The 71,363-nt window shown below is 36.4% G+C and overlaps 5 protein-coding genes and 1 long non-coding RNA gene across 7 annotated transcripts; 4 read left to right on the forward strand and 2 right to left on the reverse strand.

Moving 5' to 3' along the window:
* The first annotated feature begins 2,091 nt into the window (after positions 1 to 2,091).
* Positions 2,092 to 2,956, forward strand: LOC117280035 (uncharacterized). The gene is made up of 2 exons (XR_004510496.2): positions 2,092 to 2,261; positions 2,381 to 2,956. It is a non-coding gene; the product is annotated as an uncharacterized lncRNA (long non-coding RNA).
* A 13,123-nt stretch (positions 2,957 to 16,079) lies between these two features.
* LOC104111763 (uncharacterized) lies at positions 16,080 to 17,180 on the reverse strand. Its single transcript, XM_009621533.4, has one exon. The coding sequence runs from the start codon at positions 16,969 to 16,971 to the stop codon at positions 16,231 to 16,233; it is 741 nt and encodes a 246-aa protein (XP_009619828.1). The 5' UTR covers positions 16,972 to 17,180; the 3' UTR covers positions 16,080 to 16,230.
* A 9,553-nt stretch (positions 17,181 to 26,733) lies between these two features.
* On the reverse strand, positions 26,734 to 33,231 carry LOC138910819 (uncharacterized). Its single transcript, XM_070202082.1, has 2 exons — positions 32,034 to 33,231; positions 26,734 to 27,128 (listed from the first exon to the last, which is right to left on the reverse strand). Exons 1-2 carry the CDS (start codon positions 32,418 to 32,420, stop codon positions 27,108 to 27,110), a joined length of 408 nt encoding a protein of 135 aa, XP_070058183.1. The 5' UTR covers positions 32,421 to 33,231; the 3' UTR covers positions 26,734 to 27,107.
* Positions 33,232 to 36,214: 2,983 nt separating this feature from the next.
* On the forward strand, positions 36,215 to 39,705 carry LOC104111762 (copper transport protein ATX1-like). 2 transcript variants are annotated; one of them, XM_009621531.4, is made up of 3 exons: positions 36,215 to 36,352; positions 38,432 to 38,507; positions 39,407 to 39,705. In XM_009621531.4, exons 2-3 carry the CDS (start codon positions 38,453 to 38,455, stop codon positions 39,580 to 39,582), a joined length of 231 nt encoding a protein of 76 aa, XP_009619826.1. In that variant the 5' UTR covers positions 36,215 to 36,352; positions 38,432 to 38,452; the 3' UTR covers positions 39,583 to 39,705. The 2 variants fall into 2 exon arrangements, with proteins under 2 accessions (XP_009619826.1, XP_009619825.1); XM_009621530.4 differs by lacking the exon at positions 36,215 to 36,352 and adding an exon at positions 36,876 to 37,035.
* Positions 39,706 to 41,627: 1,922 nt separating this feature from the next.
* On the forward strand, positions 41,628 to 43,456 carry LOC104111761 (peroxidase 5-like). Its single transcript, XM_009621529.4, has 2 exons — positions 41,628 to 41,943; positions 42,337 to 43,456. The coding sequence occupies exons 1-2, from the start codon at positions 41,704 to 41,706 to the stop codon at positions 43,099 to 43,101; spliced, it is 1,005 nt and encodes a 334-aa protein (XP_009619824.1). The 5' UTR covers positions 41,628 to 41,703; the 3' UTR covers positions 43,102 to 43,456.
* A 7,338-nt stretch (positions 43,457 to 50,794) lies between these two features.
* On the forward strand, positions 50,795 to 51,307 carry LOC138892032 (uncharacterized). Its single transcript, XM_070175723.1, has 2 exons — positions 50,795 to 51,069; positions 51,160 to 51,307. Exons 1-2 carry the CDS (start codon positions 50,795 to 50,797, stop codon positions 51,305 to 51,307), a joined length of 423 nt encoding a protein of 140 aa, XP_070031824.1.
* Positions 51,308 to 71,363: the final 20,056 nt, after the last annotated feature.

Below are 71,363 nucleotides of genomic sequence, written 5' to 3' on the forward strand. Positions count from 1 at the left end.
TGCAAAATTGATCGCAAAATCGACGGCCAAAACTGAGCTCTTTTGGTCTATTCTGTGACTAGTTTTACGGTTGCAGAAGCGGTTTTGCGATCGCATAACTGTTTTGCGATCGCATAAATGGTCGCATAATTTCATTTTTCTAGCCTTTGGTAATTTGGTCATAACTTCTTGTAGGAATGTCCAAATGACAAACGGTTTGAAGTGTTAGAAACTATACTCAAAGATCTTTCATTTGATAGGTAATACACCATATACACTTCGTATCATGAGAGTTATACTCATTTGAAGTTAGGTCTTGTGCGAACTCACTTGACACTTTAGTCTTATGAAATTTCCAACTTCTACATTCGATGCCGAAACCTATCGAATCAAGTCCGATTGACCTCAAATTTTGCACACAAGTCATAAATGATATAATGAAGCTATTCCAATTTCCATAATCGGATTCCGACCTCGATATCAAAAAATCAACCCCCTAGTCAAACTTCCTGAAAATTCAACTTTCGGCATTTCAAGCCTAATTCCACTACGGACCTCCAAACAATTTTTCGGACACACTCCTAAGTTCAAAATTACCATACGGAGCTATTGGAATTATCAGAATTAAATTCTGAGGTCGTTTACACATAAGTGAATATTCGATCAACTTTTCCAACTTAAGTTTTCAATTATGAGACTAAGTGTCTTATTTCACTCCGAAATCCTTCCGGACCCAAACCAACTAACCCGATAAGTCATAAATTAACTGTGAGGCATAAATTAAGTAGTAAATGAGGGAACAAGGTTGTGATACTCAAAACGACATGTCGAGTCGTTACAATTACTAAGTCGGTAGTAAATTGATCACATCAATATACTAATCAAGGGTGGCGTCTAGCAACACTCCTTAATGACCGGATAGAATGAAGTATACAATTTACTCTCAAGAACCCGTAGAAGAATAATATATTAATTTCTTCTGTCCTTATAGCTCTGGGTCTCTCTAGGATATAGTTCAACTGTCAAATCCTAATAGGCGACCAACTATGCGTTCATGTCAAATTTAATCGACCATTGAATGACATAAGAAACTCTTTTCTTCTTTCATTCAATTGCCCTGGCCAAGGTCTTAATTTGGTCGTTTATAATTCATGACAACATGGATCTTAAACTCATTACCAAGAGTTGACAGATTCTATCTTAATCCATCACTAATTTTACAAACATTTAATCGTACCCAATATCCTTTCAACTATCACCCTAGGGCCATAGGTGTCTAGTATCAAAGCACAATAAATAACTTGCCAATTACTACGATGATCTCGGGTCATAGGAAATTCTTACATCACATTCTTCAAGAGAATATCCTATTGATAGTTTATGGTAATTCTAACCATTAGAAATTATCCAATGAGTCGGTTCAACGATCATATCTCTATAAGCATCATCTATTTATGTGATTCAGTTAATGAGATCAACTAATCTTCATCCCATAAAGACGATCACATAAATATTGATCTAGCCGGATTACTAATGTCCAAATTAATAATCCTACGATCAAGAACAAATTTAGATTAAGTTGTAAGAGACTATACTCTTATTATCAAGATCTCCATCACAATGACAAGTCTCAACATTTAATCAAGGACCTTATTAAATTAATAAAGCAATTAATAATAACTATGATAAAAGAATATCAAATGCCATATATTTTATATCAAATAACGTTCACAAAAATATGTTCAAATCATCAAATATGAGAATGGATCTCGGGCATATCAACTATATCCCTAACAGTTTGAATAGTACATAAGATGTATCATTTGTAACTACTTGAAGTTTTTCCGGGAGGATTTGAAGTGTTAAAAACCTAGTTGCTACATTCTCCCTCACACTTGTGCTTTTCCTTCTCGATATCCTTGGAACGTACGGCTAAAGGTGGAGAGGAAGCTAATCTCTTAGTGGAACTTCTCTTCCACATTTTGGATAACTTGTGCCATCGAGAGGGTATCCGCGGATTTGACAAGCTTAGCTTTAGGAGAATCGGAGCCGTTCTGGTTTCTGATGCATGCTTTAGTAAGTCCTCTAGGAGAAGAATCATCTTGTTTCTCATTTTCCATCTCAAACAGTCTGAGGTCTACAACAAATATTTTCGAGAAGATAATCCATCAGAAGAAAAAACAAGCCATACACTATTTGTTCGGGATACAGCTAATGTCACCTTGAGCAGAAGCTGAGGAAGAGAGATTCTTCTGTCCACAAACCACGGCTTTATTTTTGAGGTATGTATTGCATCCATAATGATTCTCTTAGCAGTTTTACTGTAAAATAATATTAACCAATAATTCTAAACTATCTACATCATATCAAATTAATCTCCTCTTATGATTTCCTTAACAAGCTGATGGACAGGAAATTAACCAGGCAATTCAGAAAGAAGTTACATGAGTTAAACCTAAAAGGAAGAAATGATTCTACTGCCACTGCTAAAGACTTCTTAGAACTTCCCAATGATACTGCCTCTGCTTACAACAGGTTTTGTTTAAGTTGATATGAATGACTCTTTCAACCACAAAAGTGATTTGCATCCTTCAGATATTGATGAGGTTGAAGACAATTTTGATAACTTGTTTGAATCTGAAGATTTTGATTTAGAGGATAGTTCAGATGAATTTGATGATGAAGATTTTTGTGATAGAGATGAGAGCACTAAATTATGGGCTATCAACGATGAGACGCTGTTCTGGACAATTGAGACGGTTCAGGATTTGGTAGACATGTCTCCAGTTAAGTGCTTCTGATTTTGGTAATCTGCGTTGTACTCTGCTTATGTGGTGAATGTCTGTCTTACATTGTTTATGTAGTTGGCTATTTGTTTTTTTTACAGAAATTGAACAAGTAAAACCTTCTTGTATATGAATGTAGTAAATCAACAAACTTGTCCATTCTATACGTTTAATGAGATAAATTTTGAGCATATACATAGCCAAAAATGTCAAAGTGAATAAAGGATTAATTACAAAGAGGTCAATCAATATAATGACCAATAAAAACAAATCTCTAGGAACTTAAGGACAGGCTATAAGATTCTCCAGGACCTCAGATCTACAAATTGGACAAGTTTTCTTCTTTCCCCTTAACAGCCATTGCTTTATGCAACTTCTGTGATATTCATGTCCACATTCAAGTGTACCAATTATCTCATCATTTACATATTCTCCTTGACAAATAACACATATTTCTCCTTCTGAATTAACTTCAACCTTAGAATTCGAAGTCGAAATCGAACCACAGTAGGTTCGTGTTCTCATGCATTTTGCTATAATCTCCTCATCTTCTTGCTGTCCACTGAAAGGACTAATGATATCATGGTCTTGCATTCTGTTTAAAATACTATGATTTAGAGCAGTTATATAAGCACGAAAGAATTCACTTTCATCATTGGATTCATTTTGAGTAGCGACATAAACACCATCAATGAATTCAGTTGTTGGCACAAAATAGCTACCCCACAAGTATGGATCCTCAATGTGATTAAACGAACTCTGAGCAGAGTTGTGATACAAGTTATGTGGAGCAAAAACGTTTCTTGATTGCGAGGAATTCCTATAATTTGCCAGATCAGTAGCGACATAGACATCATCAATGTATTCACTTGTTGGCTGATAATTATATGGATCCTCACTGTGATTAAACGTTGTCTGTCCATTATTATATGTATGAGCAGAGCTGTGAAACAAGATATGTGGAGCAAATTGATCCCCAGTGTTTCTTGGAAATACGAAACCATCTGGAATTTGCCACTGATTTCTTGAAACATTATGATTTGCCAGAGCTTGAGAAAGATGACGAGTTTGCCAATTTGTAGTCATGATAACACGAACTAATGGAACAAACACTTATGAATATATATATATATATATATATATATATATATATATATATATATATATTGAGTTATTGTTGAGGTTTTTGTTATTTAAGATGAAAAAGTCTTAAAATGAGGGTGAATGAGAAATGGAGGGAAAATGAAATTTTTGAGTAAAATTTTAAGTTTTCCCTTCTTGACAATGAGACATTGTCCCATATTGGAAGAGGAAAAGATTTTTGGTGGGTATATATATAATTGCTCTTCTTGTAGCTCTTAAAGAGTTAAGAAGAAAGCAAGCCTCGCGCCGTCGTCGTCGTCGCTCGCTCTGCTCGGCTTCGGATTACGTAAGATTATCCGCATTTGTAACGGATATGTTCCAATCCGTGTATCGACCACCAGCTGCAATAGCAGCCGCCTAATACTCTTCCCACCATGGCCAAGAGCTTGCTCCACAAATAAGCTAGTGCATGCTCCACCATGGAGGGTGGAGGGTCGTTCATCTTCAAAGCTGACTACTATAAATATGTGCAGCAACTGTTGAAGAAACACACCCAAAAAACTGAAAATGTTCAACTTTGGCTACACATTGCACTCCTTCCTCTCAGCATTTCCATACGATTTTCTAAGTTTCTACTCCTTTGTTCTGCATTGTTTTAACTTCAAACAAAGCAACTGTAAGTGTGATTTGCTACCGAACTTTGTCTTCGCTGAAACACTGGGGTTTGAAGTACCGCTATACCAGTGTGTGATTCGTTCTATCCTGGGAGGAAATAATTTATAACCTTGGGTACTAGGAGGGGATTAAATTCCTTAAGAAAACACTGTGAATTCAGTGGGTTCGAACTAATTACTGTTTCATTACGATAACTTATATTTTCCAGAATTATTATTTACAAATACAGCAATATTGGCGGGACTAACAATCTTAAGGAATTTAATATTTATTTCTGTATTTGTGTTATTCTTATTATTCTGCAAACTAAAACTTTTGTGGTTTTGTGTACTCCCGTTTTGGAGAGTAAAGCCTTCGTGGCGTTTTGTTGGAGATTAAAATCTACGTGATTTTTACTCCAATTTAAAAACGTTTATTAAACATTTGTTTGTGTCATTCTTTTACAGAAAAAATGACGACTGAAAGCGAAAACCAAGCTATTCCGACGGTGACTGCCAACGCATCGACAAGCCGAACACCGGCGTTGGCACCGGCAGAAAAACCCGAAAAATTTTCCGGGATTGATTTCAAGCGCTGGCAGCAGAAGATGTTCTTCTACTTAACTACGTTATGTCTACAGAAATTCATCAAGGAAGATATTCCTGATCTGCCAGATAAAACTCCAGAGAATGAACGCTTTGTCGTGATTGAAGTGTGGAAGCATTCTGATTTTTTATGCAAGAATTATATTCTTAGCGGACTGGATGATAATCTGTATAATGTATACATTGGCGTGGAGACGTCAAAAGAATTGTGAAATGCGCTTGAAAAGAAATATAAAACTGAAGATGCCGGGATGAAGAAATCCGTTGTCGCAAAGTTTTTGGACTACAAAATGGTAGGTAGCAAGTCTGTTATTACCCAAGTCTAGGAATTGCAAGTGATTATTCATGATCTACTTGCTGAAGGTCTTGTCATCAATGAAGCATTCCAAGTAGCAGCAATGATTGAGAAGTTGCCTCCGTTGTGGAAGGACTTCAAAAATTATTTGAAATACAAACGAAAGGAAATGTCCCTTGAAGATCTCATTATTCGGTTGAGAATCGAAGAGGACAATAAAGCTGCTGAAAGGAGAGGTCGTGGAAATTCAACAATAATGGGAGCAAATATTGTTGAAGCTAACAAAAAGAGGAAGAAGGCTTCTGTTCCGAAATACAACTCAAGCAAGAAGTGATTCAGTGGAAACTGCTACAAATGTGGGAAAATCGGACACAAATCTACGGAGTGTCGTGCTCCGAAGAAAGATAAGAAAAGGGGTCAAGCAAACATGGTAGTAAAGCATGATGATGTTGATAACTTGTGTGCCATGCTTTCTGAATGTAACTTGGTGGGAAATCCTAAACAGTGGTGGTTTGATTCTGGAGCCACTCGCCATGTTTGTACAGTTAGAGAAGCTTTTGCTACTTATGCTCCTGCTGGACCCGAAGAGACAGTTTATATGGGAAATGCTTCAACAGCAAAAGTTGAAGGATATGGAAAGATATTTCTGAAAATGACTTCTGGCAAGGTCATGACTTTGAACAATGTCCTTCATGTTCCCGAAATGAGAAAGAATTTAGTCTCTACTGACTTCTTGTTAAGCACGGTTTTAAGTGCATTTGTGTGTCCGACAAGGTTGTCATAAGTAAGAATGAAATATTTGTAGGAAAAGGTTACCTCATGCGAGGGCCTTTTCAATCTGAATATAATGGTTGTGAAAAACAATAATAATATTTCAGCTTCTTCTTACTTACTTGAGTCAAATGATTTATGGCATGTACGTTTGGGTCATGTCAATTATAAAACCTTGCGAAAAATGATTAACTTGGAAGTACTGCCTAAGTTTGAATGCGAAAATTCAAAATGTCAAACATGTGTGGAATCTAAGTATGTTAAACATCCTTATAAGTCAGTTGAAAGGAATTCAAATCCTTTAGACTTAATTCACACAGATATTTGTGACATGAAGTCAATACCATCTCGCGGTGGAAAGAAGTATTTCATAACTTTTATTGACGATGGTACTCGATATTGCTATGTTTACTTACTGAATAGTAAAGATGAAGCAATAGACGCATTCAGGCAATACAAAAATGAAGTTGAAACGCAACTTAACAAGAAAGTAAAAATGATAAGAAGTGATAGGGGTGGTGAATATGAATCTCCTTTTGAAGAAATATGTTTAGAATATGGAATTATTCATCAAACAACAGCCCCTTACACGCCCCAATCTAATGGGATTGCGGAAAGAAAGAATCGCACATTAAAAGAGATGATAAATGCGTTGTTGATAAGTTCTGGTTTGCCACAGAACTTGTGGGGGGAAGCCATTCTTACGGCTAATCGAATATTAAATTGAGTGCCCCATAGCAAAACACAATCCATTCCATATGAAAAATGGAAAGGAAGGAAGCCCAACTTGAATTATTTTAAAGTGTGGGGGTGTTTGGCAAAAGTGCAAGTTCCTAAACCCAAAAGGGTAAAGATAGGACCGAAAACCGTTGATTGTGTTTTCATAGGATATGCGACAAATAGTAAAGCATATCGATTTCTGGTTCATAAATCAGAAAATCCCGACATTCATAATAATACGGTTATAGAATCAGATAATGCTGAGTTCTTTGAAAATATATATCCGTATAAAAAAGAATGTGAGTCGTTTGGTGAAGGATCTAAACGACCTCGGAAAGAAACAAAAGAAAGTACATGTAATCAGGAGGATCCAAGACATAGTAAACGTTAAAGAACGTCTACTTTATTTGGACCAGATTTTGTGAGGAGAATGAGCCTCAAACATTTAAAGAAGCTATGACTTCTTCGGAATCATTGTTTTGGAAAGAGGCAGTCAATAGTGAAATAGAATCCATATTGAACAACCATACATTGGAATTGGTTGATCTTCCTCCTGGAAATAAACCTTTGGGTTCTAAATGGATTTTTAAGAGAAAAATCAAAAATGATGGCACTATTGATAAATTCAAAGCAAGACTCGTAGTCAAAGGGTATAGACAACGAGAAGGTCTAGACTACTTTGATACATACTCTCCAGTTACAAGAATTACGTTCATACGGATGTTAGTAGCATTAGCTGCAGTGTATGGTCTTGAAATTCATCAAATGGATGTTAAGACGGCCTTCTTAAATGGAGAGTTGGAGGAAGAAATTTACATGGAACAACCTGAAGGGTTTGTGGTTCCAGGTAAAGAAAAGAAGGTATGTAGACTTGTTAAGTCTCTTTACGGACTAAAACAAGCACCCAAACAATGGCATGCGAAATTTGACCAAACAATATTGTCAAATGGTTTTAAGATAAATGAATGTGATAAATGTGTGTACATTAAAAATGTTCCAAATCACATAGTCATTGTTTGCCTATATGTGGATGATATGCTGATAATGAGTAATGATATTGCCAACATAAATGCTACTAAGCGTATGCTCAATAGCAAGTTTGATATGAAAGACTTGGGAGTTGCTGATTTAATTCTGGGAATTAAGATCCATAAGACTTCTCAAGGTCTGGCATTGTCACAATCTCATTATATTAAGACAGTACTTGAAAAATTCAAGCACTTGAGCTTTAAAGTTGCAAAGACTCCAATTGACGTGAATCTTGCATTAGCAAAGAATAAAGGCCAAAGCATATCACAATTGGATTATGCTCATGTGTTGGGATGCTTAATGTATATCATGAATTGTACACGACCAGATATAGCTTGTGCTATAAGTAAACTGAGTCGATATACGAGCAATCCAGGCCAATCTCATTGGATGGCAATGAAACGAGTTTTGGGATATTTAGAACATACCCAGAACTTTGACTTGCACTACAGTAAATTCCCTACGGTGATTGAGAGATACTGTGATGCAAATTGGATCACCGGTTCAACTGATTCTAAGTCCACGAGTGGATATGTATTCACTATTGGTGGAGGAGCGGTATCTTGGAAGTCGTCCAAATAAACATGTATTGTCCGCTCTACAATGGAGGCTGAATTTATAGCCTTAGATAAAGCCGGTGAAGAAGTTGAATGGCTCCGGAATTTCTTGGAAGACATTCCATTTTGGCCCAAACCGTTGGCACCAATATGCATGCATTGTGATAGTCAAGCGGTAATTGGAAGGGCTGGGAGTGTTATGTATAACGGTAAATCTCGTCATATACGACGAAAACATAAAACCGTTAGGCAATTACTCTCTAGAGGAATTATCACGATTGACTATGTAAAGTCAAGTGATAATGTGTCGGATCCATTTACAAAAGGCCTAACTAGAGAGGTAGTTGAAAAATTATCAAGGGGAATGGGGCTATGGCCGAGAACAAGTCATTGTGGCGGTAACTCTACCTAGAAGACTGGAGATCCCAAGATCTAGGTTCAAGGAGATCAAACAAAGTCATTAATGACGGTTCAACATTGTCAAATAAAATTTTAGTCCGTTCTCGTGATGAGACAATGTTCAGTACCAAGGATAAAGCATTAAGGCTTTTTAATGATTTCTAAATTTGATACGGGGTATATCAAATAGTGTATCTACAGGATGACACGTTTAGGAATCACCTATGTAAGTGTGAAGTGTTAGCCGCTTCAAGGAGAACTTTGTAAGGCCAGTTCTCTACGCACTTATGAAACCAGGCGGTGTTCATGGCTGAAACGAACACAACAATGAGAACCAAAGACGGTTAAGGGTTGATTGTGTGACTTATGGTTGTCTAGGTATACACCAAAGATCGACGGTTCAAAGATATCAAATCTACCGATTGACCGAGTATATCCGACATAAGTTTACTACGGAAAGTTCAAAGGGAAACCTACTTATCCAGATGCAATTAATCCTTGCTTGTAAATCACACAGTTTTTCATGCATACTTCCGTGATATAGCCATTCCCCATTCATGTGGGGGATTGTTGAGGTTTTATTTTTAAGATGTAATATTCTTAAAATGAGGGTGAATGGGAAATGGAGGGAAAATGAAATTTTGAGTAAAATTTTAAGTTTCCCCCTCTTAACAATGAGACATTGTCCCATATTGGAAGAGAAAAAGATTTTTGGTGGGTATATATATAATTGCTCTTCTTGTAGCTCTTAAAGAGTTAAGAAGAAAGCAAGCCTCGCGCCGTCGTCGTCATCGCTCGCTCTCCTCGGCTCGGCTTCGGATTTGGATTTGGATTTGGATTTGGTCAAATGATCGATTGATTGATTTTTTGGACCAAATTTATTTGTTAATAGTAAATATTAACGTAAGATTATCCGCATTTGTAACGGATATATTTCAATCCGTGTATTGACCACCAGCTGCAATAGCAGCCGTCTAATGCTCTTCCCACCATGGCCAAGTGCTTGCTCCACAAACAATCTAGTGCATGCTCCACCATGGAGGGCGGAGGGTCGTTCATCTTCAAAGCTGACTGCTATAAATATGTGCAGCAGCTGTTGAAGAAACACACCCAAAAAACTGAAAACGCTCAACTTTGGCTACACATTGCACTCCTTTCTCTCAGCATTTCTATACGATTTTCTAAGTTTCTACTCCTTTGTTCTGCATTGTTTTAACTTCAAACAAAGCAACTGTAAGTATGATTTGCTACCGAACTTTGTGTTCGCTGAAACACTGGGGTTTGAAGTACCGCTATACCAGTGTATGATTCGTTCTATCTTGGGAGGAAATAATCCATAACCTTGGGTACTAGGAGGGGATTAAATTCCTTAAGGAAATACTGTATATTCAGTGGACTCGAACTAATTACTGTTTCATTACGATAACTTATATTTTCCATAATTATTATTTACAAATACAGCAATATTGGCGGGACTAACAGTTAGCAGGATAAAATTTTTCTCTCACTCAATTAAATAATATATATACCTTCTAATCAATTCTATTTTTCTTTCTTTCTTTTTTTATATTTTTCACTATTTTACTTTCTAATTTCAACTCAAATTGTTTAAATTAGCTATTCCTCTTTGTTACATTTGATTGATCTACACATTAGAAAGTTCTTTTGTGTCTCATATTTTTTAACTAAAAAATCTCCAAGACAAGTGTTGTAAGGTTTTAAATACGATGGATAATAGGCTCACCCTTTTACCATTACTTAATGCTATATTTTTGTATTGGGAAGAGTTCAATACCATATGACGTGCACCTAACCCACACATTATACGTTGCGTTCTCACTATTAGATCAAAGCCATGTAGACTTTTTTTTGTCTCAATTTTATATGAATTTTGTGAAAGAAATTTTACGGTCTTTTAATATATTTTAGTTTTAAGCTATCAGTTCCGTTGAGCCATCTTGATTAATGTTGGCTTAATGGTCTCTGGGCCACTTAAACTTGCACCGAATTTTTACTTGCAATCATTAAGAATATTGACATAAGGAGAAGGATTTTTGAATGCCCTTAAGTTAATTACCTCCATATAATCCATTGTGATTTCATCCCACCTTTTTCATGAGCTAATCTCAGTCGAGTCACTGGCTCTGCTAAAAAGCAAAAAGAAAACAGCTTATTCCACGTTATAAAATTATTTAAGGCAATATTTTTTTAGATCGAAGAAGCGTTTCCTAAGTTGCTCGGACTCGGGTGCGGATGTCCGATATGGGTGCGGATCTAGAGGTCAGATCCTTCATGATCTAAATTTAAAGATTCAGGGGTACGGATTCAGGTACGGATACGGGTGCAGGGATTCGGCTAAAAATAATTCAATTATTTAAAAATAGAGTTATAAAAATATGTCTAAATTATGAGACATTATGTGAAAAACTTACAAGGTATTCTGAGAAGGAGAAAATATTGAACAAGAGTAGAATTTTAGAAGGAGATAAAAGGAAAAAGACTGACATAGAAATTTATATATACAAGGTATTCCATTTTCTTGCATATCACCCTAACTTTTGATTTGTTTTCAAAAATCATTGTATCTGTCCTAAATTTCTTCGTTGATTTTGGTCAAAGAACCTAAAATCGGTTGACCAGATCCGACACGGATCGTCGGATCCCACACCCACGTCGTGTCGACACGGGTGCGACACTGAAAGTGAAGAGTCCGAGCAACTTAAAGTGTTTCAAGCCAATCATGAGTATTAGTGATCTGACTGCGGAGATTGGAACAACAGAGGTATTTTTTGCTGTTAAAAACTACCATGTTTTTGCAAAACGGGAAATATTATACACTTTTGGCCATGGAAAGAGATATGGAAAATTAAAGCTCCAACCAAGTAAACTTTGGTTATTAATGCAAGTCAACTTGATGAAGAGTGGATTTAACCTTTGTAATAGATGCTTTCTATTTTGGACAACTGGTGCCTGTGGAAAGTGGGGAAAGAAAGGAAAAACATACGTCAGACAATCAGAGACGGATACATAAATTAAATTTTATACGTTCAGATTCGCAATTCTATCACATCTCATCTAATTTAATGGGTTCAAATTTATATTTATGCATATTTAAGGACAAAATACAGACTATGTGATGATCCTAAATTCAAAGTCTAGATACACAGAGAATATTTTCAGGTTTTAGGAGGTAAATGGGGCATATATCATTATGCAAAAATATTTCAACGTTTTAGGAGTAGTTTGTTCAGTAATCTACCATGACAAGTATAGTAGCTAAGCCTTAGTCCAAACAAGTTTCGTGTCGACCATATGAATCCTTCAATCCATTTAAGCTCAATTTAGGCCGATGGCGGATTCAATGGAACCCAATATTATTGAAAAGAAACATAAATATATAGGTGAAAAATTATAAATATTATATTTTGGAACCCTATGATCACGCCCAACTATGTCTTATAAAAAGGACTAAGCGATCGTTGCAAATATAATCCGGTTACAAGTCCGGAGTCGAATCCCACAGAGAACTAAGGCTTAGCTACAGTTGTTCAATATTGCTAAAAAACACAAGTCCAAACAATTTTTTAATTATAAAGATTATAATGTTTATTTCTAACTAATTAACTAACAACTATTATAAAGCAGTAAAATTATCACTAACAAGGATGAAATTTGAGACAAAACTAAGCAGGTCTAGAGTTATGATTTTTTCAATTGTCAGAATCCTTCCCGCTACGTTTTCTATAATTTCGCCTAAGTATTCACTACCGATCGTGAGTACTTCGGGTGTTGTAATTCTCTTCCGAGCAACTACTATAATTTACTAGACATATTCTTTCGAACTACGCTAGCTTGGCACTAATTCACCGCTCACTAAGATCGCACCAAGGTTTCGTTATTCTCAATCCCACTTTTAAACCTTCCGTATTGATTCCTCACATATGTTAGGAGTGATGTTGTTCAACAACTACCTAAATATGTATCCTTTTCCCAGCAATACATACTAAATAGGCACAGTCAATTGATGGTCATTCAATCAACAGCAATAAACACGTAGTTAAACAAGTAGAGAAATCCAACGGCTCAATTATATAAAACGCAACAGAAAAATCATCCTTCAAAAGGTTCCATCAAACCCTAGATGAGAAAGTTTAGCTACTCATAACCATATTAACAATCATGATAATAATTGAAAGCATTAAATACAGATAAAGAAGAACAGAAGAGAAAACTCTTGTGATTCGTTGATTCCCAGTGTTCTCGTAGCCTTCTTGCCTCTCCAATAATGTCTCCCCTCTAAGAAATAGGTTTAGAACCTCTTTTATACATGTTGGGGGCGTGTAGGGTCGAAACTATTAAGTCCTAGCCAAAATAGGACGAAATCCGCCTTAGCCGTCTCGCTTGGCGCCCGCGCCAATCAGGACGCCGAAGTTTTTCACTATTCTGCCTTTGGTGTTTTGGTTGGTGTCTGGCACCAACCCAGGCACCAAACTCATATTCCCTCCAAATTCTTCCGTTTTTACTTCACTTTGCTTGCAAGCTTGCCAAATTACTTCAAATTGACTCCTACACATATAAACATCATTATTAAACTCGAGTCACAAATATTTATACCAAAATTAACAAGCTTGAGGTATAATGCAAGACAAATTACATGTAAAAATATGAATTTTTAGCCTAACATCACCCTATAATTTCAAATGTACAATAAGCTCGATTTAAAGGTTGAACCATCCCAAGTCCGCATAGATTTAATTTGCCTCTACTTGAGGCCAATATTATACAAAATAAAAATGAAAATGAAAAGTACTAGAAAACATAGAACTTAAAGCAAACATAATAACTACTCTTCATCAGATATTGGATTATATAACAGGGAGAAAAAGACTCTTACCCTCAAACTACTACAAGTGCCCTTGACTCGGCAGCTCAGGGTCGTTTGTCTGGAAGACTCGAAGGTATGGACAGTGAATATGAGATACCTCGGATGACGGGAAACCGGACACTAGTTACAAAGCTATCGAGAGGACTATTACAATCAGGTGCGAATTGATTACCCCTATTTGTAAACTATCATATTTCTATTTAGGGAGTTGAGGCGAAAAATGGCTTGATGAACCACTACTCACCGGCCACATTCACTTGCTTATAGTAGATAATAAGAAAATCACCCAACACCAACTTAGTTAGGCTTTTAGAAATTAAGTAAAATCTCTATATTTTCATATCATGAATCTCGAATAACTTGAGATTCTCGTGACGAATGCTCATACTCCTCGACAAGCCTAACAAGCACGGAGGCTTAGAATCTCCATTTGTTGGATTAAGCCGTACCTTGAGATTCTTGTAGAACATTTGTTGGATTAAGCAAAACGGATATAGTATTAATTTTTAAAAATTTGTGTTGAATCTGACCATCTAAAATTGTTGGATTGAGTTTGACAAAGTGAGTATATCAAATTTGGAGTAATTTGATTGATTCGGATCTAGAGTATAGCAACCAGCACTCAAAAGGATATCAAATGAGCTTGCCACATAATATAACAGAGTAAAAGAGCAATGACGATATTGAATGTCAAAACATCCATCACATTATAACTTGAAACAACTGCAGCTAAAAAATTGCAGAATCTGCATGGACCAAACAAAATGAAGGACGTAATTAGAGTTTCCTCCAGACTACCAACGAAGCTTAACAAAATTCCAAAGATTTTAACTCATCTTAGAGCTACTTGTCAAAGAAAGAGGGAAAATATATGAGCAAAAGATCAGAGCTAAACTTTTTGACAGCAAACAGACTGAAACCATGAGAACTTTTTTCACCAAATTAAGTTCAAAATTAATAATGAGCAAAGAAGTCTTAAATGTCAACAGCCAAAAAAGAGAGAACCCAAGAAACAACTCATGATAGTAGTTCGTCCAACCTAATTTTCTCAATAATATTACACACTTGTGTATCCAGAATTGCTCAACCAACTAGCTTGAAAAATAGCTAGTTCATAAAGCTGACTAACCACTACTAATGACCCTTTTTAACCCTACAAACATTGTTAGATCACATTTGACACCTTGATAGAGTAGTAAATGCAGGTATACCTGAAATGGGTATCTTATTATAAGAACATCAGAATTTCAATGTAGCCCTGAAATTGTTTATGATAACAACAACAGATTTGCAATGTAGCCCCCTTGACCTATCTAGAAAAGCAGAGAAATTCTTTTAAATATTAAATGAAAACTTACTTTGTTTTATCAATATCTTCATCTCATCACTGGTTAAAACAATTAATTTTATTCAGACATAGACTACACGCAAAATGATTAGCACTATCGACAAGAAGTTGCTCTGGACCAGTTCAATCTACAAAATACTAACCTATCCAAATATTTGGACCAGATCCAGACTAAGAACTTACTTGTAGTTGATAAACGAATATCATGCAATTGTGGGAGCAGATCTAACATATAGCTCCAATGTCCCATTTAAAAGGAATATACTATTCGCTTTCTTTCAAGAAATTATTCTTTTGATAGAACAGTCTCATACGTTTTATTTGTCTAGATAGTCGCTGCAACTTTACCATGACTATGATCTGAATGTGAGACAGTCTACCAACACTAGTTGCCCTTAAATTATCTAAGAAGCATATGCAAGATAAAGAGGAGGAGGAGCAACACAGATATCCATCACCCTACTTTCTCTATGCTGATAAGAAGGTACGCAATTAGATGGTACTTAAGAGCTCAATCAACATTCACCATAATAGATATCTTCCATCTGGTTTCGTGCTATCTTTTACTTATTTTTGCTCACACATACCTCACAAAATAATTACCATTTTGCTTTTGCGATCTTCACACCAACTAAGGAAAGTGGATACATAACATCAAGACATATCAACAACACCACTGAAATTATTCTACTTCTTCGTTTTTACACAGAAAAATGAAAAGAGGAAGATGAAACAGTTCAAAAAGACTTGCCTATCAATTTGAGAACTAAGCATATTTGCGGACCACCATGACCAATTAACCATCTTCATCTGCATATCCCAGAGAAAGAAAAAAGCTACACAAACATCTTTAGGAAGCACGAAATTTCAAACAGCATACATGGCGAAAAGTTCAGAGCCTCTTAAATTATAAACTTCAAAAAAAATACAACAAGCAAACTGGGAGATATTAATGAGACCTCGTCAAATTAACACTGCATAATTCAGTTTTTCTATTCTCTTTTCAATAACTAACAACAATTGAATCCGAACAGTTAAAGCCTCCAAAATACCTAAAATCCGTATTAAACATAAGTTGCAAAATACCAGCATTTCTAATCTATTTCCTTTCTGTAAACATCAAAATATCACTAGCAAAGAGAAAAGCATGTAAATCAAGAAACAAGCATACGCAATCAGCCCACGATGCTCGTCTCCACAAGAAGCCAGCTCAACCAAAAGCCTCGTACAAACCCGTGTGGCCCATACAACAAAAACTCCCGTTAACACCTTGATTACCAATCCACCAGGCAAAAACAGTGAAATCGCGGATAATATCACAATTGGCAACATACAATAGCCAATCAGGCTAACACATCTGTATAAATCCAGGTTCCCATTTCGACCCTCAAGCATATTGAACACTACGTAGAGAAACAACGAAGCCACTACAACCCAGCCCAATATGATCCCAAAATGAATCTTTCCAGCTAGTAATTGGAAAAGCCCAAATGACATTAAAAATATAAATGGCCCGGATAAGTCACCGTCTTCATGAAGATCTGATTTGATTTTAAATGGATTGAGAATGGACAGGGTCTTTTGGTAAATTTGCTTTGTGTTGATCCCGAGTTCCTCTAGTAACGGCGGCTCATCTTCAAAGCCAGTTGAGCCGCCGCTGCCGATGGTGGTAGAGGCGAAATGAGGAGTTGAAAATGAAGTGGACGCAGCCACCGAGGTAACGTCGAAGGACATGAAAGGGATGCTACGGTTTGAAGATTTCGGCGGCTGAAACGGCGCTGTCGGAGGACGGCGGTGTTGTGCGCCCACGTTTCCGTCGGAGGGGAAAATAACCGGCGGAACGTTAAATTGTTTCGCCATCGATACGAACCAGTTGGGATCAACTATATGAGATTGTTAATTAGAATAAATTTGGATTAAATTGATATCTAGTGGCTTGGGAAGGATAAAAGAGAAACTCAATTGAGCAATTAATTGATTGTAGGGGAAATTAGGGCTTTTGAGAGAGATTGAAATGGAATTGGGAATTGGAAGCTTCGGGTCGTCAAAAGCAGAGGAGATGCAAAGGCACACTATTCAACAGGCTTCATATACTATAGTACTATAATAATAAGTTTAAAATATATTTTAAAATAATTTTCTTAAAACTTGTAGTGATCTTAAAAAAAAATTATAGATATTTATGTTGCTATAAATTATTTCATTAAAGATAAAATAAAAAATTTAAAGTTAAATTGTTATCCCCTCCGTTTTAATTTAGATAAGTTAGTTTGACTCTGCACGGATATTAAGAAAAAAAAAACCTTTGAAACTTGTCATCTTAAAAACTTAAGGGGTAAAAGTTTTGTGGGGTCGTGATATTTGTGTAGTTATAAAAGTTTTTCATTAAGGGTAAAATGGATAAAATGAAAAGTTTAAAGTTGAATTATTTTCAATTATAGAAATGTGTCATTCTTTTTTAAACGGATTAATAAAGAAAGTGTGTCATCTAAATTGAAATAAAGGGAGTAATTCCTATCTCTGTGCAGGTGCCTTGGAAGTGTCTCATGTTTGGAAATGATGCTAGGCCTAAAGCTAAGTTTACTATATGGCTGGAACTACAACGTAGAATAACAACAATTGATCGACTAGTGGCTTGGGTTTAACAGTTGACCTGACTTGTATACTATGCAAAAACATGTGGAAACAAGGGACTATCTCTTTGCTGAATGTGAATTTGCTAAGTCTGTATGGAAAAGAATACAGCAATGTGTGACGACCCGCCATGTCACCATGCCACATAGGTACCATTTGGCATATATTAATACCATGTGGAAGCTTACATAGGAGGAAAGCTAATATTTGTGAGAAGATTCTAGAGAAGTATGGATATTTCCTTTGGAATATCTCAGATATTTATGGATTTGCTAGGAAAGTCCTTGGAATCTTCTAGGCTTGTAGAGAATTTTAGAGAAAGTCTTTATCTTGTAAATATTAAGGACTTGTGTAACAATTAATATTTATACATTAGCCCCTAGGAGACTAGTATATAAAGGGGGCCATTCATTTGTAATTCATCAAGCAAACAATTTAAGTTCTCTCTAATACAAAGTTTTCTTTAATAATTCTCTTGTGTTCTTTCTACCATTCTCTTAGCGATCTTGAGTGTAGTAAGGCTGACTTGGCATAGCAAGAACGTGAGCAAGTTGTGCAAGATCGTGAGCGAGTTGTCAAGTGCCGCACGTGTACTTAGTTAACTACTAAGGACGTGACAACGTGGTATCAGAGCAAAGGTTGCAACTAAGGGAAAGGCGAACGACGGAGAAATTAACATTGCCAACACCCAAGCCAACGTCATCCAAGATGTTGCCGGCAAGAGTGGCCGTAACAAACAGAGTAATGCCACCAACAAGAGTCAGGAGGTGCCACCCGAAGTTGTGTCAAACGAAGGGCTTACATCCCAAGAGCCATCTGCCACTGAGGCGAGCGAGGATGAAGTGGAGGTCCACCGAGGACGTCTCGCTCGGTAAAGAGTGGGTGAGGAAGATGAACGCGGGGATGGACATCGTGGAGATCTTTGGCCAACGCTTGGGGAAGGTGGAAGGAACCCTTAGTGTTCTTGAGGGGCACACTTTTGAAGAGATTGAGAGTATCTGAAATGACTTGGAGGGAAGTACACAAACCGAGATGGAGCTAAGGCAAACCATCACTGCCTTAGAGTGCCGACTCATGGAGGCTTTGAGTACTATCGATGCTATGAAGGCAAAGATAGAGTCACTCGAAGAGCATGTTAGTGTTGGCGTGACCGAGGCAGCCAGCAATGTTGTGGTGACGAGGGAGGCCAAGATTGAGGCTCCTAAACCCCCAATGTTCAAAGGTGTTCGTGATGCACAAGAAGTGAAAAACTTCCTTTGGCACTTGGAGAACTACTTCAAGCACGGCAAAGTGAAGGACGACGAGGCCATGATCAACACTGCAGTGTTGTAACTCTCAGAGACCGCCATGCTATGGTGGAGAAGGAAGATAGCCGGCGTGGATAAAGGTCTATATATTATTAACACGTGGGATCAGTTCAAAGCCGAGTTCAAGCGACTTTTCTTTCCAAACAATGTCTTGTACGTGGCAAGGCACAAGTTTAGGGAGTTGAAGCAAATAGGGAGCATACGTGTCTATGTCAAGGAGTTCACTACCCTTATACTTCAAATCCCCAACCTGACCAATGATGACTTGTTGTTCCACTTCATGGACGGGTTGCAAAATTGGGCTAAGCAGGAGTTACAACGCCGACAAGTCGCAAATATAGACCAAGACATAGTGGAGGCCGAATCATTGATGGATTTTAGGCATGACAAGCACGACAAAGGGAAAGTCAAAGAATCAAAGTTTAACAATGCCAAAGGTGGGGGAGACCTTGAAAAAGGCAAGGAGATATAACAACAATACTACAAGACTCAAGATTCCAAAAAGTTGAGTGGCCGTCAGGGCTACGCCGAGAAGAAGGCGCAGGACGAGAATAAGGGATGTTACATATGCGGAGGGCCGCACAGCTTCAGGAGTTGTCCCGACCTAAAGAGCCTCACCGCCATGGTCCGTGGACAGAAGGAGCAGCCGCAAGCAGAGAGTTCGAGAACTGCACAGTTGGGTATGATCGGATTATGTGGTGCCGTCACGAAGCAAGATATACAACCTACCGAGAATGGCAATCAATAAGTGGATCTCATCATCAATAACAAGCCTGCTCGTGCAATAGTGGACACTGGAGCAACTCATAATTTCGTGATTGAGGCTGTCGCAAAGAGACTAGAATTGAAGCTTGCTCCAACTAACTCTCGCGTCAAGACTGTGAATGCCGAGGTACAGAATGCCCGTGGGGTAGCTAATGGAGTTGGTGTCAAATTGGAAACTTGGAAAGGTATGACAAACTTTACTGTAACCGCTATAGATATCTTTGACATCATATTGGGGCAAGAGTTCTTTAGACATTGTCATACTTTGATCGACCCCTACCTCCAACATCTCTTGGTTATGGAGTGAGAAGGAGCTTGCATGGTACCTACAATGACTATGCCACACGGACAGATCCAAGCACAACTCTCAGCTATGCAGGTTATCAAGGGGATCAAGAAGGGGGAGCCGACGTTCGTGGCAACCATTACAAGTCTGGAGGAAGACAAGAGTTTTCAAGAGACACTGTCGCCTTGCATAGAGAAGTTGCTTGAGAAAAATAAAGACGTCATGCCCGAGGAGTTGCCTAAGCATTTACCGCCTAGGCGACAGGTGGATCACAAGATTGAGTTGGAGCCAGGGGCTAAGCCATCCGCATTTGCCCCATATCGTATGGCACCGCCCGAGCTAGAAGAGCTCAGGAAATAATTAAAAGAGCTGCTAGATGCTAGTCATATTCGCCTATCAAAGGCACCTTTCGGCGCACCAGTATTGTTCCAAAAGAAGAAGGATGGATCACTACGCTTGTGCATAGACTATCGAGCACTTAATAAGTTCATAGTGAATAATAAGTGCCCGATTCCGCTCATTGCTGACTTGTTCGATAGACTTGGGCAAGCCAAGTATTTTACCAAGGTGGATCTTCGCAAGGGCTACTACCAGGTTTGCATTGCAGAAGGGGATGAGCCAAAGACAGCATGCGTGACGAGATATGGAGCCTTTGAGTAGTTGGTGATGCCCTTCGGATTAACCAATGCACCAGCCACATTTTGCACCCTTATGAACAAGATTTTTCATCCCTACCTTGATCAGTTCGTGGTAGTCTACCTAGATGACATAGTCATCTACAGCAACACCTTGGAGGAGCACATGGAGCACTTAAGGAAGGTTTTCCAAGTTTTGCGGGAGAACGAGCTATACATCAAGAGGGAGAAATGCGAGTTTGCACGATCAAAGGTGCACTTCTTAGGCCAAATTTATTAGCAATGGAGAGCTACACATGGACGAGGCTAAGGTACGTGCTATCCAGGAGTGGGAGGCACCTATAAAGGTAACTGAATTGAGATCCTTCCTTGGCCTTGTTAACTACTATCGTCGGTTCATCAGTGGCTACTCAGCAAAGGCCGCACCATTGACTGAGTTGCTAAAGAAGAACAATCCATGGGTTTGGACGGAGCATTGTCAAAGGGCGTTTGAAGACCTCAAGGCATCTATAATAGAGGAGCCAGTCTTGGCATTACCTGACTTTGCCAAGACATTTGAGGTGCATACAGATGCCTCAGATTTTGCCATTTGGGGTGTCTTGATGCAGGATAAGCATCCCATAGCATTTGAGAGCCGCAAGTTAAATGAGACGGAGTGACGTTACACAGTGCAAGAGAAGGAGATGACTGCTATTGTGCATTGCCTTCGTACATGGCGACATTATTTGCTTGGGTCGAGGTTCGTGGTCAAGACCGACAATGTAGCTACTAGCTACTTTCAGACACAGAAGAAGCTCACCCTAAAACAGGCTCGGTGGCAGGATTTCTTGGCCGAATTTGATTATGTGCTGGAGTATAAGTCGGGAAAAGGTAACGTTATAGCCGATGCCTTGAGTCGGAAAGCCGAGCTTGCTGCAATCACTTCAACAAGATGGGACATTCGCGAGGCTATAAAAGAATGCATGCAACATGATCCAGCAGCCAAACAACCTATCGAGTTAACCAACCAAGGCAATACGAGACGTTTTTGGGTCGAAGACGGCCTACTACTTACCACAGGTCGACGGGTCTACGTGCCTAAGTTTGGATACATTAGACGACAGATCATAAGGGAGAGTCATGACACAATGTGGGTTGGTCATCCAGGCCAACGTCGCACTAGGGCCTTGGTTGAGTCAGTCTACTATTAGCCACGCATGCGAGATGATATAAAGTGTTATGTGCAGACTTGTCTTGTCTGTCAACAGGACAAGGTTGAGCAATAAAAACCAGGAGGACTTTTGGAGACACAACCAGTTGTAGAACGTCCATGGGAGAGCGTGACTATGGACTTTATCACTTGCCTACCGAATTCCGACGGTTATGGTACTATTATGGTGGTGGTGGATAGGTTTTCCAAATATGCTACCTTCATGCCCGCCTCACCAGGTTGCACTGCCAAGGAAGCCGCCAAACTATTCTTTAAGAACGTGGTGAAGTATTGGGGCTTACCAAGGCATATTATCAGTGATCGAGACCCCCGTTTTACTGAAAAGTTTTGGAGAGAGTTATTCGACATACTTGGCACGGAACTGCACTTTTTCACTAGTTTTCACCCATAGACTGATGGACAAACAGAACGGGTCAATGCCTTACTAGAATGCTACTTGAGGCATTATGTAAGTGCGCATCAGAAAGATTGGGCAAGGCTCCTAGACATCGCCCAAATTCTCTTATAACTTGCAGCAAAGTGAGTCCACGGGACAGACACCATTTGAGCTAGCCATAGGCCAACAGCCACAAACTTCACATTCATTACCAGCCGCGTTCAAGGGAAAGAGTTTGGGGGCTTACCATGTGGCCAAAGGATGGGAGGAGCAGCTTGACACTGCTAAGTCCTACTTGGATAAGGCAGCTAAGAAGATAAAGAAGTTTGCGGACCGTAAGCGGCGTCCTACAGAGTTGGGGACATGATCATGGTGAAGTTTAACCCAAGACAGTTCAAGGCACTACGGGGCATGCATCAGAATTTGATTCGCAAGTATGAGGGGCCATTTAAGATTGTCGCCAAGGTAGGCAAGATCTCATACAAGCTTGACATGCCATCATATCTTAAGATCTACCCTGTCTTCCATGCCAGCATGCTTAAGCCATATCATGAAGACAAGGATGATCCAAGTAGGGGCCAATCAAGTCGAGCGCCTATTACTATCACCGTCTCGCACGACCGAGAGATTGAGGTTATTATTGATTACCAGGCCAGGCGAAAATAAGGGCAAAAAGCCACCGCAATGTTCCTCGTCCATTGGAAGGGGCCAATCTCCTGAGGAGGCCACGTGGGAATGATATGAAGACTTATGGCAATTCAAAGATAAGATCCGAGAGTTTATGCAACAACATTGCGCCGCGGTCGTCGCAATATTAGGTGGGGGAGAGTGTGACGACCCGCCATGTCATCATACCACATAGGCACCATTTGGCATATATTAATACTATGTGGAAGCTTACATAGGAGGAAAGCTAGTATTTGTGAGAAGATTCTAGAGAAGTATGGACATTTTCTTTGGAAGATCCTAGATGTTTATGGATTTGCTAGGAAAGTCCTTGGAATCTTTTAGGCTTGTAGAGAATTCTAGAGAAAGCCCTTATCTTGTAAATATTAAGGACTTGTGTAATAATTAATATTTACACACTAGCCCCTAGGAGACTAGTATATAAAGGGGGGTTATTCATTTGTAATTCATCAAGCAAACAATTCAAGTTCTCTCTAATACAAAGCTTCCTTTAACAATTTTCTTGTGTTCTTTCTACCATTCTCTTAACGATCTTGAGTGTAGTAAGGCTGACTTGGCATAGCAAGAACGTGAGCAAGTTGTGCAAGATCGTGAGCGAGTTGTCAAGTGCCGCCCGTGTACTTAGTTATCTACTAAGGGACGTGACAAATGGATGCAAAGAAAGGAGAAGATCACACAAACCTGGGACCAGCATATAGCTTGGGCTATCCATAATGCCAGAGGAAAATCGTAGCAGGCTCAAATTTTCAAAATGGTATATGTTGAATGCGTTTATGCTATGTGGATGGACAGGAACCAAAGGATCTTTGAAAAGAAGTCTCGCAATTGGGAGACAATCGCGCGAGAAATCTATATTTGTCATGTGAGATCAGCAATAGGAGTTAAGACCTCGATGCAAAGTTTTATATTCTAAAATCTAGTTTGCATACTGGTTTGTATAGGTCAGAGGTATTGTTAGTTAGCATGTATATAGCTAGCTATGTTTTTGTTTTAGTTAGCTATGACTTTGTACAATTTCAGTGGTGATTAATATAAAAGTTAAAAGAAGTCTGGCATTCTTTTAGGACAAACTAAACATGAAAGTATATCGCTTAATTTGTAAGAGATGGAATAGTAATAACTACAAAAATACTTTAAATTATCATATTTAAGTGATAAATTAAAATTATTCATTTCTCTTCTTTTGTTTGTCGTTTCAATTTTTTTTTACTTACGCATTAAACAAAGTTATTTAACTAAACTCCTCTTAATTACCTCTTCTTTAAATAAGTTACTATTACTGTTAGGGGAAAGGATTACCAAATAGCCAAATCTAAGGGAGTTGTTTGGACCATTTGTTTTGTGCAAGGCGCACATTTGGTCGGTCGATAAAAATAATTACATTTGCTAGTCAAATATATAAAAATATAATATATATATTACCGACTATTATGTTTGAAAGCAACTATAATTTTTTTTTGTGAGTAATTAGGACCAAAAAATGTTTAAGTGTGTTATCCCATTAATTTTCTTATTCATAATGCACAGATAGTTCTCTCTTGAAATGACCATATTTCCATTTAAGAGAATTCCATAATTTTGTTCTTCCATAATATCATAATATGGCAGCCTTGATTTCCTCTCCTCTCATCATTTTTCAAAACAAAAAGAACACTATTTCATCAAACCTTCAACCAGGCATTCTATAATTTAGTCAAATGAGGACCAACGTAACACCGCATCGCCCAGAAGAAGGTAGGACCAGAATTTGAAGTTTATGGGTTCTGAATTTGCTATTAAATCCATAGTTCGTCTTGTTACTAGGTTCGCAATTAAAAATTTACATATTTAACGAACTTCTTAATATAAATAAAGGATCTAAGCAAAAACTATTGATTTCGTATCAATCCATATCTCATACTTACTTTGACAAAAACTGAAGATGCCTTGTGGGACTTATTCCTCAAACCAGAAATTTTTGCAGCAGTTATGTATTTCTATTCTTCTGGGAATTACGCCTTTTCCTCGAATCAAATAGAAGAATTAGCCCAAATAGCCACCCACCTAACCCCTTAAACTAAAAATAGCCGGTGGAGGTATAATATATGTATAATTTATGTACTATATGTATATAATTACGTATAATCAATGCATAATTTATGTATATGACTAAAAAAAAAAATAAACAATGAATATGACCGGCTATTTGTGTAAAGATCCCAATCAAATACTGACTCTTAGTTAGGGTTGTTCATGGTTTGACAAAAAATCGATCCAAACCGAAAACCGATACTTTTCTTGATTTGGATTGGTTTTGGTTTTAAATTTTAAAAACCGATAATATTTGGTTTGGTTTTGGTTCTATTATAAAAAACCGAAAAATAAACCGAACTAAAGCGATAAATTATATATAAAATTTAATAACTATTTATATAAAGTATCATATTTTTTTGTAAATAATTTTAAATATTTTCTGCATTTTAATTATTATATATAGATTTTGGTTTATACTACTTATATCTTAAAAGATTGCCTAAGCTCAAAGTAATAGGAATTGGCCAATTTCTTTTCCTTAAGAGACTCAAATTCTCTAACCCTACGTATCTACTTTTGCCTCACAGAAGAGTTACAAAAAAATGTATCACAAAAGTCAAAAAAAGCTACTCAAATTGCAAGACTACGGGCTAAAGTTTGAGAAGATTTTTATGAACGTAAGATTCTAATTTGTTACAATGAATACTTTATTATTGATTCAACAAAGTGATGTTTGTACTTTGGAACCTTTATTTTGGCTTGTTCTTTTGATTCTATCATGTACTGCAACTTAGTTCACCCGGTATAGTTTTCTATCTTATATTATTGCTACAATTTTAATACTCTGCTTTATATTATATGCTACAGTTTCAAATGTAAATAGTTAAAAGAACTATCACTGTAGGTATTTGAATTTATGCTCTAGTAGTACATAAAATATTGTTGTATAGTGTCGTTTTACTATTATCGACTTATCATTAGCTTATTAAGAACCGAAAACCCGAACCAAACCGAACCAAATCAACAACAACCAAACCGATGGTTTGTATTTAATTTGGTTTTGTTTTGGTTTTAAAATTTTAAAAACCGATTAAATTTGTTTGGTTTTGGTTTTAATAAAAAAACCGACCAAACCGAACCGTGAATACCCTTACTCTTAGTAGACAAAGTTACCTTGAGGATAATTCATAAACAGTTAAGAGTAACTAACGAGTTTTGACTCTTATTCACCAAACTGTACGAGACCAAAATGTGTATATTAAATTAGATGTATAGGATTTGATGCCAATACTTGGAATAATCAATTTGAAAATGCAAGGAGCATATATATGGCTGTCAAAGTTCATATGTTACCTTTAAATCTCGCATTGAGAATATGCTCATGCATTATGTGCCACATATTAAAAGGGTAATGATGGGATGGCAAGAATTCTTTCGTCCCCAATCAAAAGTCATGAACTTTTTTCTAGGAGTTGATTTATGAATCCCAATTAATCAGACTAGTAGATTTTAAGTCCTAAATGCTTAAAGCGCAAAAATTAATCAAACTAGTGAGCATGTACACATATAATATCTCTGATTCTAGTTCATGAAGTTTAACGAACTATAGTACTTGATATATATACTACCCCAAAATAAGGTAAAAATAGAGAATGAAGTACTTGAAAAACTTTAACTCTAGTCTAGAGGTATATTGTAATGAAGGGGAATTATATCGATAGGGAGAATTGCAATCGTGTATATTAATATAAGAGTTCATCTTCAAACTATTACAACTACTCCAAAATTAGTAACCAAATCTTTCCAAGGGAAGAAGAAACAGAAAATGAAGAAGGGAGGGAGGTTCCAGAGTTAATCTAACCAACTAAGAAAATAAAGAGACGACTTCATAGCATGAGCCCTAATAGATTATGTTTTTCTTCTATATATAGGCATCTTTCCGGGGTCCCAAAGGTAATTTGCCAACTCTTCAAGTGTGTCTTCCACCGTAGCCACATTTGTTACAATACTCCTGCCCCCAATAAAAACCTTGTCCTCAAGGTTTTCGAGCCAATAACAACGTGGGTTGTAGTCTCCCCACCCATTATCGCCAAGCCAAAGTGTTCTGTATGGCCAAAGAAGAATATGTAAACATGTACATGAGCTAACACAAAGGCAATAGAGATAGAAGTTTCAAATTCAACCATAGCTGCATCAGGCATTCCATACAAATTGTTCTCAAGTAAAATAGAAGGAATGAATGCTGGCTTTTGAGTCACAAGGCTAATCTGGATCCTTAGCCAACTAAATTGTAATGTCATGATGTTCAAAATGCACATAAAAACCTGCCACCTAGTTAGAACACAAAGTCTTTCTCTCAGTAAGCCAACAAGGCTTTTTCTTGAGCCACTGGCACCAACGACGAAAATTGGCTTGTTAGCAATCGCACACCAACTGTGAACATAATTACATTAGCGGCAAACTGTTTTTCCATGAGATAGGATTCAACTAGATGGAACCTGGGTACAATCTCGAACATGGTAGCACCGAAAACATTTTCTCGGATGCAGTCCAATGTGCACAAAACAATATCAGCTTCTCCCAATTCATCAAAATTCCTTGCAGCTATAGCAAAACATCCAGAGGTTGAATACATGATAAACAAGGGACTAACAATTGCAACCACAGATATAGTCCCGTGCTTATATTATTAGAATGAATCTGTTGCCTCTGTCTAAATTGAGCAAACGTCGAACACGAACGGATCACGCTAACAAATGTTGTGTCAAATGGTTGATACCTAGCGAGTTTCATCAAATTAAACGGCTCCAATGCACCCTCGAAACATTTTGCAATCGATACCACACTACTTTCCCCCTCACAAGTTGTTCGTGTTCTCCTCAAGACAATAGGTTTACTGATAAAGGCCTCCCTCAGTCCTAGGGATGTGCATGGATCGGATCGGATCGGATTTAACACATTTCGGATTCGGATTTCGGATTCTACAAAATGCAATCCGAATTCGATCCAAATTAATATCGGATCGGATCGGATTTTAAAGTTTGGATCGGATCGAATTTTCGGATTTCGGATCAGATTATTATGCCTCAAAGTTGCAAACTCATATGTATATTTCTTTGTAAAAGAGGCAATACAGTAAGAAAAATTCATGTTTCTGCAATTATGAGAGTACTATGGTACTAATATAGATAAATCCAGTAATTGTAAAGGTAATAACTTGGAGGAAGATGTAAAGGAAGTACTGACCATCCGAAATTAAAGTTTAATATTTATACATGCCCTAATAATTTCGGATTTCGGATCGGATTGGGTTACAATTATACCAATCCGAATTCGATCCGAATATCCGAAATTTTAATAAACACAATCCGAAATCCGATTCAAATATCCGAAATCCGAAATTGAGCGGATCAGTTCGGATTTCGGATATCCGATCCAAATGAACAGCCCTACTCAGTCCGCTCTTAAGGTCCAGCTATAGTGATTGGACAACCTGTTATTAAAATCTATATTGCTAACATCATTGGACAAACCATATGAACTTGCAGCATCTGTAAGCTTAGTGATAATACTTGTGATATGCGAACCAGCAATGACACCAGCATGAGCATAAAAAATAGTGTTAGCAATGGCTAAGGTGGCATGAAGCTTAGTAGCTGCACTAATGAGATACTCAGGTTCTGGGATATTAGCAAAAAGTAAGCTAGCAGAGACGTCTCTGAACCATGAATCAATTAATCCCTGCTTTGTCATACCATCTTCAGGGACCCGCAAATAGCCATCAAATAGAAAGGAGATATACACGTACTTCAGTTGGAAATAAGAATAGAATTTGGCTGCATCACAAGGATTTAGTAATGGAGCAATGTAAACCGATGCTCCATAACTCTAACACTGACACACAAATATGTAAATGCTCTTTTAGCACTTTTCTCAAACCATTCATGTGCAATTAATGTCAACATCAAAAGACTAAAAGATGAGAGTTCTTGAAGTGAGAGCTCACATTCTACATAAATCCAAATATCTCTACCTGTGATGACCCAAAATGTCATCTTTAAATTTAATAATTAATTCTGTGTTCTAAGACCTCAAAAAACACTATTTATCACTCCTCGACTTGCGTGCATAGTCCGTAAAATTTTCCGAAAAGTTTTTATGTGAAAAATGGATTAAAATGTGAAATAGAACTTTAAAACTCAACTGAGTTGACTTTGGTCAACATTTTGAGCAAACAGACTCGGATCAATGTTTTGACAGTTCCGGTAGGTCCGTATCGTGATTTGGGACTTGGGCGTATGTCCGGAATCGAATTTCGAGGTCCCTAGCCCGAGATATGGAATTTTGATGAAAAATTAAAAGTTTGAAAGCTTAATGATTTTTAAGAATTTACTGATGTTGGATTTATTGACACCGGGTCCGTATTTAGGTTCCGGAGCCCGGTATAGGTCCACTATAATATTTATGACTTGTCTGCCGAATTTGGTGAGAATCGAAGTTGATTTGACGCGATTCGGACGTCCAGTTGAAAAATATAAGTTTTAAAGTTTTCTTGAAAATTTCCTTTGATTTGGTGTCCGATTCGTAGTTCTAGGTGTTATTTTGGCGATTTGATCGCGCGAGCAAGTTCGTATGATGTTTTAGGATTTGGGTGCATGTTTGGTTTGGAGACCCGAGGGCTCGGGTGAGTTTCGGATAAGCTACGGGATGATTTCGGACTTAGAAAATCTGGTTTTCTGCAGTCTTCAGGCTTCTAGTGTGTTCTTGTTCGCGTTCGCGAACGCGAAGAGTAAATTGGACTGGCACGTTTTGTGCTTCGCAAACGCGAGGCACTGACCGCGTTCGCGAAGGGTAAAAATTCCAGAAACAGAACTTAAGTTCTGGAAAATGGGATTCGTCCCATTTTCAACTCTTTTCCATTTTTGAGCTCGGGTAAGGCGATTCTTGGGCGATTTTCACGGAAAAATATTGGAGTAAGTGTTCCTTATCCTATATTGATTATATTTCATGATTCCATGCTCAATTACATCATGAATCCGTGAATTTATGGAAGAAAAATCAGTTTTTTATAAAATCTTCCAAAAACGAAAATTTAAGATTTGAAGGTCCATTTGACATCGGAATTGGATAATTTTTGTATGGTTGAACTCGTAGCGGAACGGGTGTTTGAATTTCGCGAGTTTTTCCGGGATTTGAGACGTGGGTCCCACTGTCGAATATTTAAATGAATTTCGAATTTTTATCCGAAAATTAGTAAATTCATATGGAATTAATTCCTATAATTCGTATTGAGTATATCGAATTGTTTGTGAATAGATTTGACACTTTTGGAGACAAATTCAAAAGGAAAAGCTGTGGTCGAATAATTTATTGGAATTTGCAAAGCGAGGTAAGAGTCGTGGTTAACCTTGACTTGAGGGAATAAAACTCTTAAACTATTTGTTATGTGAAATACATGTGAACGATGCATAGGCGAGGTGACGAGTGTCTATACGTCGTCAAATTAATTGTTTGCATAATTACTTGAAAAATCATAAATCGTTTTAAATCATGAATTAATTGTTATAAAAATTATTTCTCTCCTATTCTTTGTCAAATATAAATTCTTGAATTCCTGCAATAATTGCTACATGCTGATTTGATTTATGTGCATTAATTACTACTTGACATTTAGCATATTAAATAGTAAACTGCCTATTTTCTTCCTGATTTCCATAATAAATTGATATTTGACATTGTTTGTTTCATAATTAAATTATAATTATTGTATGCTCGTTGACTTATAATTTCATATTAATTATTGCATTTATTGGAGTAATTTCTTTTATAAGAATTGATTAAAATGAATATATTGGAGGAACGGGTTGCACGCCGCAGGAGAATTGATTTGAAATGAACATATTGGGGGATCGGGTTGCGCTCCGCAACAGACTTATTAAAAAGTCCATATTGGGGGATCGGGTTGCACGTCGCAACAGACTTATTAAAAAGTCCATATTGGGGGATCGGATTGCACGCCGCAACAGACTTATTTAAAAGTCTATATATAAATATATATATATATATATATATATATATATATATATATATATATATTTGATTAAAATAAATATATTGGAGGATTGAAAATGAATATATTGTGAGAGCGGTTTGCACGCTGCAACGAAAATTGGTTGAATTAATAATTGGTTATGACTGCTGAGTTAGCTTCAACTATTATAAATGAGTTACCTGATTTATTTCTATTATTCGTTGTTGTTACTAATATTGCGTACAGGTTAATGTAAGTGACCTGCCTTAGCCTCGTCACTACTTCGTCGAGGTTAGGCTCAGCACTTACCAGTACATGGGGTCAGTTGTACTGATACTATACTCTGCACTTCTTGTGCAGATTTCGGAGTTGGTCTCAACGGCGTACCATAGATTTGCTCGGATTTCAGCTACCAGAGGAGACTTGAGGTATAACTGCACAGCGTCTGCAGTTCTGAAGTCCCCGTCTATTTTACTTTAGCTGTGTGTTTGTTTCCAAAATCCAAACAAATTTATTTTATTCAAACCTTTATTTGTATTATTCTAGAAGCTCGTGCACTTGTGACACCAGTTCCGGGATGGTATTTAGACAACATTATTTTTATGGATTAATCATTACATTTCAGACTTTACTTCAGCATTTGTTTCTTTGTTATTAATAAATTTAAAAATTATTTTAAAAATGGATAATATTATTCTAAAGTTGGCTTGCCTAGTAAGTGAAATGTTAGGCGCCATCATGGTTCGAAGGTGGGAATTTCGGGTCGTGACACTACCTCTGTCAAAGGCGTGAAGTATGACTGGGCGTAAGGAGGGACCAAGACGGGTGGACACATGGACAAAAACAATCGTTAATCTCTGGCTGTTATTTATCCAGTTACATGCATGAATTCGTAGTGCGATAATATCTAATAAATGGGGTATAATAGGCTAAATACTCGCAAAAAATCTCACTAAAATCAAAGGGAGATAACTTCACCTGAAGTTGAGTAAATCTGGCAACCTGAAATTTGCCTCTCCAATCACCATCACAAACAAATTGCTTTGTGAAATTCACTTGAAATGCAATCGCCGAACCTAGAATTCCAGATTCAACCAGTTGAGGACATTCAATGAATAAATGGTCCTCTTCTAATTGTCCATTTGTCAAATAAAGTACCATTGCCGCGAGAATGACAGTTGCAGCTGATGGCCTAGGATCGAACACCTTGGAGCAGTAAGGAGGCATTTCGTCAAGCATCTGGTCCATAAGGTTTGACTGTGTATCTTCTACAGCTGATGCAACTGCAGAAACAAAGACCCCTACAGTTGCTGGTTCATTATCAAGACATTTGAGCCAACTTTGAACAGCTCCGGACAGTGTCATTAGAGATGGTGTTTGTCTATAGTATCAAGACAATGACAGTGGTACATGGAAAATTGATGTCCATATTGAAGGTTAAGGATGCTTTGAAGGAAACCTGCATTTCTACTCAATCTCAGTAGGTATTCGACAATCGTGGTAACTAAGAGAAATTAAAATCGACTCCTTGTTTGCAAACAGGAAACTACACCCATGGTTGTTTTTTTGAGAATTTCCATCAGACACTTGGTATGCAAAAGCCCCTGCTTGATCTCCCATCCCAATTGCCAACATCTCACCAAACATTCTATAGCGAAGATTCCATAGAAGACTATTATCAAACATCAGTGTTACCCCTTCGGATATGAGTCCATTTGCTGAACCAGGATCAAACGAAAAATGAAGTAACATATGTTGGGCAGTCACATTTTTAGGCATCATCCAGTACCTATACAGTCCATTAGATTTAGGAATTTGATCGAACAGGTTGTAAGCAACTCTAGGCCGCTCAAAATGTAAAAAAATTCCATAGGACTGTTGAAGGAAACAATACCCAAATCAGGTTCTTGAAAACCAAGTACGACAACTTGAATAAATTCTCCCTTAGAGTATGTGATAACAAGAGCAATAGGTAGAACTTTGAAACCCTCTAGTTCTGGAAATGTATCCCCAACTTTAATAACAAGAGATTGTGGATCCAGAGCTATTGAGGTTTCATCGACTAAATCAAAGTCACTCTCATTGACACCAACTAACGCAACACTGTCCGGCTCATCATCCACGGTGGCCTCCTCTATTGCTGTTTCCAATGTTTTAAAAGGCAAGGTCAAATGCGTTTTACATGTACCTCAGTAAGAGCCATGGGGCGTATATATATATATATATATATTAAAATTTTTAATTTATAAATTAATAAAATAACATTATAACACAAAAAAATTTAAAATATAAATTAAAAGTTAAAAATTAAAAGAAAATTAAAGAACTCATAGAAAAATAATATCTAGCATGATTCTTAAGTATAACTGATGCATACATATCACGTATAACATATTTAACTTTCAAATAATTAAAAACTTACAATTTCCTTAAAAGAAATGATCAAACTCCACATTTTACTTTCCTAAAAGTAAATAATTAATAAAATCTTATTAGTACAATAATTAAAATATTACTCCTTCATGAATAAATACAAATTAGTTTAAGATATCAAATTAATAAAAGTGTATAACAAGGAGGGACAAATGAACTAAGACACGACCAATAACAAGTGAAGATATAAATTCACAATACTATGTCTTATTATTAGAGTTACGCTCAATCTTCATATTTCTATTGATGAATAGAACTTTTATCATTAATTTGTTAAAGAATTTTGAACGTCAACGATATTAATTAGGAAATTCGACACGTGATTTGTGTTAGAACTGTTAGGCGAGCCCCGAGCGTTGGGCGTGTTTAGGACGCACGGTCGGGCGCTTAGGACGTAAGTCTCACATAACTAAGCCCCATACATGAACCCCAGGGCGTTTTGCACATGACCCGCCTAGGGGCGAGCCCCGAACGAGTCCCAGAAATACCTTTTAAAATACTGGTTGTTTCTGCCAAAGTTGTTGAGTCCAATTGCATCTCTTGCAGCACTTACCCCATGTGGCTAAAATTAGAGAGCATACGTGAGTTACTTTCTTGTAACTCTATCACTAAGGTGTGTTTGGTACGAAGGAAAATGTTTTCCATGGAGAATGTTTTCATAGAAAATGAGTGGTTTTATCACTTATTTTCCTTGTTTGGTTGATGGGTGAAAAACTTTTTTCGGAGAATATTTTATAATGTTTGGCTAAAGAGTGAAAAAAGTTTTTTTTAGAAAAATAAGTTTTTATGATACTCTCTCACCCCCTTCCCCCAAGTCCTTATGTTCCCTTGCTCTATTTTTATGACTCTATTTTCTTCAAGAATTTAATTATTCTTCTGAAAATTTATACAAACCCAAAGGAACTAATGTATTGCTTTACTTTTTTACGCAAAACAACATTAAAATTTGTGCTCCATAACTAAACAAATACTCTTTTTTGGTTGAAAAAGAAAGTACTATTTTCTACAACATGAAAATAAAGCATTCATTTTGTTGAAATGAAAGAAAATATTTTTTCTACATCATGAAAAGAAAATATTCATTTTGTTGAAATGAAAGAAAATACTTGTTTTTACATCATGAAAAAAAAATATTCTTTTTGTTGCAATAAAAGAAAATACTTTTTTACTATATCATTTTGTTGAAATGAAAGAAAATATTTTTTCTACATCTTGAAAAGAAAGTACTTTTTTGTTAAAATAATTTTTTTTTATATCGTGAAAAGAAAATACTCATTTGTTGAAATGAAATAATTTTTTTTTAATCTATAACATGAAAAGAAACTACATTAATAATATTTCTATTTAGGGTGGAGTTGGGGTGGGTTGGTAAAGGTTGGTGGGGATGGGGAATGGGGAATGGGGGAAGGTTGGAAAAGAGTTTTGGAAAATGTTTTTCCTTCTCTTGATAGATAAAATATTTCCCTCTAATTGAAGAAAAATTAGTTTATGAGGAAAATATTATTCCAAAATATTTAAGCCAACCAAACATGAAAAAATTAAAAAATATTTTCCTTCATACCAAACACACCCTAAATCATGTACGGTTTTGATGGAAGTGTAGATCTTCTCCAAAACTGCAGTTGGAAAGTGGGGCAACATTGGCAGTCACCCAATTAGTAGACCAGGGACAATGAAAGTACCAATGTAATGAAGGAGAATTGTATTGACAGGGAGAATTGCAATCATGTACATTAATATAAGAGTTCATCTTCAAACTATTACAATTACTCCAAATTAGTAACCAAATCTTTCGAGGGAAGAAGAAATAGAAAAGGAAGAAGGGAGAGAGGTTCCCGAGTTAATCTAACCAACTAAGAAAATAAAGAGAGGACTTCGTAGCATGAACCCCAATAGATTATGTTTCTCTTCTATATATAGGCATCTTTCCGAGGTCCCAAAGGTAATTTGCCAACTCTTCAAATGTGTCTTCTGCCGTAGCCACATTTGTTACATATATACGACTTTGAAATCAACTTAAAATCAAGTGGTGTCATTCGACAACACATGCCAACATTATTTGAAAAATAATGCAAAATTAACATTAATTTGTTATAGAAACTAAAGTCTTTGAATCACAAAATGCCAAATTTAATTTTAATACTATACAAATTGATCATTAACAATAGGTCAACATTGCTTGAACAATCCTCGTGCACACCACAGTCCATTGGTGTTTGAGGACGAGGGGCGGAGGCATAAGTTGAGATATGAGTTCAGCTGAACGCAGTAACTTTTGCTCAAACAATGTATTTTGGATCAAATTCATTATTATAAATATCAAATTTAGAACTCAATCATTAATACTTGAAGTTATTATTTTAAAATTCAAAACCTATAAAGTTAAAATCTTGACTCTGTCCTGAATGATAACTCATCCAAGTTCACCCTTCAATGAAATTCCTTGTAGTTAACTCGATTTGTCAAGGATATAGATTAGGGGATCGATTTTTTCAAGATTGAAATTAAGCATATCTGAAATGGATGGCTTAAAGAAAAGTGATTTTTTCATGTCCTTTGGAAAAAGAGGAGAATAAGAATATTTTATTATTTATCTTTCGGTTCACGAGCTTGTACTGCATAAAGGACATAGTACTACATTATAAAGTGCATGTACTACTACTAGTCTACTACCATATAGAAAAGAAAAAAGAAAAACAGGAAGAAGGATTTTGTACAGCTATAAAAATTGATTAAGTTTTGTTGAGGAAAATCAATGTTAGGTCCAACGAATACCTCTTTCTTTTCTTTATTTATATATGCATCTTATTCTAAAGCTAATTTATCCGATTAATTTTGTTTCATGCTGAGTTGGTCACTCAAAGGTAAAACACTACTCAATCATTAGAACGTTCTCTATTTTTTCAGATTTAAATTCAAGACTTTTGTGAAAGAATATCACTCATCTCAATAGAAATCATATGTCCATTGAACATTGTAAGTATATATAATACTCTTAATTTAAATGTATAGGTGTATATATTAAAGCTTGATATTATTTCTAAAAAGTGTTCGACCAAGTATTTTAAAAAATTAAGTAAGTGATTCTAAGTAATAAAGTTAAATTTTTTAACTTCTCGTTAAAAAGATTAACCGAACACAAAATTATTTCTTTGATACTAACATAACATTTCTCTAATGATTAAATTAAACACAAACTGTTATTCTCTTAAAATACCTTTCTAAAATCAATTTTGACAACAACAAAAAAAAAACACTTGCTAAATTTACCAGATTTTAGAAATTTAGCCAAATAAGCAATTATGTTAGCCGGTGGGTCAACTAACTAAATCAAATCCCAAATTAACGGTTTCCTTATATAATTGTTTTTCAAAATAGAAAGAAAATAAGAAAGAAACTATTTTTTTCCTTTTGTATAAATAGCAGGCCTTTGACACCTCTCATATCACACCATTGAAAGGTCCAAATTTTCTCTCTTGACTTTTTGTATCAAACCATTTTTTTTCTTCAAAAACCTCTCAAGTTTCTTCTCATCATCATGTCTCAGGTACTTTTAATTTTCCTATTCTTTTCAAATTAGTAAATTTTAAATCATAATTTTGAATTTGTTCTGTGAAGGGGTTGAAGAAATTTGCATGGTCAGTAGGAATTTCGATTTGGATTTGGAATGAATTTGTTGTTATAATGGGAAGAAAATCCCCAACGCGTTTGAGATTAAAGTGTAGTTGATTGATTGATTGAATGGCGTGAAAATCACTCTTACATGATTATGAGGGTTTTTCCTCTTCTTTTCAATGTTTAGGCTTCAGCTTTTCTCTTCCATATGCAGATAAACTAAGTTGAAGATTCAAATATTGGTTTTTATATGCTGTCTGACTTTGTTAATCTTAAAGAGTAATCTTGAAATAATTAATTGAAGGGTTGGGTAAGCTTTACCTGTTTAGTGGGGATTTGATCTGGTTCATTCTTGTTTCAGCTGATGAGATATGGTTTTGGAATGAATTTGTTGTTTTAATAGGAAAAAATCACTCTTGGCATGATTATGAGCTATGACTGTTTGAAGATGAATGAATTTCTTTGTGTTTACAACTGTGTTTGGTAGCTGTATTCAACTATTAATTGGGTAGTTAAGTAGTTCCGTTCCTGAGTATCTAGAAAGCTATGTTGATCTAGAATATAAAGAGAATCTTGCTGTTCCAACTCGTGTCGATGATGGAGCTCTTAGTAGTAGAAGTTGTAGTTGAATTGATTCAAACAGTGCTTGTTAACAAGATCTTCTCAAAGAAACAAGAAAGCAATTAATTGATGAATTTGAATGAAGGAAGACAGTTTTTCTTCTTTTGGATTTGACCAAGTGTCCCTTAAGTATTTCACTTAGACTAAACTGGTCCCGTAAGTGTCATGGTTCACAGATATCTACCTTCAAATATAAAAAAAAATTGTCGAAGATAAACTCGAAATCTGAAACAGACTCTCAGTTTCTTCTTTTGGTTGTTGGGGGGGGGGGGGGGTGTCATCTGATACCACAGTCGCTAAACGTTATATAAAGTTGAGCATCATACGTTCAACGGTTGTTGTGAGTCTTGTGACACTTGAAAACAGTGCCAAAAGCAGGATTTTCACCGAGAGGATTCGAAAAATAAAAAAAGTAAATACGCGAAGAAGCTAAGGGGATTCAACATCTAATATATGTACATGGAAAAAAATATCAACCTTATATACACAGTATAATTTTCGGGCGAAGGGGGTTCGGCTAACCCTCTTCCACCCACCTAGCTGCGCCCTTTCTAGTAAAGATTTAAACAGTAAGTAGCTTAAACTTACCAAAGCCTCATGCCGTGGAGCCTAGTTGATGAATGTGCTATTTTTATGCTATGCTTTCATAACTCTACATCTCTGCAACTGTCAATTTAATGCAATTTGTTTTACCATTGTGATGGCAGACTGTTGTTCTCAAGGTTGGCATGTCATGCCAAGGCTGTGTCGGGGCTGTAAAGAGGGTGTTGGGGAAAATGGAAGGTAAACAGTTATACTAGGATTATTCTTAGTGCTTTACAACATTTAACTTACTAGCCTCCTATGTATGATTGCCATGATAAGATCAGTTTTAAGATTATTCCTTAATACTATCAGAATATATTGCTCCCTTAGTTTCATTTTATATGAGCATGTTCCCAAGAAAATGATATCTTTCTATATTTAGAAACTCTTTTGACTTTAAACTTCCTATTCTACACTTGATGACATGCTCGTATGATCATTGAAATGTCATGACGTCATGGCACGTTTAAAACCATAAGTTCTAAGGGTATAGTATGTGTCAAGTCTTTATTTCTTTCTTGAACTTTGTCCCCTGTCAAACAGTCATATAAGATGAAACAAGGGATTGAGATTTTCTTCTGATTCTCTATTAACTGAATACATCATAGCATTACTTTTGTCATATGGACGCTTTCTATTGTGTATTCTCTCATGCACTGCTGCAAAGGCCAGAGTACACATGCTTGCTTGCTTCTTATTTTATGGGAAAAGTTATCTTGTCATATCTGCATATCTCTGAAAAAACATCAGCTCTGGTTGGTTCATCCATCTTTGCGTAAACTATGAAATTGTTGTTTATAGTCTATTCTATGAGTAGAACTGACCAAGAATGCTCCTCTATAGTCCTCGTCATCTTTCTTACTCAGTCAGTCACCCTACACCATATGCCAAATTTTCCTTCTTTTGACTGCTAACTCAATCACCGATCAGAATCTTCTCCATTTTGCTAAAGGGCTTTATCAAGAAGCCTGAGATTATTGGATAGCATTATGCACGACTAAAGAACGAGAGCTTGAGTCGCTTATTTGCTTATAGTCTCATAACAGATAAATATCAGTAAAATATCGACTCATGTTTTCTTTATTAACCATCTTCAGGTGTAGAAAACTTTGACATTGATCTGAAGGAGCAAAAAGTGACTGTAAAGGGCAATGTTCAACCAGAAGCTGTTCTCCAGACCGTCTCAAAGACTGGAAAACCAACATCTTTCTGGGAAGCAGGGGAACGGGCTCAAACAGAAGAAAAGCCTGCAGAAGCTGTTGGTACAGCTTGATGGTGTCTAATGGCCTGGAATTGTATGTTAAGGCTTGAGCTTTATACGACTTTATCAAGATTTCCTGTGTGTAATATGAGGCTTTAACAGTTTTAATCTAAAATTGCAATAAGCTCTTGAGCATTTGGTGTTGTTTTCTTTGATATAGATAGCAAGTGCATGTTAAACATCTGAGAAAACCAAATGTAGGTGTTTGTAAGAGAAATCGAAGGATAAACAGGGTGATCTTATCGATAACTGTAATTGGGTGTTTGAATCTGTTAAGCAATTTGAGAAAACAAATTTGTCAGGAATTTAATGCAAGTACCTTAAACAAATGCTTCCTTTAGGTATATGTGATGGAACCTCCTGCATTGGTTTAACGATTGGATTCCTTGCTTAGTTTTCTCTTTCTCTGTTGAGGGAAGATGTTCCAAGGTTTCATTCTTGATTGAAACACACATAACCAAATTCACATGATCATACAACAATAATTATACGCTTCAATCTCTAGCAAGTCGTAATAGATTGTTCGAAAACTCACTTCTATATCGAGGGTATTCATCATAAATTTACTAGTTTTATGCTAATTTATGCTGACAATGTGAAGCTAGCTCCCAAGGGCAGAATTAAATCATTCTCAGTATCGTATCTCTGATAAATTATCCAAGTCTCATATCATAGCAAATGATTCTGATTACAGTGTAATTACCAGATGACCAGCATTTATATGTCATAGAAATGGAGCTGTTGTAGGGACAGCCAAGTCCAAGAAATTTTCAACATTACAGTTGCTAGTATCGACAATCATGTTCTATTTTAAGCTACTAAACGATTTCAACCAATTTGAAAATTTGTCATCTCTTAAACTATATATTGTAAGTTTGATTCCAATTGTGCACCATTCACATGCACTTTATATTCTTGTATTCTACATGTTATTGGGTCTAGGTAACCTTTCATATAGCCATTATACCTATAGAAAACTACTCATTTCAATGGTCAAGGTTGTATATGATTTTCATTTTTTTAAAACTGTGGTGTCCGGACCAACTTGCACACACTTTGGCTATTCCATTATATGTCACCAGCAGAATCGCGTAACTGGGAGCACTAAAGCTTAGACAAATGAGAAGAAATCACCTAGCATTTTTTGACTGTGCTGGAATCTGAACTCTGTTCTCCCACGTATTTTAACCAATTTCATTGACTGGTACGCCATACCTTTATATGGTTTCATTGTTGTAAATCCGTGGAAGCATCACATATTTTGGTTGACCAATTTCAAACTAACAGCGAAAAATACAGCTCAACACATATCAAAACAAGTCTTGGCATATTTAACCGTCTCTGACACAACTCACAAGCATTTTTTAAGTAGCAGAGAGCAGGTGGAACATTGCTACTTGTTATATAATAGGGAATTCAGTTAGTGGAATAAGTTATCAGGAAATATTTAATCAGATAAAAAAAAGTCAAGACTTCTTACAACTTATAATAAGGAGTTGACATTCAATATCTGTACCAGAAAGAGAACATAGTGGCTACCAACTAACTAATCAAATAAACAAGCAAATTTGACCTTCAAATGGAATTTGTTTATACATCAAGAAACTTATGTAAATTTTTGGTTCTCACAATTTGCCTATAGATTTTGCATTGTGACTCAAGTTATCCAGAACCAGGAATCTCCTGCTTTTCTGCCAACAGCTATTTTTACCTCATTAACATTTGATAATTAGTTAAAAGTTAATCAATTTCCGTTCAGGTAAACCACAGTAAATCAATTCAGATTCTTGGTTATTGATCATCTCAGCTTCGCTAAAAGCACTATTATACGGTCATTCGCTGAAGGAAAAGGACTGTCAACTTAAACTTTTCATGGATATAATAAAGTGGTAGCTGTTGAACTCTTCAAAGTTGATAGAAACTAAAGAAAACTTCAACCTTTGCAGTTAGTATTACAGGCAATCATGTTCTGTTTTAATATTGACATAAGATTTCTTCTTTATGTGCTGGAAATAGCTACAAGGCATATTGCAAACTATAAAAGCTCCATAGTATACATAATATTATACATAACCTGGGGAGAGAAACTAGAGAAAAAAGCCAAAGTAGCTAGCTGCTCTTGAGCCACAAAGAATGGATTCAAAGGGCTACAATTGTTCAGTTATTGCACTAGTTTCTTGCCTGGTTTTATCCCTTTCAGTCTCTTCCTTGGCAAAAAAACAACCACACTGTCCACTTAAAGTAGGTTTCTATCAACATACTTGTCCCTCTGCTGAATCCATTGTGAGAAATGTTGTGTACAAAGCCGTTTCGCGTAATCCAGGCATAGCTGCTGGCCTTATCAGGCTACATTTTCATGACTGCTTTGTGAGGGTATGTTATGTCCTTCTGTCTAACATGATAGTGTTCTATTAATAATTTCATTATTTCCTTAATTTTTCCTGCATGTTAAACTGTGTGACCATTCCATGTAAACTCATAAGCTGTTAAAGAGAGCACAATGTTACTTACCTAATTATATTATGTCTCAACACACCCCTCATGTGTGAGCCTGGTTAGCTTTCATGGACTAAATATGCGGAAATTTTTGATTTTTTGGTGGCGGTGAGATTTGAACTCACGATCTCGACTTTCTCTGTTACCATGTTGAATTGTGTGATCGTCTCATTAAGCTTTTAAATGAGGTTGTCACATAGTTCAACAAGTGCTACGCTTGATAATTTCATCATCAACTTAATATTGTTTTCTGCATTTTATGTACTTTAGGGATGTGATGCATCTGTGCTATTGGATGGACCAAATTCAGAAAAGGAAAGTGTAGCGAACAAAAACAGCTTACGAGGTTTTGAGGTGATTGATGCAGCTAAAGCTAAGCTTGAGGCTGCATGCCCGGGAACTGTCTCGTGTGCAGACATTCTCGCCTTTGCTGCTCGTGACAGTTCTTACAAAGTTGGGAAAATAAACTATGCTGTCCAAGCAGGACGTCGTGATGGGCGTGTTTCTATCAAGGACGAGGCCTTAGCCAATCTTCCCTCTCCATTTGTTGGTGTCAAGGAACTGATCAAGAATTTTGCAAGAAAAGGGATGTCGGTTGATGAAATGGTGACCCTCTCTGGTGCACATTCTATTGGTATTGCTCATTGTGCTATTTTTGCAAGTCGACTATACCCTCAAAACAAGCAACAAAATCTGCCAATTGATCCTGAATATGCAAAAATGTTAAAGTCCATTTGCCCACCAGAAGCACTTACAAATGGAACAGGAGTCGCTAACCCTGCTAATCTTGATGTTCTAACACCAAACAAATTGGATAATAGATACTACATGGATTTGAAGAGTAAGAAGGGGCTATTAGTTTCTGATCAAACATTGATGAGTAATCCTAAAACTGCGAAAATGGTGAACTTCAACGCGAGATATGGCCGCGTGTGGGGTAAGAAATTTGCAGATGCAATGGTGCATATGGGTACCTTGGATGTTCTCACAGGGTGGAAGGGTGAAATCAGGAAGAACTGCCATTTTGTTAACTAATTTGTCATTGTGAGATCAGGAAGAATTGCCATGTTGTTATTATTTTTGTTCTTTTTTATTTATAACGGCGCTGTTCGGGTCAGCTTATGTTCATCTTGGCTATATCAGTGGCTTCTGCTATCTTCCACCGGCACAAGCACCAGGTAATATGGCAGGAAGAACTGCTATATTATGTTGTGAACTAATTTGTCATTCTTTTGTCTTACGAGTTTTGTAAAGGTTTCAAGTACTATTTCAGTCTTCTTTTTATGGTTTTTGTGAGTTGTAAACATCCTACTGATACTGAAGTAAGGATCGATGGTTCAATCTTTGTTGAATTATTACAGATGAATCTTCTTAATAAACTTATTCCTGATTGAAAGTCTCCAAAAGAAAGAGTTATTACTTCTTTTCATACTTTGAATTAAATCAGTTTAAACTAGTGTCATACACTGCAAAAAAATTGGCAAGTACGAAAGTTATTGAAACAGGATTTATGGCGAAAAATAAAGTATAGATAAAGTTAGATCTCTTTGGGCTAAACCAGCCCAAAGATACTCTTAATATGATATGATATTTTCCGTTTTAGGCCAAGCCCGAAAACCTTATATGTATGCTCCCAAACTTTTCAACTACCAATGTGAGACTTTGTTCGCACCCCCAACAATCTCCCCTCGAACTAAGTTCCAAGTGGCCCACTACCACGATTGTTAGAGTATTATAGCAACTAAAGTACGCAACGATATGGCAACTGAAGTACGCAACAAGCCTTTTCTTGTGTGCGCACCGCCCGCACCAATGATACTCTTAATATAATGTGATATTGTCCGCTTTGGGCTAAGCCCGCAAGGTTTTCCTCAAAGGCCTCACACCATCAAGAGATCCCTACACCTTATATGTAGGCTTTCGATCTTTTCACTATCACTGTGGGACTTTGTTCGCACACTTAACACTACAAAATAAACTGCAATTGGCTACGAACATCGTCGCTAATCTGTCGCTAAAACGCTCCTAGCTAGCAGAATTTCTTGATAATCCATTGATAATCCATCGCTAAATGAGATTAGCGACGAATTTTTCTGTTTAGCTACATAATTTTTAGTAGTGTAACACAACTCAAACTAAATTCTAGATTCGCTACTTATGGCATTATTATCCAATCCAGATGCAAAGTGGTGAACTCAAATTACTTAGACGATGGCCTGTTTGCTTTTTTTAAGTTCTAAAATTGGTGTATTTACCTAAATTTATAAGAACAGCTTCCAAGTTTTTATTTTTATATTAATTAAAGCCAATCACCCAGGTTGTCACCTCCTGTGGTGTTGGGGGGTTTGGCTAGACCCTACCATGTCTATTCCTACAAAACAATAGTGTAAGTACAAAGGAGGCGGACATGGACCTGATATCGAGAAGTAATACAAGATTAACCTAAGCCAATCTTCAAATACATGAGCGGTTAACTACTATACATATACCTCTCATTTTCTACAGTAAATGGTTCAACTTATTAAAAAAATTAGCTTTGTCATATCTAGTTCTAAAACTAGGAAGTTGCCACTTATCTAGTTGAAAAGGCCCTTTTACATTTCCTGGTAGTTGTTGGAAAGAGTAGAAGAAGACAGTGATTCCACTAGTCGTAGCGTTTTTGGCCAACATATCAACCACTTGATTAGCTTCTCTGTAACAATGCGAAATATTACTTCTGCTTGGCTCATCATATCGGCAATCTCTTCAATGAGTCTCTTCATTTTGAGATTGTTGGTGCTTCTATCTAAGAGCATATTGACAACTATCTGTGAGTCGATCTCCAGATAGATGTCCTTATACCCTCGCTGTATGCACCACTATATACCCACCTTCGCAGCCATGGCTTCGGTGATATTGTTGTTGTTGCTCTGAACTGGTAAAGAAAATGCCATAATCAGATTTCCTTGGTCGTTCCTTACGGATCCTCCTATACATGCTCTTCTAGTTTCTTTGACAAAACTTCCATCGGTGTTGACTTTAATTTTTCTAGTGGGAGGCTTCTGCCAAATAACTTGTTTCACTATGGGAGTTGGTCTCCATAGCTCCACTTCTTCGCAAAAAATAGGCCAAGTCCCTGCTGTATTGCAACCGGGGAAGGCCATATTCAAGGTTGCCTGTATGGTCCAGCTTATTTGTTGCTCCATTTTCCTCACCAAGAATAACACCAACTTCTCCATATTTCCCAACATATTGCTAACGATACAACATAGAGTATGAATTTGTGTATATTGTTCTTTGCCTGTACTTCCCACTAGGGGTGTACATGGACCGGGTTGGTTCGGTTTTATTAAAACAAAATCAAACCAACTATATCAGTTTGAATTTGTTCGGTTTCGTCGGATTTTCGGATTTTTTGTTACATGAATAATATGTCAATCTTACTTTGTTAAATTTTTGATAAGTAAATATATGTTTAATAAAGTTTAAAAAATTGACAAACATATAATCCATTAAAATATTCTTATGGGAGAATTTTCTTAGTAGCACATGATAATTATTTTTTTAGTTGTCTCACAATAAATTTTCGTTGATGTACATTTTCAAAGTTATCCGAATTTAAAAATTAAATATAAAAATAAGTATGATACCTAAATAATGATATGTTCTATTTAATTTTCAATTATCGAAATACCACTTCAAATTCAAAAAAAGATATAAGAATCTAATAGATCTTGACATATGAATATGGAAAAACGAAGAGATAAACATATTTCAATAATACTTGATAAGCAAGTGATTATACAACATATTATTTAAAGTTAATAAAAATAGAGTACTTCATGTTCTATTAAATATTACATCCCATAAGAGAATCCAAAATATTTATAGGCATTTAAAAAAAAAAAAATTCTATATAAAGTCTTAAAAGTATATATAAATTTATATATTTATATGTCGGTGTGGTTCGGGTTTGTTTACTCAATACCAAACCAAATCAAACCAAACCTCATCGAGGTTTTGTAATCGATTTGGTTTGACTTTTCGGTTTGATATGATTTTCCGGCTCAGTTTATATACCCTACTTCCCGCCACGTTTTGAAGATGCTTCTAATATTCCAGCGTTCATGCTTAAATCCCAAAGGCGCACCGAAGATATTCCAGAGAAATTGAGCGGCATCACCCTCAATGAAGACATGTTGGATTGTGTCTTCTCTCTCGGATGCATCTAGAAACAATATGGTTACCAAAATTAGAAATAATCTCATCAAAAGGAAGCTTACCAAGGTAAAGTCTCTGGGCCAAGAATGAAATTTTTTGAAGGAAATGTTGTTGTGCCACGTGTTATTTAAAGCAGCATTCTTTGGATTCTTGTTCCTAATTAGTTGCCAAGCACTTTTGTTGGAGTAATGACCGTCTGTAGAAGCATCCCAAACATCACAGTCTTCTATGTTTTGGTTTCCAATTTCTATTTCACTTATTAGAGTAGTTGTCTGCTCATTGAGTGTATTTTTCAGTTTTTCCATGTCCCATTTTCCCTCTATGATGAACTCCCTTACTATTGTAGTCTTACTCTTTCTTCTATCTGGAAATTGTTTGGCTAGAGCTCCTTTTCCGGACCAATTGTCCCACCAAAAACTATATTTTCTTTCATTAATTTTTCATATCATGTTGTTTTTCACCTTTTCCCTCATTTGAGTGTGGAAAAAATTTGTTGTGGTTGTTACTCTCTTATGTTATTACTATTTACCGTGTATATTATTCCTGCACAAAAAGTACAGCAAATGTAACATGAGTACGTAAATAACGTGTACCCAGTAAATATCAAGCCTAATCTCGAAGTGGTAGAGACGAGATGACCGACTTTGACACTCACTAAGGGTCAACAATAATAAATGGAATAAATTGTAATTATTCAAATCAACATGATTCACAGAGTTAACAATAATTTTATTCAATTAGCAGAAATAATAAAAATCCTTCAAATGCAATAATTTCCAATCTATTAATTAAATCCTTCAATTTCAATAAAATTTTCAATTTATCAAATAGCTTTACTAGCTGCAATTCAATTTCATTAATTTTTCAATTTATCAAATAGCTTTACAAGCTGCAATAAACTGTCCAAGTATCGTGTAATTATTATTATTAAGTACGATTTCTGCCTAGGTCGTACAGCCCGATCCAGAGTGTCGTGTACACTGCCGAGGGATGTGCGGCACGATCCATAGATGCATCTATCCTGCCGAGGCGTTCGGCCCGCTCCACAAGAAAGGAGAATATTTTCTTATGTACCTCCAGAAAGAGAGTATATTTATTAAGATCAATTCGAGAAGATGGACAAATTTCTTTTTATCAATTAATTAATTTAAACAGAAAATTTAAGCATATGGGATTTCCATCCTTTAATATTTTTTTATCTAACAATTCACAATATATATATATATATATTAGTTTAATTAAATAAAGAATATATTTTACACAATTAATTCATGCTTTGAGTCCTAAACTACCCGAACTTTAGCATTAATAGTAGTTACGCACTGACTCTCGTCCACTCGTGCGTACGTAGCTCCCGCGATTAGCAATAATTATTTAATTTAATCACCTATGAGGTTATTTTTCCCTCATAAGATTAGACAAGAGATTTACCTCGTCTTACTCCAATTTAATCCACTAGTAGGCCTTTTTCTCGATTATCCAACTTCGATTGACTCGAATCTAACCAAAAATAATTCGATACAATAACTAAAATTTATAGGAATCAATTCTATAAGAAAATACTACATTTTTCAATAAAAATCCCGAAATTAATTAAAAATTCGTTTGTGGGGCCCACATCTCGGAATCTAGCAAAAGTTACGAAATCCGACAACCCATTCAATTACGAGTCCAACCATACTAGTTTCACTCAAATCCGACTCCAAATTGATACCGAAATCTCAAAAATTCGATTCTATGGAGATTTCTAAAAATTTCCCAAATTTCAATCTCAAAACACTAATTAAATGGTGAAAATAATGATATATTTGTGTATATAGACCAAATCCGAGTTAGAATCACTTACCCCAATGTCTTTCCCTTGAAAATCTGTCAAAAGTCGCCTCTGCTCAAGCTCAAGCTCAAGCTCGTCAGAAATGGCAAATGGGGCGGATGCCCTATTTTATAAATCTGCCTAGGCAGCCTTCGAAATTGGGCCTCAATCGTGGCTTCCATCGTGGTCCTCGAGCCTGGGCTTCGGTCATGGCCTCGATCCTGGGACCGGTCATGGCCTCGATCAGGGCATCGAGCATGTGCCTTCGATTGTAACCCTCGATCCTAGCCCTCGAGCCTTGCCTTCGATCATGGCCCTCGAGTTGGACCTTCGATCGTGGCTTCGATATTGAGCCTCGTCCCTGGCTTCGACTCAGGCCGTCGACCCTGGGTTCGATATCTGGGCTCGATCACACCCCAGAATATCCAGCAAAAGGAAAAATTGCAGCAGCTTTTTAAGTCCAACTTTTGATCCGTTAACCATCCGAAACTCACCCGAGGCCCTCGGGACCTCAACCAAATATACCAACAAGTCCTAAATATCATACGAACTTATTTGAAACCTCAAATCACCTAAAATTACGTTAAAACCACGAATTACGCTCCAATTCAAGCTTAATGAAACTTAGAATTTCCAACTTCTACATTCGATGTCGAAACCTATCAAATCAACTCCGATTGACCTCAAATTTTGCACACAAGTCATAAATGACATAATAGAGCTATAAAAAGTTTCGGAACTGGATTTCGATCCCGATATCAAAAAGTCAACTCCCCGGTCAAACTTCCAAACTTAAATTCCTATTTTAGTCATTTCAAACCTAATTTAACTACAGACTTCCAAATATAATTCTGAATACGCTCCTATGTCCAAAATCACCATACAGAGCTGTTGGAATCGTCAAAATTCTATTCCGAGGTCATTTTCTCAAAATTATTGACCGAAGTCAAACTTGTCCTTTTAAAGCCAACTTAAGAAACCAAGTGTTCCGATTACAACCCAAACACTTCCAAATCCCGAACCAAACATCCCCGCAAGTCATAAATCATTAAAAGCACATATGAGAAGTTTTATTTTAAGGAACAAGGTTCTAAAAGTTAAAATGACCGGTTGGGTCATTACACCACCAATCTATATAGAGAACCCGATTCTCTATCAGTTTCCACAGTAAACAACAGTAAATAAAGAACACACAATATTTACATGAAAAACTCCTAACTCACGGGATTAAAAACCATGACCTACCCTAGTAGGATTTCAACTTCACTAACTGAGCAAACTTCAGATTACAACCTATTGCACTCTAGGAATTAAACTGTTAATCCCTCACCCCTTACAATAGCTTTATTGTAAGCCCTTTGTAATAACTCTAGTATAAAGTCACACTCTTGACTAACTCTAGTCAAACAACCGAAAGCAATAATGGTTTAAATGATGTCCAATTGAATGCATCTAAAAAGCTGTGTAGGAATTACAAGTAACATAAGAGAAAGACACAACAATACTCAAGGACGTAAGACATAATCAATGCTGGGATCTGGTCCTTTTTTGTAGTTTTTTTATTCCTTAATGCACTTGAGGAAGTAAGGGCGGGTGCACACTTGAGAGAATGAATATTTAGGTTTGCAAGTGTTGAGTCAAAACCTTGCATCATGTTGATAGTATATGTGTGAAGTCATAAGATATGATGCAAGGGAGTGTTCGGTCTCTAGCAAGCTTCAACAGTGCTGATGTATTATTGCGAGTACAGTGCAACAACTTTAACAATTGTAGAGTTGACTTGTACGATGACCTGAGGAACCATTCCTATATGTTCCCTCTGTTATTCCTGTTTACCGGAAAAATCGGATAACGTTAGATTTGTGTATGGTTCTAAGGGTACGTAATATCCTTTGATACAAAAATAACAATACAAGTATTTTGACTGTGAGGATAGAAAATGATGAACAGAGAAATTGAATAAGATCAAATAAAACAAGCGCAGAGAGATGTCTTTTTGTCTCAGAGCCTCTCTGTCTATTGCAATCCTCCCCCTTTTATAGAAGAGGGTCATTACAAAAAAAATAATAAAATAAAACATATAGTGGAACGCCCATGATGACTTGTCTCTTCCTTGATTCCCGCCAATATTCTCTCTCTTGGTGCAGTTGCAACGACTCTTGTGTGTGAGCTCGATACTAGCTCGAACTCATTACTGGGGCGGGCCCTTCGGTCATGGATCGAGTTCGACCTTCGAGATGGGCGTCGCACATTTCCGACCTCGAAGCAGTGCCTTGCGGATCGATTCGATCATGGGCTCGATAGGATTATCGAGCCGCCTCCTCGAGCGACCTTCGGGCTCGAGGTTCGTTAGTACCGACCTCAGAGCTTACTCCCAAAATCTCATTCCGACTTTTTAACACTCGAACTCGCTCGAACGTAAGAAAGCCGAAATCTATTTCGACCATATACAGTTTCCTTATCTGATTTCTGACATCTGAGTAGTTACAATGAGTGCAAAGGAACTAATTGTATCAGGATCTTTATCTGATTCTTTCATGAATTTTGACAAATTATCAAAACCAAACTCACATAACTTTTAACTGTCATTCCTCCTAAAACGGGAGACTAATAGGTAAAAGTCAAGAAGTAGGAATTTGCTGGAATTAGTACTTGCAACAATGTGGCAAAGTTTGCCAAGTGGTGGAATCCTATAGACCAAAACTCACAAGTACCATGGTTACATGGAACAGTCCAGAAGGTAACACTTGTAAATTGAATACAGATGGAAGCTACATGGAGAGTATTAACAAAGCAGGAGCTGGTGGTATTGTTAGGAAAAGAACTGGACAACTGGTCATGGCCTTTGCCTCCCCAATTCAATTCTCAACTAACAACTACTCTGAGGTTCAAGCTGCACTTCAGGGGACTCTTTGGTGTTGTGACCAAAATTGTTTTAATTACATACTGGAATTGGATTCGATGCTAGTTGTCAACATGATATTAGGGAAGTATAAAGATCCATGGAAATTATAGAATGATGTTGACCAGATACAACATAAAGTTCAACTTCATGGGATCACTGTTAAGCACTGTTACAGGAAAGGAAATGAGGTCGCAGACTCATTATCCAAATATGCTACTACTATTACTGAGAAGGTGACTTTCTTAAACGAGCAAGATCTTCCAAACGAGGTTAGAGGACCACTTAAGAATGGACAGAATGCAAGTCCCAACCTTCAGGGTTAGAGCAAAAAAACATGCTAGTTGGTTCTTTGAACCACCATAGACAACTAACGAGGAGCTACAGTGTTGCTAATATCAGACCCTTCAGTAGCTCCTCTAATGCTAAAGCTGAATGTCTTTGCTCCATTTTGTTTCTTGGCTTTCTTCTTTACCGGAGGTTTTGGTTTATGTCTCTCTTTGTAATATTTTGCTATCAAATAAAAAAGGTAGGGGTCAATGCCAAACCCCATCACCACAGGTGTTAAAACCTGGGTGGATGGTTTAATTAAAAAAGAAAAAAAAACTGCATTGAAACTTATTACAAATAGACTGGAGAAATTTTGCTTGTTAAGAAAGTACGTTTTAAGTCCTATGACCTAGGGCAGATCGATATATCATATTATTATAACATGATTTGCTATGGTGACGAATAATCAAATTATCCATCAACTGTATTCCGTAGTTGTGGAAGCAAAAATACACGCGGAATATACTTTAAAATGTCTTTAAAGTAAGAATTAGATTCAATTAGTGTGGTGATGAAGAATCTAATTACCCAGCAATTGTATTTTGCAGGTGTGGAAGTGAAAATACACGCAATATAAGTATTTTCTCCTCACGCGTACTATACAGAAATGACATTTTAAAGGGAGATATTTAATCACACGTACTATACTTTGTAAGGTTTTAAAAGTAAAGAATTAAATTCTAACTTTTTCTTGTTTACTATGGTGACGAAGACCGGCATGGGTTGTGGTGGGATGGATATGATACCTTCACCCTTAACCAGAGGGCTCAGGTTCGACCCCAGAGTATGGAAAAAACCTTGTTAGGGAACATTTCCCTCTTAAATGGATTTTCCGCGGCGCGAATCCGGATATAATCGGCTCTAATGCGGGTATCAAATACTGAATAGGCTATTTTAGACCGCAATTTTTAAAAATATTTTTTTCTTGAACTCCGTACCGATTCAAATTGATCACATAGAATACCAGCAACAATTGTTGTCTCTGCCTAGCTATACAGTGTGGGAGCATGTCATGCTCTGTAATGCGTTCCAAATAGACCAAAGCAATTAAATATTAGTTGGTTAAAACATACATAGGGCTATTAGGGGCTCACAACTATTTTGGTCCTCAGAGAACTTTCAACAGTTGCACATCAAATATTGACGACTTCTACAAGGAATAATTAATCAGCCAAAGGAAGAACATGAATTCCTTGCAAAAATCCACGTTCTGATTAACCAACCAAGATTACAGGGAAAGTCAGAGTCGGATACATGGAGAATACACAGGTAAGGAGCTAAATAAAGCAAGTTAAATAAATAATACTCATAGATCTCCTTATTTCTTTCTTTTTTCTTCAAAAATATATTATATACCAGTTTCTCGACACGTGCAGGTATATGCTGACTCATATGGATATGAATATTAGTATTAAATGATAAAGAGAAAATATCTTACTCTCAAACACTACCAGTGTAGGGAAATGATATGGGAAAATAACAACAATAATACTGCAATAATATTATTTGTAAGCAGATACACGAATTGGCTTGAGTCGTGTTGGGCACTGTCCTAAGAAACTATTTCAACAATGTGAAATATTTTTCCAGGATTAAACAAGTCCATCTCTATTTATTTAAAGGATACATGAATTAGCAAAATATTAATAATAAGTCCAACTATTAAAAAAGGGGAACAAAGAAAGTAGACTACAAAATTTTGGGAAGGAAAGAAAATGAAGCTGAAGAAGAACGGAAAGGCAAAGGTAAAGATGCTCTATCTTGATGGCTAAGTTTAATGCCTATTTATAGGCTTTAAGAGAGTGTTAGAGCATGACAATTGAATTTCTCATGCAAGATTGCCCCACTCATCTCTTCATTGCCACTTAGAAGGATATTTGTCCAATTTTTGAAAATACCTTCACAATTCTCACATATTTTCAAAACTTTATAGGAAAAGAATAAAGGAATGAAAGAATTAACAACTTGCTGGATTTGCATGGTCCAAATGTAATAGGATGGAAAGAAAATGACATCGGAAAATAACGATAATAATATTTCAATAATATTATTTATAAGCAGCTACACGAATTGACTTGAGTCGTGCTGGGCACTGTCTTAAGAAACTATTTCAACAATGTGAAATATTTTCCCAGGATTAAACAAGCCCGTCTCTATTTATTTAGAGGATACATGAATCAACAAAATTAAATTTTCAAATCCAACAAATAAGAAAAAAGAATAAGACCAACTAAATTGGAAAGAAAGATAAAGGAAAGAAAGAACAGAGGCGTAAGGGACAGAAGAAGTAGAAATAGGAAGCAATTCTGTTGCATCATCATTAGGGAACGAGTGCCTATTTATAGGCTTATAAATAGTTTTAAATATAGACAAGTGTCCATACGCTTGTCCTTAATTCCCTTTATAAATTGTCACTCCAATGTTTCTTTCTATGCATAGTGATACTTGGTTTAAGGCATGACACTACTCATTTATTTTAAAAATACTACGATAATCCCCACATATTTTCAAAATAATAAAAACAAAAATAGAATAATAGGATTTGCTGGATTTGTATGGTCCAAATGTAATATGTTTGGTGTCTTCTGGACTATGAACTAAACTTAGACCAATAAAATTTAACTCACAGAATTACTGGTAAAATATAATATTTCTATGAATCAATAATTCTTATTGTAAGTCAGAGATTTTATCAATCACATTTTAACCCCGATAATTTTGCTGTTCAACGCAGTTTTACGCCCAATTGGCCATATGCGTGCCTGGTTATTCATGTGAGCACTAGAGACTAAGCCAAAATCTCATAGGAGCGGCCCACTCCACTCTCATATAGGTGAATTCATCAAGTGTATACTTCTTTTAAATACACCATCCATAAGGAATATGAATTTTATTAAGAGTTATAATTCAGTCTCTTAATTAGTAGCAGTCAAGCACTCTCTTTTAGTGCTTCAGTGCCAATATCGACTTGTTATTACCCATATGAACTTACTTCATGGGATCTCCAATCACATGGGTTGGGTTACCATCTCTATTGACAATATTTCAGCCTTAACCCCATCTCTTTTGAGGTTTAGATAATTAATTTTCTTCCCACATGTTTAGTCAGAGGATAAGCCAAATTTATCTCTAACTTCACATAGTCAATGGAAATTATTCCATCTCTCAACAACTGTTTTATGACATCATGTCTCAATTTTATGTGTCTACTTTTACAATTATAAAATTTATTCTTTGCTATAGCTATTACCTCTTGACAATCATAGTGTATAGATACAGGAAGCAATACGTCCTTTATTAAAGAGATATTAGCTAAGAAGTTTCTTAGCCACTCATCCTCAGAACCAGCTAACTCCAAAGCTACAAACTCTGATTCCATAGTCAATCTAGCAGTGATCGTCTGTTTAGCTGATTTTCACGATATTGCACCACCACCAAGGGTGAATACATAACCACTAGTGGATTTTGTCTCAGGTGAATCAGAGATCCAGTTTGCATCACTATACCCTTCTAAGGTAGAAGAAAATCCACTATATAGGATACCATAATTCATGGTTCCTCTCAAATATTGCATTAGTCTATCTAATGCAGACCAATGATCTCTGTTGGGATTATGAGTATATCTAATCAGTCTACACGCAACATAGGCTATATCAAGCCTTGTATAATTTATTAAATACATCAGATTCCCAATAATCTGCGCATATTTAGACTGAGCAACTGAATCACCATTATTCTTTTTCAATTGAGAGTTGGCATCAAAAGGAGTGCTCACATATGTGTTATTAAAATATTCAAACTCCTTAAGAAGTCTCTCAACATAATGTTCTTGTGACAACATTATTCTATCTTCACTCTTTATAACTTTAACTCCCAATATTGTATTTACTTCACCCAGATCTTTCATATCAAAATTAGCAGAAAAATAATTTAGTACTTTACACAATAATTAAACCAGTACCAAATATAAGCATGTCATCAACATACAAACATATTATCACATAATCATTGTTTATCACTTTAGTATAAACACATTTATCCATCTCAACTGAAGAAAAACAGTCTCTCACTTAGTAAGACTTGTTTAAATTTCTCATACCACTGCTTAGGAGCTTGTTTAAGGCCATAAAGTGATTTAATTAATTTATAAACTTTATTTTCTTGTCCAGGAATGACACAGCCTTCAGGTTGAATCATATAAATTTCTTCTTCTAAATCACTATTTAAAAAAGCTATTTTGACATCCATTTGGTGGATAAAAAGCTTACGGATTGAAGCTAATGTAATTAAAACTCGAATAGAAAAAATTCTAGTCAGTAGTGCAAATCTATCAAAATAATCTATATTTTATTTTTGAGAAAATCCTTTTGCTACTAACCGAGCTTTATATTTATCTAAAGATCCATCATGATTATTTTTAAAAAATAAATCCATTTACAACCAATAGGCTTTGTACGAGGAGGTAAATCAGTTAAAATTCATGTGTTATTATTCAAAATATAATCGATTTCAACTTTTATTGGCTCTTTCCAATATTTAGCATCTGAAGAAGATATAACTTCAAAATAATTTTATGGTTCATTATCGACAAGAAAAGTTTGAAAATCATTTCCATAAGAAAAATATTCTTTCCTAGGCCTTTCACTACTTCTCAGTTCCTCATTAGAGGTAATTTCACTATTTGTTTCAACAGGTGTATGAGAAATTTTATCAGACCATGGATAAATATATTCAAAGAACTCATCATTCTTTGTCTCAATTATTGTATTGCAATCAAGCACATCACTTTTTAAAATAAGAAATCTATATGCAACACTATGTTCTGCATATCCAATAAGCATGCAATCAGCAGTTTTAGAACTTATTTTTCTCTTTTTAGGTTCAGGCAAAAGGACTTTAGCAAGGCACCCCCACAGTTTTAAATATTTCAAGTTAGGTTTATAACTCCTCCATAATTCATACGAAATTTTGCTAGTTTTTCTATGTGGTATTCTATTTTGTAAGTAACATGCAGATAAAATAACTCCACCCCATAAATTGTCAAGAGCATTAGAACTAACTAACATAGAGTTCATCATCTATTTTAATGTTCTATTTTTCCTTTCAGTTACTCCATTTGACTCATGTGAATAAGGCGGAGTTACTTCATGAATTATTCCATTCTTTTCGCAAAAAATATTTAAAGATAAATATTCTCCACCTCTATCAGATCTAGTTCTCTTGATTTTTCTACTAAGTTGATTTTAAACCTCAATTTTATAAGAAATAAAAGCACTAAATGCATCATCTTTATTTCTAAGAAAATACAACTTAGTATATCTAGAAAAATCATCAATAAAAATCACATAATATCTTTTACCACCTCTAGTCATAGTCTACTTCAAATCACCTAAATCAGTGTGAATTAAAGATAACAATTCAGTTTCTCTATTTAAAGAAAAACAAGTCTTTCTAGTACTTTTAACTTCAGCACATGTTTCACATTTGTCAGTATTATTTGAGTATAAACCAGATATTAATCCTAGTGACTGCATTTTTTCTTATATATGCGATATTAAGAGGTCCTAGTCTAGCACGCCATAAAGAAATTGACTCAACCATATAAGCAGAAAAAGATGTATTTTTATATCTAGTATAAAAAATATTAAGCACAAATAAACCATGGTTACAATATCCATTGCCCACAAAAATATTATTTTTGGTCAATACGACCTCATTATTCTCGAAAGAAACTTTCACTCCAATTTTTTCTTATAATCCCACAGAAACCAAATTGGTTTGTATATTAGGAACATGCAATACACCACTCAATGCTAGAGTTTTACGAGATGTGAGTTTGAGAAGAATTTTTTCATTCCCAAGAACGCGAGTTGTCCTTGAGTCACTAAGATAAATAGTTTCTTCTCCTTCCTCAATTTGGGTGTAAAACAAAAATTTATTTTTGTTTGCACAAATGTGCCTAGTAGCACCGGAGTCTATCACCCTATTTCTCACATTGACAATATTATTTATTTGAGAAATGACCGCAACAATTATATTATCCACTTTAGTCAAATTTAATTTTGACTTAGCGAGATTATCAATTATCCCAACTCTTCTCTTGCATTGAGGTGCATTTTTCTTGAAGGTTTTAATATTAGCATTGGATATGTAACCATGTCTATTCACATACCTGTGTTTTGACATTAGTGTCTGCCAAAGTTGTGGATGCAATAACGTATTTGCAACACCATGGATATCTTGCAGGACAGCTGGAGCAGTAACAGCGGAGACAACACCAAAATTGGTAGCACCATCAAAAATTTTCGTAGTAGCATTACTTGCCATAGTTTCTTAGATTGTAGGGAAATGATGGGGGAAAATAACAACATTAATACTGCAATAATATTATTTGTAAGCAGATACATGAATTGGCTTGAGTCGTGCTGGGCACTGTCCTAAGAAATTATTTCAGCAATGTGAAATATTTTCTCAGGATTAAACAAGCCCATCTCTATTTATTTAAAGGATATAGGAATCAACAAAATATTAATAATAAATCCATCTATTAAAAGAGGGGAACAAAGAAAGTAGACTACAAAATTTTGAGAAGGAAAGAAAAGGAAGCTGAAGAGGAACGGAAAGGCAAAGGTAAAGATGCTCTATCTTGATAGCTAATTTGAATCCTGTTTATAGTCTTAAAGAGTCTTAGAGCATGAACACTTGTCTTGAATTTCCCATGCAAGATTGCAACACTCATCTCTTCATTGCCACTTGAAAGGACATTTGTCCAATTTTTAAAAATATTGCCACAACCAGTGCCCCACTGATCGAGCAAGTCCAGGTTGTTTGTCTGAAAGACGCGAAGAGTTGGATAGTATATATGAGATTTGTTATGAATCAACCACATCTCAATAAGGATATCAACGCACAAATAGCTATTGGGCCGAGAACAAGCATTATGGTCAGACTAATTTGGGATCCGGGTTGAGTAGTGAGCCCAAGAACTATTCTATTAAAATAGTAGAAGTTAGTGATTTTGGGATTACGCGTATTGTTGAGAATTCTGTTTCCTCTCGTCTCCGTTTCTCTGGATTATCTCTTTCTGTTCTCCCTCGGCTCTCTCTATCCTTCTTTTCTGAATCTCCTTCTTAGTTCTAGTTCTGTTATTGTAATGATTGACTATTTGAGTTTATGAATTAAACCTATCCTTTCCCTCGTTTACTTTGTGTCAGTGAATTCGGGTTCTTAACAAGATTCTTCTGCGGAAGAATAAGATAAAAAGTTTTCCAACACCAACTTAGCTAGGCTTTCAGAAATTAGGCAAAATTCCTTACTTTTATTTGATCAATCTCTAATAACTTGAGTTTCTTGTCAGATTACTATAGTAGCAGTAACAAGCACGAAGGCTCAAATTCTCCAACAACTCACAATATTTCTCAAGGATGTCGATTAGGATTGATGTGCTAAAATAACAAGCTGTGAGTTTTAGGGTTTTAACATTGACGCAACCTTTAAAGGGTGAAGCATCTCTTACTAAATATTCATTTAGCTCCATCACTTGAAGAAATTCCCCATGGAATATGCTTCTCGGTATAATACTTTTCCAAGAATACATTCTTGAATTCGATAAGTAATTCCACCCTTCGGAATTTTTTGTTATGGATTTTAGAAAAATATGCAAGCAGTAAGAAGGTTGAGAATAGGATTGAAAAACTGTCTCTAAAATTTTATTAATCATAGAGCTTTAAATAGTTAAATAAATAAAGTAGTAGACTACTCCTACAACTAAATTACTAAACTCTTACTATAATTAAAATTCTGAATCTTCTAGTAGACTCCTCCTAAAACTAAACAATTAATTTTTCTAGAAAACAGTAGCAGTAACAAATGCAAAATCCAACACTTCTCTTTGCTTCTGTTGCTGCAGTCTAAAGAAGGTCATCCTCAATTCCTTCTTCTGCTATTAGTGCTTGTGCATGAGCATCTTTGAACTTGCACACTTTTGTAACATGGCCTTTTTGTTTGCAATTTTCACATAATGCATCAGGTCTCCACCAACAAAATTTTTCTAAGTGTGTTTTCTTTTTGCAATATTTGCAATAAGGATAATCGACTTTTTCTTTTTGGTGTTTCGCATAAAAAATACCCTCAGTAACTTTGTCTTGTCTGAAGGCCCTTCTTTGCTCTTGTGCTTGAAGAGCACTTATTAATTCTGCAAATGAGATGGTAGAGAGATCTTTAGACTCTTCTAGAGAGGAAATTTTGGATTCAAATCTCTCGGGAATTGTCACAAGAACTTTTTCAACTATCCTGTCATATTTGAAATCCTAGCCAAATAACCTGATTTTATTGACAATTAAAGAAATTCGGTCAGAATAATTAGCGATGGTCTCATCATCTTGCATTCTAAGAGATTCAAAATCGCTTTTCAAATTTAAAATCTGATTTTGTCTGCCTCGTTCATTTCATTGATACTCCTGTTTGAGTGTTTCCCAAGCTTCTTTTGCTGTCTCACATGCAACGATTTTAGAGAAGATTGAATCTGCAACTGAATTTTGAATTATAGTTTTGGCTTTGTATTTTTTGGTTTTCTCATCTGAATGAGCTTTGATTTGGGCAAGGGTAGGATTTACAGGAAGTGATTGTATAAGTTTGTCTTCCATTACAACTTCCCATAGATCATAAGCTTCAAGATAAGATTTCATCTTCATTGACCAAATCTGATAGTTTTCACCAGTGAAAGTTTGTGGGGTATTCAAAGAGAGATCGTTGCTTGCCATTGTTAAAAATTTGGTTAAAAATCGGTATGGGTAAAAATGCGTATGGTTTAAAAGTGGTTGAAATTGATTGTTTTTCAGCGAATTCAGAGATCCGTCAAGATCAATGGAGGTTCTGATACCACTGTTATGGATTTTAGAAAAATATGCAAGCAGCAAGAAGGTTGAAAATACGATTGAAAAATTGTCTCTAAAATTTTATTAATCATAGGGCTTTAAATAGCCAAATAAATAAAGTAGTAACTCCTCCTACAACTAAATTACTAAACTCTTACTATAATTAAAATTCTGAATCTTCTAGCAGACTCCTTCTAAAACTAAACAACTAATTATTCTAGAAAACAGTAGCAGTAACAGATGCAAAATCCAACATTTTTATCACAAGTACGTGAAATCCCCTCGAGTCTTTTTTCTTTTTTTAAAAGTTCAATCTAGAGCTTCGTTCTTTTCTCTGGTACATGAAATATTCCTAAGATCAAAAGAAAGACGAGATAATGATTTCCATTGGAATCTCCAACGTTTGGAATACACACTGGTTGCTACTGCTTCGTTAGTGGGAAGAAAAGAGATTATTGAACATAACACTTCATCTAGAAAATTGCTAGTCAAATCTGGAACTTCGATTTTTTCTCTGGTACATGAAATATTTCTAACCCGCTTACGGCGTTTATGCTGCTTTTGCATTTTGAGAGAGAATTGGAGTTTGACAAAGACCTTGTACCCTCGCTTTAGTTTATATATCTTAGGTTTTTGGTCCTAAAAGGAGAAAGGCCCTTTTTATGTTTCCTTCCTACTAGAATCTCTCCTTCTCTTCCTAGATCTTCTTTATTAGTAAATTTACCCGCGCCAGGTCATCAAAAGAGAATAAAAGTATAGGTAAATAGTAATTGTTAGAATTATTATAAGAAATCAATCTGTACTAATCTAAGAAGTAGCCTAAATAAGATGAAAAATTAATTTGTTAACTCATGGCCTTGAGATAACTCATGCAGTGAAACTTTTAAAGTCATCCTTAACATTGACCATTAAAATATAATTCTTATTCTAATATTTTATCTCTAGGAGCAATATTAAATTTTATGTAATAGCAAAAGTGAGTTTCAATATGCTTTTGAGATTAAATTTTATGTAATAGCAAAAGTGAGTTTCAACAAAATTTATTCTCAAGAGCATACAATGAATGATAGTGGAAGTAGTACTCTTTGATTAGTTTACACAATTAATTATTCATTTTTTTTGTTTTATCAATCATTAATCCCTATCAACAACCAAGAAGTTCTCCATTGCAAACAAAAATCCAATAAAACTTTTAATTTTCTCTCTCTTTATATATATATATATATATATATATATATATATATATATACACACACACTAATAGTTTTTATTTTATGATATTATGTTAATGTTAAACATATGATATAAAATTATTTAATAAAAATGAAAGATAGAACCATTTAAAAAATTGGAAAAAACAAAACTGTAGAAACATATAATGATGAAATAGAAAGATGAAGAATAAAAATTTAACAAAAACATACATGTGGTTTCATGAGTGAGCACCATCTCGTGATATAGGAAAGTGAATTTGGAAGGATGCCCAATTTTTTGTTGCTCGTAATACGCAAGGCATGAGAAGATTCTCAGTTAGGTATGTTCTTTGTGCTATTTATGAAGAAAGTCCCCTACTGAAAAATGGGATGGAGAGAAGGATTAGTTCCAACTTTTAATTACTATCATTATTTCCATGATGGTAACGTTCCATCTATTAGAACTGTTGCATTCCTTTTTTCTTAATTTATGATTTATGATTGCAGCGTTACTTCTTCAGTCATAACCCTCCATAATGAGGTGTAAGTTATGGGGAGTGAATTTTATTAAAATAAGATTAAAAGAAAAAAGTGAAATAAAAAGTCAAAAAAAGGAGAATAAAAATAAATAGAATCCCTACGCAATGAAAGACGCCACATCACCTTTCCCATTCCCAACTTTATATATATATATATATGCACTTTTCTCTTTTTTGTTACGTAAAAGTGATTTAACTTTGTGTTCATTACCCAAAAGTCACTTTTTGTCACGACCCAAAATCCAACTAGTCGTGATGGCACCTAATCCAACCTGCTAGGTAATCCAATTATCAACTATCCAATTCCAATGTAATTTAACAAGACAATTAAGCAAAAGAAATATCTAAATCTTATACATTTTTCAAGGACTGTAGTATAAATCATGAGCTTCTAATAATAGAGTTTACAAAGCTGGTATGAAATAAATACATCATCTGTTTGAAAAGTACATAAGCAGAGTTTTATGAATCTAAGGCTACCATGAATAAGAGGCAGCTACAACCGGAACGCATGTACATCTTCAGATCCAGCTCTCAACGAATACAGCAACATCAACAGCCAACATCTGCACGCAAGGTGCAGAAGTGTAGTATGAGTACAACCGACCTCATGTACTCAATAAGTAACAAACCCAACCTTAGGTTGAAAGTAGTGACGAGCTTGTACCAAGGTTAGAGTCCAACTCCAATAACCAGTAACAGTTCATAATAACATAACGCAAGTAATATAAGAAGTAACTCAGAGATTAAATGCTCAACAAAATCATGATTTCTGAAAATAGTTCTGCCTTTCAAGTACATCAGTGAAAACCCAAATTATTTACCGAAGTTGCCAAAAATATGAATAAGTTTGAAAACAATAATTCTCCCAAAAATCCTTTCAATAATAATTAAGATATTTTATTTTCTTTCCAGATAGGCAGTGTAAAATAAATGCATCATTATGCCCATATATCAGCATGTGTGAGAAGTTATGAATGGCGTAATAACGTACAGCGTGAGAAAAATACATCTCTATGCCTGTATGTCATGTGTGCATGTCAATGCAATGTATCTCAGAGATGAACTCATGTACTCACACCCTCAGAGTACTCAATCTCACTTTCTCACACGCTCCACTCATCATGCTCAATCGCTTGGTACTGTATATGACCAATCCGGCCCAGGGAAGATCCATCCCGGAATATACACATCAACCGATCATCAGTCACTTAGTACCGAGTAGGGCCAATCCAGCCCGCGGAGAAGATCCATCTCTAGGTATATAATGCTTTGGACAAGATCCATATCCAGGGAAGATCCATCCCTCAATCATATCAACCGCGCTCACTGGTAGGGGGGAGAGGTGTAGACTCCGGAGGGGCTCCTTCAGCCCAAGCGCTATAAACCGCACAGATAACTCACGTACTATAGTATCAATATCTCAAAATCAGGCCCTCGGCCTCACTCAGTCATCAACCTCTCTAGTCTCTCGGGTTCACAATGACATGAACTAGCCTGAGATATGCTAACCACATAGACTAAGATATGGTATGCAATGAATGAATAGCAGTAATGACCTCAGTGAGTCCCAACAGAATAAGCATGTAGCCTAGACATGGTTTATAACACAAATCACAGCTCGGTAACTCTAGTACGTAGAGATTTCATGATTACAGATAACTACACAGTACCACATAAATAACGAAGTTACAGTTCACATGGTGTACGCCCACACGCCCGTCACCTAGTATGTGTATCACCTCAACACCAAATACATAACATGTATAGTCAGGGTTCATATCCTCAGCTCCAAGATTAGAAGAGTTACTTACCTCGAACAAGCCGAATCCAATTACGAGCAACCTAAACAATACTCCAGAAATTCCATTCTGCGTGTATCAACTCCTGAACGGCTCGAATCTAGTCACAATTAATTTTATTCAGTCCACACAATTATAGAAATTTATTCCATATCAAAATTCTAATATTTTCCCACAAAATTCTAAATTATACTCCAAAATCGCACGAGGGGCCCACGTCTCGGAATCCAACGAAACTCACAAAATCCGACAACCAATCCAATTACAAGTTCAACCATATTAATTTCACCTAAATCCGACTTCGAATCGATGTTCAAATCTAGAAAATTTATTTTATGAAATTGTAGAAAACTCCTCCGATTTCTCTTGAAAAATCAATAATCTAACGCCGAAAACGAAGATTAATTCATGGAATATACTCACAAGGGAGTCAAGAACACTTACCCAAGTTTTGTGAAAAATTTTCTCTCCAAAATCGTCCAAACCGAGCTCCAAAATTCGAAAATTGCTAAAAATAGCGAAACCCCGAATTTAAGCTTCTGCCTAGAATCTTCCAATAGGAAATTCAAAAGGTCGCATCTACGACCCTCTCTTTTGCGAAAAAAGACACGCATTTGCGAGACAGGCTGCTTCTGCGATGGCCATGGTCGCATCTACGATGCTCGCTTTTGCGCACGTGAACCGCATCTAAGGTTGCGTAGGTGCGTCCATGCACCCGCATCTGCGATTCTCACGCCCAGCTCCCTTTCATGCTTCTGCGATAAAACTGCCAATTTTGCGGCGCCGCACCTGCGCTTAACACTCCGCAGGTGCGGTCACACCAGAACCAGAAATCTTCAGCAATGCAACATGAAATGAAAATGATCCGAACCTCAACTGAAACTCACCCGAGCAACTCGTGACCCCGTCCAAATATACCGACAAGTTCCATAACATATCAAGGACCTACTCGATGCCTCAAATTACATCAAACAACGTCAAAAATCGTAAATCATACTCCAATTCATGCCTAATGAACTTTGAAATTTTTAAATTCTACAAATAACGTCGAAACCTATCAAATCAAGTCCAATGACCTTAAATTTTGCACACAAGTCATAAATGACACAACGGACCTATTCCTATTTCCAGAATCGAATTTCGACCCCGATATCAAAAAGTCAACCCTCCAGTTAAACTTCCAAAAATTTCAACTTTCGCTATTTCAAGCCTAATTCCATTACGGGCTTCCAAATAATTTTACGGATACGCTTCTAAGCTCAAAATTACCATACAGAACTATTGGAATCACCAGAATTTAAATACGAGGTCGTTTACACTTAAGTCAACATCCGGTCAACCTTTTCAACTTAAGTTTTCAATTATGAGACTAAGTATCTTATTTCACTCCGAAATCCTTCCGGACCCGAACCGATTATCACGGCAAGTTATATAAGGCATGAGAAGATTCTCAGTTAGGTATGTTCTTTGTGCTATTTATGAAGAAAGTCCCCTACTGGAAAATAGGATGGAGAGAAGGATTAGTTCCAACTTTTAATTACTATCATTATTTCCATGATGGTAACGTTACATCTATTGCAACTGTTGCATTCCTTTTTTCTTAATTTATGATTTATGATTGTAGCGTTACTTCTTCAGTCATAACCCTCCATAGTGAGGTGTAAGTTATGGGGTGTGAATTTTTTTAAAATAAGATTAAAAGAAAAAAGTGAAATAAAAAGTCAAAAAAAGGAGAATAAAGATAAATAGAATTCCTACACAATGAAAGATGCCATATCACCTTTCCCATTCCCAACTTTATATATATATATATATATATATATATATATATATATATATATATGTTCATTACCCAAAAGACACTTTTCTCTTCTTTTTTTTTTTTTTTACGTAAAAGTGATTTAACTTTGTGTTCATTACCCAAAAGTCATTTTTTTGTCACGACCCAAAATCCAACTAGTCGTGATGGCACCTAACCCAACCCGCTAGGTAATGCAATTATCAACTATCTAATTCCAATGTAATTTAACAAGACAATTAAGCAAAAGAAATATCTAAATCTTATACATTCCCCAAGAACTGGTAGTACAAATCATGAGCTTCTAAGAATAGAGTTTACAAAGCTGGTATGAAGTAAATACATCATCTGTTTGAAAAGTACATAAGCAGAGTTTTATGAATCTAAGGCCACCATGAACAAGAGGCATCTACAACCAGAACGCATGTACATCTTCAGATCCAGCTCTCAACGAATACAGCAACATCAGCAGCCAACATCTGCACGCAAGGTGCAGAAGTGTAGTATGAGTATAACCGGCCTCATGTACTCAATAAGTTACAAACCCAACCTTAGGTTGAAGGTAGTGACAAGCTTGTACCAAGGTCAGAGTCCAACTCCAATAACCAATAGCAGTTCATAACAACATAACGCAAGTAATACAAGAAGTAACTCAGAGATAAAATGCTCAACAAAATCATGATTTCTGAAAATAGTTCTGCCTTTCAAGTACATCAATGAAAACCCAAATCATTTCCCGAAGTTGCCAAAAATATGAATAAGATTGAAAACAATAATTCTCCCAAAAATGCTTTCAATAATAATTAAGATATTTCATTTTCTTTCCAGATAGGCAGTGTAAAACAAATGCATCACTATGCCTATATGTCAGCATGTGTGAGAAGTTATGAATGGCGTGAGAACGTACAACATGAGGAAAATACATCTCTATGTATATATGTCATGTGTGCATGTCAATGCAATGTATCTCAGAGATGAACTCATGTACTCACACCCTCAGAGTACTCAATCTCATTTTCTCACACGCTCTACTCATCATGCTCAATCGCTTGGTACTGTATATGGCCAATCCAGCCCAAGGAAGATCCATCCCGGAATATACACATCAACCGATCATCAGTCACTTAGTACCGAGTATGGCCAATCCATCCCGTGGAGAAGATCCATCTCTAGGTATATAATGCTTTGGATAAGATCCATGTCCAGGGAAGATCCATCCCTCAATCATATCAACCGTACTCACTGGAGGGGGGAGGGGGGGGTTGTAGATTCCGGAGGGGCTCCTTCAGCCCAAGCGCTATAAATCGCACAGACAACTCACGTGCCATAGTATCAATATCTCAAAATCAGGCCCTCGGCCTCACTCAGTCATCAACCTCTCTAGTCTCTCGAGCTCACAATGACATGAACTAGCCTGAGATATGATAACCACATAGACTGAGATATGATATGCAATGAATGAATAGCAGTAATGACCTTAGTGGGTCCCAACAGAATAAGCATGTAGCCTAGACATGGTTTATAACACAAATCACAGCTCGATAACTCTAGTACGTAGAAATTTCATGATTACAGATAACTACACAGTACAACATAAATAACGAAGTTACAGTTCACATGGTGTACGCCCACACGCCCGTCACCTAGTATGTGTGTCACCTCAACACCAAACACATAATACCTATAGTCAGGGTTCATACCCTCAACTCCAAGATTAGAAGAGTTACTTACCTCGAACAAGCCGAATCCAATGTCGAGCAACCTAAACAATACTTCAGAAATTCCATTCTGCGCGTATCAACTCGTGAACGGCTTAAATCTAGTCATAATTAATTTGATTCAGTCCACACAATTATAGAAATGAATTCCATATCAAAATTCTAATGTTTTCCCACAAAATCCGAAATTACACTCAAAAATCGCACGAGGGGCCCACATCTCGGAATCTGACGAAACTCACAAAATCCGTCAACCAATCCAATTACAAGGTCAACCATACTAATTTCACCCAAATTCGACTCCGAATCGATGTTCAAATCTTGGAAATTCATTTTATGAAATTGTAGAAAACTCCTTTGATTTCTCTTGAAAAATCAATAATCTAACGCCGAAAATGAAGATTAATTCATGGAATATACTCACAAGGGAGTCAAGAACTCTTATCCAAGTTTTGTGGAAAACTTCCTCTCCAAACTCGCCCAAACCGAGCTCCAAAATCCAAAAATTGCTCAAAATAGCGAAACCCCGAATTTAAGCTTCTGCCTAGAATCTTCCAATAGGAAATTCAAAAGGTCGCATCTGCGACCCTCTCTTTTGCGGAAAAAGACACGCATTTGCGAGACAAGCCGCTTCTGCGATAGCCATGGTCGCATCTGCGATGCTCGCTTCTGCGCACGTGAACCGCATCTATGGTTGCGTAGGTGCGTCCATGCACCCATATCTGCGATCCTCACACCCAGCTCGCCTTCATGCTTCTGCGATAAAACTGTCGATTTTGCTGCGTCGCACCTGCGCTAAACACTCTGCAGGTGCGGTCACACCAGAACCAGAAATCTTCAGCAATGCAACATGAAATGAAAATGATCCGAACCTCAACCGAAACTCACCCGAGCCACTCGTGACCCCGTCCAAATATACCGACAAGTCCCATAACATACCAAGGACCTACTCGAGGCCTCAAATTACATCAAACAACGTCAAAATCACAAATCATACTCCAATTAATGCCTAATGGACTTTGAAATTTCCAAATTCTACAAACAACGTCGAAACCTATCAAATCAAGTCCAATTGACCTTAAATTTTGCACACAAGTCATAAATGACACAACGGACCTATTCCTATTTCCAGAATCGAATTTCGACCCCGATATCAAAAAGTCAAACCCCCCGGTCAAACTTCCAAAAAATTCAACTTTTGCTATTTCAAACCTAATCCACTACGGACTTCCAAATAATTTTGCGGACACGCTTCTAAGTTCAAAATTACCATATAGAACTATTAGAATCATCAGAATTCAAATACGAGGTCGTTTACACTTAAGTCAACATCCGGTCAACCTTTTCAACTTAAGTTTTCAATTATGAGACTAAGTGTCTTATTTCACTCCGAAATCCTTCCGGACCAGAACTGATTACTCCGGCAAGTTATACAACAACTGTAAAGCATAAATTGAGCAGTAAATGGGGGAACATGGCTGTAATACTCAAAACGACCGGCCGGGTCATTACATTCTCCCCCACTTAAACATGCGTTCGTCCTCGAACGTGCCAAGAGTTGTTTCCAAGCCATCAAATCTTTATTCAATCTGACCACCCACGTACTCGGGGGTGATCCCAAGCCAACCTATTCCATATAGGCTTGACAATACAACATAATTGAAGATCATTACTTTAACCTTAGCCCATAAACCTTGGAATTTAATTTTCGACCTTTAGAATTTCTTTCAAGATACGAATCTTACATTTACACACTGTATGAGTCTGAACAAGCTGTATCAAGCCATAACCATGACCCCAGATATATTCACATACATATTATACATCTCATATGCTCGAAGCACCATTCTTGATCACAGCAACTACTCCAACTAACTCGGTACTAGTATTAAACCCCATATCAAGCCAAACCTCATTCCAAAACCTTCGTACACTGTTGATAATAAAATAAACACACAGAATCTCGTAACCCCTTATCAGATCAACAAGTCATGGAGCTCTCTCGCCCCAACCAGAACCATAATCACTTTCTTAGCCTACTTTTAATGTCATCCTCCCAAATATACCGTTTCGAACCTGATAGTACCCATTCTAGGTCCAATGACCTTATATTATTAAACACAAATATCCCACAGACATGTCACACCAATATAACTCAGAGCCACAAGCCGTGTCATCCATGCACCAATACGCAACAATTCAAATGTACTCAGTCATGAAAAAAAAAGACTCAAATGAGAGAACTACCCTGCATGATTAACAAGTACTGCCACAAAGAAATGCTAAAAATCCATCACACACCGTAGAGCCATTACACGATTCTAACACAAGGTTCATACCTTAACATAACTCTGTTGCAATGCGTGGGCCCATCCAAATGCTGGTCCATATTATATACCTCAAGCTACCCTGCTCAAAATCAATAACCACGGAGAGGCAAATGACACAATGCCACACAAAACCTGAAAGAACATAACCAATGCGCAATCGATTATACAATACACAAATACTCGTCTCGCTCGAATTCCTCCATGAGGCCTCCAATAGAACCGCACCATGTGTGCATATAACTAATGAATCACAACTCCTCGTAGCATAAAGGAGTAACTCACAGATTATTTCAGACCACGAATAAGTTCAACATCAACCGAATGGCCCATTCCTCAACAATAGCAGTATGGAGCCAACCAATCCGACTCGGTGTAGAATACACACTAATACATCTCTCATACACGATTATCCCACGAGGAATACTTCTCCAATTCTTCCGTGCCACATAGAAACATCTTAAAATCATCAGTCGATCAACCAGGAGAGTGCCGCAATACCTATGACATATCCATAATTCAAAACATAGTGCGCCTTCTGAAATGCACACTCTACTCACGCAGTACCAAATAGTTATAGCGTTCATCTAAATATCGAAAACCATTCATGCCCTCTAAGATTTTATGACCTCCCTTTCAAAACTAAAATGCGCCCTTGCACACGCAAACCTTAATTCCATACAACACACCGCATCTATCATGCCATCATATAAAAAATACAAGAACCTCATAATTATTCTGAGTCACAAGTAGAATACATATTCGACCAGCCAGAAGCCTTCCATTTGATTCCATCCGGTAGAAAATCACAATAATCAACATGGACATCAGGTCGGTAGGAAATATCCATCGCACACCGTGGTAGAAATCCTCGAGAATGCCTTGGAATACATTTGCACATAATCAAGCTATCATAACTAAATTTCTCTAACTCGACCAAGCCACGCAAGTTACCAAACCCAAGAATATTGCCGCCAAAATATTTGTAGAGCCTCGCCATATCCTAATCATCCAAAAGAATCGAGCATGTCATTACCATACTTGTCACGACCCAAATCGATGGGCTGCGACGGGCACCCGATATCTTACTCAACCGAGTACAAACATAAGGTATCTTTTCGTATCATACTATCATAGATAACTGAGCCGGAGAGGCTACCATGAGATAAATAGAATACAACATGAAGTACCAACTTATACTTAAGACATACGGGCCTATAAGACAAAAATAATCACTCGTACACTTAAACATAGGCCGACAAGGCCATACAATCTTTTACGTACATGAAATTTGTCTACAAGCCTTTAAGAATACATAATTTTCATAAAGGTCGGGACAGAGTCCCGCCATACCAAACAATACACGCCTAATCATACTGACCAAACAAGCAACTCCGGAGCAAATGGAGCGCACCAACATCTTCCGCTGAGCTGATAGCCTACTTGGAGGGCTCTCGACCTGTCTATCGGGACCTGCGGGCATGAAACGCAGCATCCCCGGGCAAAAGGTTCGTCAGTACAAATAATGTATCGAGTATGTAAGTAATGAAAATCAGTAAACAATAGACATGAAAAAAACATGGAGTAAAAGGCTCGACATGTATGCCTGAATAACTCTATGAATTATTAATATTTACAATGTCATGCATATGCGTATAAATATCATACCATGTTTAGGTATATGCATTCATAACATCATCAAGCCTCTGAGGGCATCCCATCATATCATCTCGGCCACTGTGGGCAAATCATCAACCAACTATCAGGTGGTGGTGCGTATATAACGCCATAACCTTTTT

This window comes from Nicotiana tomentosiformis, chromosome 5, assembly GCF_000390325.3.
Source record: "Nicotiana tomentosiformis chromosome 5, ASM39032v3, whole genome shotgun sequence".
NCBI classification, from domain to species: Eukaryota; Viridiplantae; Streptophyta; class Magnoliopsida; order Solanales; family Solanaceae; genus Nicotiana; species Nicotiana tomentosiformis.

What these genes read in the sequence shown, in the direction of transcription:
- LOC104111761 (XM_009621529.4), top strand. Translation starts at nt 41,704, where the DNA reads ATGGATTCAAAGGGCTACAATTGTTCAGTTATTGCACTAGTTTCTTGC. An exon ending in TTCATGACTGCTTTGTGAGG is followed by an intron (nt 41,944 to 42,336) that starts GTATGTTATGTC and finishes TATGTACTTTAG; the next exon opens with GGATGTGATGCATCTGTGCT.
- LOC138892032 (XM_070175723.1), top strand. Translation starts at nt 50,795, where the DNA reads ATGGTTACATGGAACAGTCCAGAAGGTAACACTTGTAAATTGAATACA. An exon ending in GTCAACATGATATTAGGGAA is followed by an intron (nt 51,070 to 51,159) that starts GTATAAAGATCC and finishes GCACTGTTACAG; the next exon opens with GAAAGGAAATGAGGTCGCAG.
- LOC104111763 (XM_009621533.4), bottom strand. Translation starts at nt 16,971, where the DNA reads ATGGCGAAACAATTTAACGTTCCGCCGGTTATTTTCCCCTCCGACGGA.
- LOC104111762 (XM_009621530.4), top strand. An exon ending in GGTGTTGGGGAAAATGGAAG is followed by an intron (nt 38,508 to 39,406) that starts GTAAACAGTTAT and finishes AACCATCTTCAG; the next exon opens with GTGTAGAAAACTTTGACATT.
- LOC138910819 (XM_070202082.1), bottom strand. Translation starts at nt 32,420, where the DNA reads ATGACACTGTCCGGAGCTGTTCAAAGTTGGCTCAAATGTCTTGATAAT. An exon ending in CCAGATTTACTCAACTTCAG is followed by an intron (nt 27,129 to 32,033) that starts GTGAAGTTATCT and finishes TTGGCCATACAG; the next exon opens with AACACTTTGGCTTGGCGATA.